General features: G+C 51.4%; 1 protein-coding gene across 1 annotated transcript; it reads right to left on the bottom strand.

Annotated features, from left to right (window-relative positions):
• Nucleotides 1-506: 506 nt before the first annotated feature.
• On the bottom strand, nt 507-48,998 carry MMD2 (monocyte to macrophage differentiation associated 2). The gene is made up of 7 exons (XM_060124827.1): nt 48,952-48,998; nt 16,179-16,260; nt 14,126-14,286; nt 10,174-10,248; nt 5,255-5,356; nt 4,373-4,442; nt 507-710 (listed from the first exon to the last, which is right to left on the bottom strand). Exons 1-7 carry the CDS (start codon nt 48,996-48,998, stop codon nt 507-509), a joined length of 741 nt encoding a protein of 246 aa, XP_059980810.1.
• Nucleotides 48,999-60,948: the final 11,950 nt, after the last annotated feature.

Here is a 60,948-nt window from a genome sequence, read left to right as displayed (position 1 = left end):
GTGATGTCTGCCACGGTCGTGGATCTTCACCAGCCCTGATCTACAAGCTGGGTGACTTTCCCTGAGCAGGGGACAATTCCCCAGCCAGGACTTTGGTAGCAGAGAAGGAGGCCCTGGCCACCCAGGTATAACTAACCCACTAGACTCCCTGATAGATTTCTCAGGACCTTATAGGAAGCTCATATTGGCCCATCATTCCTCAATTGGCCAGGACCACGTCTGCCCCCTTTTCTGACGATGTTGTATTAGGAAACATTTGTCTAGAATAGAAACACATTACAGGGTTAATTTCTCCTCTGTAAAAATGATTAAATGCTTTCGTTCTCACCTAGGACCCAAGGGGTGGTCTGGCTGTCACCAGAAGTAACCTTGGACCCATCAAAAAGCTCTACCCATAGGAGGGAAGACGGGGGGGCCTGGGCGCTGGGCGCTGGGCTCAAGTTCACAGAAGCACTCCCTGTGATGCTCTGCTCCAAAAGCCTAAAAGTCCTGTGCAGGCTGACACCTCATTTGGACACCTTGGCCTGCAGGGTGCTGGGCAGATACAGGTACCTCCAGATGGCATAGTAGTGGGTACCAGCACCAAATGCCACAAAGAGATGCCAGATGGCGTGGGCAAAGGGGATCCTCCCGTCACTCTTGAAGAACACCGTGCCCAAGCAGTAGAAGACCCCTCCGGTCACCAGCTCCCAGATGCCCTCGGTGTTGGGCTGTCGGCAAGGACAAGGGTGAGCACAGGTCAGACGAGCAGCCAGCAAGACCAGAATCACCCAGCCATTCCCCCACCACCCAAGGCGAGAAGACGCGTGGACGGTGAGGCAGCCCAGAGCCCCAGGCGGGGCATCTCAACACAGTGACGTCATCAGTTCTCCCCAAATTCATTCTCCAGTGTAACGCATTTCTATCAAAATCTCAAAGAATATGTTCTAGCTTTGTTATCTTTTCTAAAAAGCAGTCTATCTGGGTGTATCCCCAAAGAAGTGAAAGCAGAGACTCAAACAGGTACTTGTACATCCAAGTTCACAGCAGCATTATTCACAGTAGCCAAAAGGTGGCAGTAACCCAAGTGTCCATCACGAGGAGAACGGATAAACAAAGCGTTATTCACGTTACTTTATACAATGGAATATTATTCAGCCTTAAAAAGGATGGAAACTCTGACACATGATACAACATGGACGGACCTCAAGGATGTTATGCAAAGTGCAATCAGCCAGTCACAAAAGGACAGATACTGTAGGATTCCATTTACGTGAGGTCCCCGGAGGAGGCAAGATCATAGTCAAGAAGTAGAAGGGCGGCGCCTGGGGGGCTGGGGGTGGGGGAGGGGAGTTAGTGTGGAACGGGGACACAGGTTCAGTTTGGGACGATGAGAAAGTTCTGTGGATGGATCGTGGTGACGGATGCACGACAAGGCGAAGGTACTTCACGCCCCTGAATTGTACTTAAAAGTGGTTAAAATCATAAATCCTACGCATATTTTATCACGCTTTTTTAAAGTAATGCATACTCACGGCGAAAAATTGTAGAGAAAAATAAAGTGCAGCAAGAAAAAGGCAGCAGTCCCAGCCCTCTGAGGTGCGCACCATTAACACCTGGGTTTCTGTTGGTTATGGGGGCTCAGCGAACAGGAGGGACGGAGGGAACGGGGAGTAAGAAGAGCCCACTGCCCCCTCTCCCTGAGCCCACTTCCCGCAGGTATCACCGCTCACCACCAGTAACGGTGTCTGCCGGTATCCTTCCAGAATTGTCTAGACACGCACGATATACCTACGGTCTGCACTTCATATACATGTACGTGTGCAGAGGAACTAATCATTTTAGAAAAGGGGGCTCGCACCATCCCTGCCATCCTGAGACATCCGTTCCACGACAGAGTCTTGTGGAGATCAGGCTACATCCCCACGCGGAGGTCCATGCCAGTCTTTGGAACAGCTGGGTAGTATTTCATTGAACATACGTATAGTCACGCACCCAGTTCTCAAGCGGTGATACCTGAGTAGTAAGTACATGTTACAGTAACACTTCCCAGTGCTTACTGTGTGCCGGGCCTCGTACACAGCGCAAGGGGCCTCACGTGAGGTAACTCATGCCATCTTCACAGCAATCTCACGAGGCAGGGTGACTATGTGACAGGCACGGACACACGCCCACGACAACATGCCAAGTGAGAAAAGCATGTCGTAGAACAGTGTGGTCCCATTTTTGTAAAAGAAGAACAAACAAGTCGACACGTCCACATATCCACGTAGACTTGCCTATAGATAAAAAATGGAGGGAATTCTCTGGCGGTCCAGTGGTTAGGACTCAGCGCTTTCCCTGCCAGGGTTCAGTCTCTGGTCAGGGAACGAACATCCCGCAAGCCAAGTGGTGCAGAAAAAAAAAAAAAAATGTAAGAGATACACAACGAACCATTAATGGTGGTTGCACCTGGGGCGTCACATTGGGGAGGGGGTGCGAGGGGGATTTCAGCTCTTTTATACGTTTTCAGACAGGACTTATTTTTTGCGGTGAGTATGTATTTAAATATACACTTACAATATATGTATATATGTATTTAAATTATGTAATACATAATTTGATGGATATTATATAATTAATAGATACAACTTAAACGTACATATTTAAACAAGTAAACTTGGCGGGGGGAAGGTAATCTGTAAAAATAAATACAAATCGCAGGGAAAATGTTGAGTAGGAAAACTAATGGGGAGAGATTTCACTGCCAAGTATTAAGATGCAACAAAAGCTAAAATAAGTGACATGGTTTGGCACTAGTATAAGAATAGGCCAACTTGTGAAACGGACCCACGTACACGTATATGAAGCTAACATATGATAAAAGGAACATTTTTAAATGGTAGATAAATAACTGCCTAATCGTTTGGGGAGGAATCACCACATACATAAGAAACGGCGGTGGAAATACAGAGTTTAAAATTAAAAGTTAAACCGTAAAGGAAACAGGAGAAAATATAGGTAAATACTTATATAAACTTGGGAAAGGGAAGACCTTCCTAACCATAACACTTAAGGTAAAGCCATAAAATTAAAAAAAAAAAAAAAAGAAAAAAAAACATGCTAGATTTGACTACATACATTTTCTTTAAGAGCTATGTATGGATACTAACACACTCAGAAATTTTTCACTTCAAAATATTTTCAACTTTAAAATAAACCACTACTCATAGATAAGAGATTAATTTAGACAAAGATCAATGCCTCAAATATATATAATGTAATGTCATTTAAATTTATAGGATACGTTATTTTTTGGTCATTTCAAACAGATAACAGTCAATTTTAATTTTGGGGAAAAAAAAGAAATATCTATTTAAACACAAATTCCTCCAGCAAGATCTATAGGACATACGTCCTTTCTTCTTTCGAAATAATTTTATTAGCTATAATTGACGCACCATAAAATTCACCCTTTTAAAGTTCACAATCTAGTGCTTCTCGACTACATACATTTTTAACATCTGCCAACAATAATCATTTAAAAGTAAGAAGCTGTTACCTGGCCTAGGGAGGTACCAGCAGGCTGAGTTGACCGTGCCCATTTGACAGAAGGGACAACTGAGGCTCAGAGAGGAAAGGGGATCCACCCACGGCCACACAAGCTGCTGCTCTTCCATGGCTGGGGCCCTGAGGCCTCTCCCTGCAAGGCTCTCCTGCTCACAGGGCGAGGTGGTGCAGCCCAAAGATCCCGATACTCGGGGTTGGAGGTTACGGGGCCACATCCCAGCTCAGCCCCTTGAGGGCTGCATGTCCTTGGGCCAGTCACCTTCTCTCTCAGAACCTGAGCATCCTTGTTCATAAAACGGAGGTGGTCACATCCATCTCCAAGGACGCCTGGGGCGGGGAAGTAAGGTCCTGTGAGCAAGCTTCCTGCACGTCACAAGGGCTCAGGACGCACAGTAAGGAGGTCAACCTTCACGTGTCAAGAAGCAGCTTAGGGTGTGGAAGCATCAGAGGGGGTGTCAGAAGTCTGAGACTTGGCTCTGCCTCCATGGCCACCTATGTTATTATAGATTTAGTTTAGCGATCGGGTGCTTACTCTGCTCCAGGTACCATTCTAATCACTGTCCATGGGTTTTTCTTACTTGAGCCCTAAATAGGCGGGAACTGGAGCCCCGAGGGACTAACGAACTCACTGGAGGTGAAGCAGAGAGAGGAGGTGCCGTAGAACCGGGGAGCCGAGCCCTGGGGTGACCTGCACGTTCTCCTGCCTCAGCCCGCAAGTCACGCTGACCCTGGGCCTCAGTTCCCTCGTCTGCCAGAGGAGAAGGTTCAACCTGAGAATCTCCAGAGTCACTGTGAGTCCCCGCCAGCCAGACAGGAGGCCCCACGCCGGGTGGGGGCAACTTACCATGGAAAGGATGACCAGGGCGGGGAAGAAGCCCATGACGACGTAGCAGAGCAGCTCCACGAGCTTGTACCTGCCAGGAAGACAAGCCATCTTGGCCTCAGGACAGCCTCCCCACGAGGGATAGCTCCCCGCTCGGGTTAGGAGGGGACACCCTGGCCGGAAGCGTGAGAGAAAGAGACTCCACCCTCTGCCCAGCACTCCTGGGCCCAGACTTCATCCAGCTACACCCAGCAGGTGCCGGCAGAGTTGGGTGGCCACGGGAGGGTCTGTTTCCCTCTCTGAGACTTGGTTTCCACATCCATGAAATGGCATTTGAGGATTGCAAATGCTGGGTGTAGCATGCCTGTGGGTGCTTCCCATGTGCAACCCAGGGCAGACATTACTATTCGATCCCCGCACCTTTCCGCACAAGGCCCAAGCAGCCACTCTCCATCCATCTGAGTGGCTGCACCAGCTGACACCTGTTTGCTGTCCCTGGAGTTTCCAGGAGGCTGTTATTCCCTTTGGCTTCTCTAGCTCTGCTTCTTTCCCACACTTAATCCCTCCCAGCTTGTCACTCAGCAGGATGGAAGGAAGTGGGCAGCCCTGAGAGCCTCTCCCCCTTATCCGCTAACACAGCTTCGGGAAGGCAGGTAATACCTGACATCATTCAGTGGGTCTAGGAACCTACAATGCCTTTTTTTTTTTTTTTAAACTCTTCAGATTGACCCTATGGGCTGTGGACCTGGTGGCCATCAATGGACCTGAACACAGGGATGCCAGGCACAGCTGAGCCCTCATGCTTCTGGGGTGACCCTGGGGTCTCGTCTCACTGGGGGCAGGGAGGAGGCCCTGACGGAGGCAGCCCCCCACCTGAGGCCGCTCCCCCAAGCCCTGGCTTACCGCTCGTGGAAGAAGAAGACATAGACGGTGCCCACGGAGGCCATGACCCAGACCAGCCAACGCATGTGCGAGGCCCAGGGGCCCAGCTCGCGAAGGTTCAGCCTGGGGGGGAGAGCCGAGGGCACAGCCTGAGAAGGTTCAGCCTGGGAGGGAGAGCCAAGGGCACGGCCTGAGGCGGGCCCTGGGATCCAGCCCTCCACAGCCAGCCCGTCACAGGAACACCGACCCCAGAGAACCCCTGTCCCCACGGCCCCATGTGTGGGATGCGGCCTCTCACGGGAGGACACGTGGACAGACAGAAAGGGAAACGGAAACAATAGGCAATTATTAGAGCAAAATTAGCACAACTGATAACGTCCAAGCATTGAAAGAAAAGGGCATCTCAAGCCAGTGGGCACATAAACAAGTAAAGCCTGTCTGGAGAACGTATCGGACTCTGAAGGGCACGTAGCCCGTGGCCCAGGCACTCCAAGTTCAGGGGCTGGCCAGAGGAACGCTGTTTTGCGAGCACACAGAGGCACAGAAAAGGACATTCATCCCAGCATCAGTCCCTGTAGGAAGCGCCTGAAAACCACTCAAACTGGCCACCGAAAGGGGACAGGAATATAAGGTGAGTGTCCCTCCAGGCTGGTTACTAACGTACTGACTCTCAGCTCTACGGTCACCCTCTTTGCCGGCCGGGCTGTTAACGGAGCTGGGCCTCACGAAGTTCTTCCTTTGCAACAGGCACAGCATCAAGTCTGTCGGTAGAGGCTGATGGAGAGACTTTGCAGAAGGAGTTCCTTCTTTCCTTCCGGGTTCCTGTGACTCTCTCCCCAGGCTCCCGGACGGTGGGCTTTTCTCTCCACTGCTTGGCACAGGTGGTGTCTCCAGGGCCAGGCATCTGTGGGTCCCGGCCTCCTCCAGCCTTTGGCCTCTGTGTGTTTTCTCCAGCTGTTGGCTTAGGCACACAGCCGGGGGCCCCGGACAGTGCAGGCCTGTGCCCCGCCCCACACACATGCATTCCTGTCCAGCACGCCAACCGTCTTCAGCCTGTGCAGCCGTCTGCACAACTAAACTGCACGGAAACGCTCCAGATTCCTGCAGAGAGGGACTCTGGTTCCGGAAGAGGGTGGTTTTTCTCTTGCCCACCTCAATATTTATAACTCTACTGTGTTTGTTTTCCGAAGCACTGGGGAAGGAAGATTCTGTGTCACACTTGATCCTGCCAGTTTTTTCCATCCTTCGTGACATGGTCCTGCTGGCCTCGTGAATCCCGTGAATGACATCTGCGTCCTCTGATTCTCTCTCTCTCAACCCCACATCCGAGCAACCGCCGAGTTCTGCCGACTCTTCCTCCTACAAAGCCCGCGAGCCAGGGCACATCTCCCCACCTCGGCACCTGTACCCCTCCTTCACGGCACAGCTGTGGTTCATTCCTTGTGTCAGTATCCTTGGGACAGTCAACGTCTGCATCCTCCGTGAGACTGTAAATCCCATAAGGAGAGAGAGTCTGTGTCTTTGCTCACAGCCGTATCTTCAGACACCAGCACGGGATGGGCACAGAGCCGGTGCCCAAGTGGTCACAGCCAGGGATAAAGAGTAGAAATCCAGGCACTGAACCAGCCAAGCGGGGGACAGTCAGAGGGCTATTCTAGAAATCTACATCGAGGACAGTTACGGCAGCTGAGCACAAAACCTAGCTTTAGGGCTTCCCTGGTGGCGCAGTGGTTGAGAGTCCGCCTGCCGATGCAGGGGACACGGGTTCGTGCCCCGGTCCGGGAAGATCCCACATGCCGTGGAGCGGCTGGGCCCGTGAGCCATGACCGCTGAGCCTGCGCGTCCGGAGCCTGTGCTCGACAATGGGAGAGGCCACAACAGTGAGAGGCCCGCGTACCGCAAAAAAAAAATAAAAATAAAAACCTAGCTTTACTCTAATTGGCAACATCTGAAAAGAAACCTGAGATCACCTGGCTCCCAACAACTACAAGTGGTACCTGGGGGTGACATGGGGCCATCAGGAGGCGGCCTTGTGGACTGAGTGCCCAGCCACGGCTTCTGGCTTCTCCCTCCTGCTCTCAGCTTCTCCCGTGGCTCCCACCTACCCACTCCAGCAGCAGCCCCTCACCCAGGACCAACGCTGCTTCTCGGAGCCTCCATACGCCTGCCCACCTGGCATCCGACAACCAGAAGCATCCTGGTCGGCAGGACAGAAGCACGTCCCCTCCTCCCGCAAAGCCCAGCTGGGTATGGGGCTGCCTCTGACGATGTCTCCAGGCTGACGGCAGCAGGGCTGATTTCCTAACACTCCCGAGAGTCGCTGATTTCCTGGGGAAAGCTGATGCCGGAAACCCTGGCATCCGCCGCTCTACATCCCCTCTCCCCCACCTTCAGTCACTCAGTCCACTCAGTTTCCTGTAAATGTCTTTTCCATCCATCCATCCATCCGTCCGTCCATCCATCCATCCGTCCGTCCGTCCATCCATCCATCCACCCACCCATCCATCTATCCGTCCTCTCGACTCCAAGGCCGCTACCAGGGCCCCAGCCATCACAATCTCTCTCCCAGGTCCTTGCACCAGCCTCCTCACACCTCCCTGCTCCCAAGGCATCACCTTTAAGTCCAAAAAATAAAACTACATCAATATCCTGTTTCAAACCCCCAACCACTCCTCAGTGTAGACCAGCAGCTCCCGTCTGTACCCTGTTCACCACCACACCCGCACTACAATGACCAGAGGACCGTGAAGCAATAATCACCCTCAAACGCTGGTCACAGGAGGTGGAGACCTGTGGTTTATTCGCCCAGAGCACTGTCCAGCAAGCAGACTGGACGCTGACTCCTGCAATCATGACTCCACGACTCTCACCACATAATGTTGCCCGAAAGAAGCAAGATCGAAGGAACGATGATCCCATTAACATGAGGTCAGAAATCAGGCAAAACTACCCTATGATGGTAGATGTCAGGACTGTGGTTACCCCTGGGGGGCAGCGGACTGGGGAGGGGCTGGAGATGTTTTGTTTCTCCACCTGGGTGCTGGCTGCAGCGTATGGGAACTCACTGTGCATATCCCCCGGGCACGTTTCAAAAGCAGTTGTCGAGCTTCCCTGGGGGCGCAGTGGTTGAGAGTCCGCCTGCCGATGCAGGGCACACGGGTTCATGCCCCGGTCCGGGAAGATCCCACATGCCGTGGAGCGGCTGGGCCCGTGAGCCATGGCCGCTGAGCCTGCGCGTCCGGAGCCTGTGCTCCGCAGCGGGAGACGCCACAACAGTGAGAGGCCCGCGTACCGCAAAAAAGCAGTCGTTTTTGTGCGCACCGACAAAACCCGTTGATTAGTTGAGATGATAAAAAAGAACGCTCCGTTTACGACAGCCAAAAATGGGAATTCCCCAGGCAAAAATGGAACAAACCTCTGTGGCTTCCACTCCTCAGAGGCCAACGTGCAGATTCTCAGAGCAGCACACCTCCTCCAGGAAGCCCTCCTGAGGCCGCCTCTGCAGGGTGGTGCCTCCTCTGAGCTCGACGGCTGCATGCGCACAGGCCCGTGTCACCGTGTTGTCACTGTCCTGTCACAGAGCCCCTCTGCCAGCCAGAACCTTAGCGTCCTGACCCCCAGCACCGCCCAGCCACCCAGACACATTCAACAAGTGTGACTGGAACAGCCCTTCTCCCCTCACAGGGGCTCTGCAGGCTTCCCGGCTTTTCGCGTGTGACCTGAGTGTTGCTTTATTCCAGAACTTTCGAAAACCCTGAGGCACTTGCTGGGGGAGTTTATTTTTTTGTTTTTCTTTTTTAATTAATTTATTTATTTTTGGCTGCGTTGGGTCTTTGCTGCTGTGCGCGGGCTTTCTCTAGTTGCAGCAAGCGGGGGCTATTCCTCGTTGCAGTGCAAAGGCTTCTCATTGCGGTGGCTTCTCTTTGTTGTGGAGCACGGGCTCTAGGTGAGAGGGCTTCAGTAGTTGTGGCACGTGGGATCAGTAGTTGTGGCTTGCAGGCTCTAGAGCGCAGGCTCAGGAGTTGTGGCTCACAGACTTAGTGGCTCTGCAGCATGTGGGATCTTCCTGGACCAGGGCTGGAACCCGTGTCCCCTGCATTGGCAGGCGGATTCTTAACCACTGCGCCACCAGGGAAGCCCCTTGCTGGGGGAGTTTAAACTGGTACAATCTGTGGAGGGTGACTTGGCAACAGTTAGCCAAATGAGTAAGGCCCACTCCTGCCCCACAGCCGTCCAATCCTCAAATTTACCCCACAAAGATCAGGCTTGGCCACATGAACCTGCTGTTTCTGTAGATCAGAAAAGGTTGCCTCAACAATTTCACCTGATTCGAGCCAACAGAACCAAGCACCTATGCTGAGTGGTACAACAGCAAGGACTTTCACTGCAGCCCTGTTTGTTATAGCAAAGGAAGGGGGAGTGCCTACGTCATAAATATTCATCAATAGGGGTGGCCGGGGAACATTATACTGCTGTAAAAAAGAAAAAAAAGAAAGAAAGAAATAAAAAGGAGTAGGGAAATCTTCAAGGTACTAATACGGAAAGATGTCCCCAAGTCCACGACTAAGAGAATGAAAGCAAACTGCAGTTTGTACAGTATCCTTCCTTTTGTATTAAAGTAGGAAAGTATAAGTATAAATATAAGGATATAAAATATAGGCATGTGTGCGTGTATTTGCATATATACATATGCATATACGCAAATGTGTGTCTGTACATGGACTCATACATACACGTTTGCTCTTTCCTACACAAAAGCAGTCCGGAAGGATACACAGGAAACTGGTACTAAGTAGTTGCTTCCAGGAAGGAGAATGGGTGGTGGGTGTCTTTTTACCTACACGCTTTTGTGGCAACACATCACCCAGCCAAACACGAAGAAATTCAGACAAAGGAAAGAGAGGACGCCAGCCCTCCCAGGGACCCGCAGAGACACTCACCAGGGCGCGTAGGAGGCCGCGATGAAGAAATAGATGACCATGCGGTCGGACATGTGCAGACAGTGCTCCACCGTCCTGTGGCAGAGAAGGCGGGTTACGGACCCTGCCCTGGACCAACGGGCTTTGGGGGAGCCTGGGCTCGGGGCTGACGCACCTCCGTCCACCATGACCCCTCGGGCCTCGGTGTCCCCATCTGTGAGTGACCAGAGCAGTGGTTTTCCAACCAGGCTGCCTGTCACCCTAGGAGTTGAATGGAGACACCTCGGGGGTACCACCGAGGACCCTCCTCACCCTGACAGCCTCCTCCCATATTTTTTTTTTTTTCCTCCCATATTTTAATCAGAGAAAGTCTGCATTCTGTTTTATATTCTGGGCTTTTTGAAAGATTTCAAATGATAAAGAATTCAGTAGCTTAAAAAAAAAAGTGTGAGACACAGACTCACAGAGGACAAACTAGTGGTTACCAGTGTGGAGAGGGAAAGGGGGAGGGGCAACATGGGGGAGGGGATGAAGAGGCACAAACCATTACGCATAAACTAGGCTACAAGGGGGATTCCCTGGCGGTCCAGTGGTTAGGACTCAGCACTTTCATTGCGGTGGCCTGGGTTCGATCCCTGGTCGGGGAACTAAGATTCCACAAGCCGTGCAGCATGGCCAAAACACTAAATGAATAAATAATAAAATAAAATAAGCTACAAGGATGTATCGTAAAATCCAGGGGATATAGCCAGTATTTTGTAGTAACTATAAATGGAACATAACCTTTAAAAAAATTGTGAATCACCATGTTATGTACCTGTAACTTATATAATACTGTACGTCAACCATACTTCAATGAAACAATGAAAGAAATTCAAGGACCTACTGTATAGCACAGGGAACTATACTCAATATTTTGTAATAACCTATATTGGAAAAGAATCTGAAAAAGAATATATATATATACAAACACATATACATATATATGTATGTATAACTGAATCACTTTGCTGTGTACCTGTTAACTAACACAACATTGTAAATTAACTATACTTCAATTAAAAAAATAAAATAAAAATAAAAATGAACTTTAAAATGCATACTCAGGGCTTCCCTGGTGGCGCAGTGGTTGAGAGTCCGCCTGCCGATGCGGGGGACACAGGTTCGTGCCCCGGTCCGGGAGGATCCCTCATGCCGCGGAGCGGCTGGGCCCGTGAGCCATGGCCGCTGAGCCTGCGCGTCCAGAGCCTGTGCTCCGCAACGGGAGAGGCCACAACAGTGAGAGGCCCACGTACCGCCAAAAAAAAAAAAAGCATACTCAATAGAAGTCTAGCAAGCAGAAGAAAGTATGGAAAATTAAATGTTTATTAATTCTATTCTATTCTCCTTTCATTAAAGAAAAATAAGTGCAAAACCAACAAGCCTAGGTGCCCCCTGGAGACCCTCTGGGTTCTGGCATTCTGGTTCAGGTCCAGGCTCTGAAGCCATAAGACCTGGGTTCAAATCCCAACCCTACCACAGAGGGACTAGGGCCTTGAGCAAGTTACTTACCCTCCCTGGTCTCAGCTCCCTCAGCTGTAAAACAGGGAGGACACTGGCCACCTATCGGGGTTGCTGTGAGGACGAAGAGGGTCAGGACTCAGCACAGCGCATAACAGGAAGTGCTCATAAACGTTACTGTTTCCCTTATGACCTCCCCTTGAAGAGCAAATTACAGTCATCAATACCTCTGACCAGCGTGGTAGCCAGCCTCCAAAACGGTACCCAAGGAGCCCCACTTTCTGGTCCTCACACCTGTGTGCGGCCCCTCCCACAACAAATATGGCAAACATATGGAAACAGGAGGTTGCAGAAACGATGGTGTGTGGTTTCTAAGGCTAGATCATAAAAGATATCACAGCCTCTGCCTTGTTCTCCTGAATCACTAACTTTGGGGGGGGCGAGCCATGTGGCCGAGGGGAGGTCCACGTGGGAAGGACTGAGCACCCCCAAGCATCCAGCACTGACATGTCAGGCCTGGGAGGGAGACACCTTGGAAGTGACTTCTCCAGCCCAGGTCCAGCCTTCAGATGATGGCAGCACCGGGCAGCATCACGACTACATCAGCAACCTTGAACCAGAAACACACATCTAAGCTCCCAAATTCCTGCCTCTCTGAAGCTTTGAGAAAGAATCAGGGTTTACTGTTAGTTGAAGCCTCTACTATGATTCAGGGTAATTTGTTACGCAGCAGTGGATGACTAGTACAAAGTGTGATTCTATCTAGCGGCTGCAGCCTTCATTCAATTTGGCCGTGTTTCTATCTGATGCTGGCCTAACTGCAAGTCTTCCTAGAAATAAAAGGAATAACAACAGCTGATACATACAGAGCACATTCTATAATCAGAGCACCGTTCTAAGCTCTTCATGGGCATTAACTCTGTAATCCCACCTAGGAGGCAGGGACCATACTTTTCATCCACCACGTCGCAGATGAGGACACTAAAGGGCAGCACCGTCACACCACTGGTAAGTGGGCCCCAAACCCAACGACCGCTGTCTTTAGAAGAAAAAGGAGAGGGAGATTTGGACACAGAGACACACGGGGAGGAAGGCCTGCGAAGACAGAGGCAGAGGTTGGAGTGATGGTGCCACAAGCCAAGGAACCATGGGAACCACCAGAAGCTGGAAGAGGCAGGGAAGGGTCCTCTCGTAGAGACATGGCCCTCCTGATACCCTGATCTCGGGTTTCTGGCCTCCTAACTATGAGAGGCTAAGTTCCTGTTGTTTCAAGCCCCCCAGTGTGTTGTAATCCATTACAGCAACCAGGAGCCACAGAGAGGAAAGAATGGGGACAGGAGGGGCTGGGATACAGCAGAGTCACAGGGATTCTGGGGGCAAGAGGGGGCATTGGACATGGGGACCAGTGGTCACTGCAGCTGCTACAATGGACCAGAGCGTCCCCTCACTTTATGGGGGCCCTGGAAACCCAGAATCAACACTGGCTTGGACACAACTATGTGACCTTGCGCAAGTCACATTCCAGATTCAGTGTCATCAGCCACAAGACAGGGATTCTACGAGCTGCAACGTGGATGAGCCCAGGACATCACGGTCAGTGAAAGAAGCCAGTCACAAAAGGCAGAAGCGTCTCAAGGGTCCATCGACAGATGAAGCGATAAACAACGTGTGGTCCACCCAGACAGTGGCATATGATTCAGCCTTGAAAAGGAAGGCGATTCTGACACCTGCTACAACACGGATGAACCCTGAGGACACTGGGCTCACGAGAGGATAAATATTATACGATTCCACTTACATGGGGTACACAGAGCAGTCAAATTCATAGAGACAGAAAGTAGAAGGGTGGGTGCCAGGGGCGGGGGAAGGGGGAATGGGGAGTTAGTGTTTAATGGTGACAGAGTTTCACTTTGGGAAGATGAAAAAGTTCTGGAGATGATGCTGGTGATAGCTGCACAGCAATGTGAACGCAGTTAACACTGCCGAACTGTACACTTTAAATGGTTACGATGGTAAATTTTATGTCACGTGTATTTATCACAATTTTTAAAAAATTAAGAACAAAACAAATCAAAATTAAAATCCAGGATTCTAATGCCTACATTGCAGAATTATTGGAAAGATGCAGAGGGACATCTGCAGAATGCCTGGAACCTAGGGGGCGCCCAGAAGGGGGCGATTATCATGACGATGATGAGGGTCCCTCACAATGACCCTGGGAGCGAGGGGCTTGTTCTTCCGGACTCGCAGAAGTGAGCAAACGAGGCAAATGAGGGTGAGGTGGTCCGCCCACGTGGCAGTTAACCCCGCCGGCCCGAGGCCAAGACGGCACAAGGCCTTCCATCCAGGGCCCCTCCTGGCTCAGCCAAGTGTGGCCCGAGGCATCCTGCCTCACCCCTCAGCCCACCGTGGGTCCCAGCCCTGGTCACCCCTCCAGGAGCTCGCCCCCTCCCATGGGCTAGGCAGCAGGCACCTGAGGTGGCTCTTCTTCCAGGAGATCGTGTGGAACACGGTGGACACCACGAAGAGCCCACAGAGGCCGAGGCCGTAGATCCAGGCAGAGATGGTCTCCCAGGCATCGTCCGACAGGAAGTAGAGGTTGGAGCTGCCGAGAATGCTGGGAATGATCCAGAGCTGGAAGCAGGGTGGAGGGAGGTGCTGCAGGGCCAGCCTTCGGGGCGGGGTCCAGGCAGATGTGGAGGGAGGTGCTGCAGGGCCAGCCTTCGGAGCGGGGTCCAGGCAGATACAGAGCCCCTGAGCAACCCGAGCCTTTTCTCCAGACCTGCGCCGTCCAACAGAACTTCCCACGACGGAGGGAAGGTTCTAGACCTGCACCATCCAGAACTTCCTGTGATGGTGGGAAGGTTCTAGACCTGCGCTGTCCAGCAGAACTTCCCACGACAGAGGGAAGGCTCTAGACCTGCACCATCCAGAACTTCCCGTGATGGAGGGAAGGTTCTAAACCTGCACCATCCAGGAGAACTTCCTGTGATGGTGGGAAGGTTCTAGACCTTCACTGTCCAACAGAACTTCCCACGATGGAGGGAAGGTTCTAGACCTGCACCATCCAGGAGAACTTCCTGTGATGGTGGGAAGGTTCTAGACCTTCACTGTCCAACAGAAATTCTATGATGGAGGGAAGCCTCTAGACTCTGGACTGCCCAACAGAACTTCCTACGATGGTGGAAACATTCTAGATTGGCACTGTCCAGTATGGGAGCCACTAGGCACACGCCGCTACTGAGCACTTGAAATGTGACTTGTACCACGGAGGACTTGACGTTTTCATTTTAATTGGTTTCAATTTCAATTCCAACAGCTACACGAGGCCAGAGGCTACCCTACTGGACAGCGTAACTCTACAGAATATCGTGGTAAAACAGGAAGCCAAGATCTCCTCTCTGCAAGAAGCATCTCTGGCCACTGCCCCCGACCCCCTGGGTCCACGGATACCCCAGCCTCCCGGTCAGGGCACCCCGCTGCATGCCTCTGTGCTGTTGCCCCTGTGGTTCTCTGTGAAGAAGGCATCCCTCCCTATCATGTCCACCTGGAAAACTCCTCACTCTTCGAATCCTGGTTTATCCATCGTTCCCTCTGAGAAGTCTCGGAACTCTCCGAAGCACTGGGGGTCCAGGGTCCCGGCAAGGGTTTGCCCAATTTCGTGTGTTAGGAGCCCTTTTTCTGGAGAGAGATTCTCCAGCAGCCCCAGCCAGCAGAACGCTAACGTGGGTGGCACAGGTGATTTTAGATTTTGTAGTCCCCACATTTTGAAAAGGAAACTATTTATAGGTGAAATTAATTTTAATATTTTGCTTAGTCCAATATATCCAAAATTTCATTTCAACGTGTCATTAATAGGAAAAGTATTAAGAAGATACCTTACATTCTTTTCTTTCCATGCTAAGTCTTTAAGAGCTGGTGTGTATTTTATACTCACAGCACATGTCAATTCAGACAAGCTACATTTCAGTTGTATGAGGCCAGTGGCTACCAAGCTGGACAGCGTAGGTCTAGAGCTTCGTTAAATCCTCAAAGGGGCCCATGAGCCAAAGGGTTAAGGACCACTGCCCAGAGAAGGATTTCTTACACAAGGCTGGGGTGGGGGGAGAGGGCAAGTATTCCAGGCAGAGGGAACAGCGTGTGCAAAGGCACGGGGTCATGCCTTCTATTTTGGAAACAGCAGGTGTCTCAGAGCGCTGGAGCCTGGGGACAAGATCGTGGCAGTGGAAGGTGGGCCAACGTAACACAAAGGCTAAGACCTATCTGGGAGCTTGCTACCGAGCCTGGATGCTGTGCAAGTACTAGGGAACCACTGAAGGTTCTTAAGGTAAAAGAGAGGCACGCTCAACGCCTCCAATTTCCCCAAATGACCTTCCCCCGAGATCCCACACGCTCTTCCAAGGGCCATGGAAGACTTGAGAACAGGCCGCTCGGGACATGGCCGTGGAACGGAAACACAATCTCTCCAAGGGCAAAGAGGCTGCGTCCCCAGACCCCTCTTCAGCTCTCAGCCCCCCAAGACTCACAGCATGGGTGGCGCAGTTGGCGGCATGCTCGTACTCCGTGGGCTGGTACCTCCTGTGGGCAGGGACTCGGTGGTTCATGAACCTGCAAGGAGACACACAGTTCCCGGAAGCTTGGCTGGGAAGCCGGGAGCGGCCCGGGTCACAGAATTCCCAGAAGGCCTGAGGACCTCGGCCCCTGCTGGTGGGAAGAGGGTCCGCCTCCCCTCCCCTGCCGTCCCCTTTCCCTCCTCCTCTCCCCTCCCCCTCACGCTCCCCTCCCTCCCTCCCTCCCTCTCTCTTTCCACTACACTTTCTTTGCACTATCCAACATTTTGTGCTTAATCCCCAAAGTGGTGTTTGCTGAATATCGGGTTGCAGGGAATTCCCTGGCGGCCCAGCGGTTAAGACTCGGTGCTTTCACTGCTGTGGTCTGGGTTCGATCCCTGGTCGGGGAACTAAGATCCCGCAAACTGCGCGGCACAGCCAAAATAAATAAATAAATATTGGGTTGCAGCATCCTCTTCATTTCTTACTTTTAATTTTCTTTAAGCATAACAGACATACAACATAGCTCCCCAAGGTACGGCTGGATGGACTTCGACGTAGACACATGCCCACGTGACCACCAGAGCCTCTTTTGCACACCCTAGAAAGCGCCTTTGTTACTGAACCCAGGTCCGGCCGCTCGCCGCTCGAAAGCCAGTTCTCGAGAGACAAGCGTTGGTAGGAAAGGAAAGCTTGCTTTATTTTGGAGGCCGGCAATCGGCGGGGAGGGCGGACGCCTGTCCAAAGGCCGACTCCACCCCCCCGACAATCAGGGGGCAAGAGCTTTTACAGACAGAGGGAGGGGCTACAGGCAGGAACAGCACAGTCAGCTCTGACAGTCGTCTTGAAATTGGTCATCAGTGGTCTGACCAGTGTCATCTCGATTATTTTAGGTACAGTTCATCTTCAGTTCCAGGGTCAGTTTGTTTCCATTTCTTTGGGCCAATTCTTGGAATTGTGGCAGCTTATGTCATGGCTACAGCCTGGTCATCATGTAGTTAACTTCTTCCACCCGGTGGGGATTCAGTACCTATAAGACAGCTCACAGGATATGGCTCAGAATATTATCTCTAGCCCTCGAGGAGGAACTAAAGGTCCTTGACTTTGCTTAATGACTGAACTATTATTATTTGGTCTCCTTTGACTGTGTTCCTCTGTTACTGCATTTTCTCACTTCTCTGATTAAACTTATTCTTTGGCTAAATTTTTTCCACAGACAAAAAGGCAGGCGGAGGACATTGCAGGGGGTGGGGCAAGGACCATAGCGTCCTGCTCCATTTCACCTTTATACCCCTTCCCAGGGGTACTGCCCGCCAAGGACACCCCCCTCTGACACTGCCACCATAGACTAGTTTTGCCTATTCTTGAACTTCCCATCAGTGGGATCACACAGCACACACCCTCTGGGTCTAGCTCCTTGGGCTCAGCGTGACTTTTGCCAGCCTCAGTAACTGGCTGTTTTCGTTGCAGTAGAGTATCCCACCCGGTGAGGGAACCACAAGTTATCTATCCCATCTCCTGGAGGCGGACGTTCCAGCCTGGAGCTGTTATGGTAACTCTGCTACGAGCCTTCACTGTAGTGAACATATGCATTCATTTCCACTGGGCGTAGACGTGTGGAACGGCCAGGTGACTCTATCTTGACAACGAACGTTCCTTTTTCTTCTTAACTTTTTTTTTCTTTTCTGGCTGCACCATGCAGCCTGAGGGATCTTTGTTCCCGGACCAGGGATCGAACCCATGCCCCTTGCAGTGGAAGCATGGAGTCCTAACCACTGGACCACCAGGGAAGTCCCAACAATAAGCATTCCTGATGCTCTGGTGTCTTGGAATCTTCCAAGCCCCATCCACTGCCTCCGCCCCATTCTCTCACCTGATCCTCACGGGAGCTCCTGGTCCCTGCAGGCTACCATGGAGCCACAGAGCCACCACCATGCCGGGTTTACGGAGGGGAAGCTCCAGGGCAGAGTTAGGAAGTGACATCACCCAGGTGGGATGGGACGTGGCCACACCTGGCTGACCAAACTCTCTGCAGGGGTCTTCAGGTCAGGCTGGCGGTGGGGGAGATAAGATCTGCAAACACCTGGCTCTCGGGCGGCAGGCAGGACCACGCCGGCTCAGAGTCAGGTAAGTGGACAGTTCACCTTGGACTTTGCCAAGAGTCATCCACCAGCTGGGGTTAAACTCCACTAAAACACACAAAAAACTTCCCCCACACCCCAGGAACCCGATTATTACTACAAAGACCCACACAAATGAGAAAGGGGTGTATGGTTCAGAACAAAGGGCACAATGCAGTACAGTGCACAGAGCATTTATGAAGCGCCCACTGTATGCTGTGTCCGTGCTAGGGGCCGTCCACTTAGCATTTCTTGAGTACCTTCTGTATGCTGGATCTATGCCAATAAAGCAAATACAATAACAACAAAAATAGGGTTATGGGTTGAATTGTGTCCTCCCCAAATTCCTACGCTGAAGTCCTAACCCCGAGGACCCGAGAATGTGGGACTTATTTGAAAAGAGTCATTGCAGATGTAATTAGTTAAGATGAGGTCATATTGGAGCGGGGGGTGAGCCCCTAATCCAATATGACAGGTGTCCTTATAAGAAGAGGAGAGACACAGAATGAAAACAAAAGGCAGAGACTGGAGTGATGCAGCTTCAGGCCACGGATGCTGGCAGCCACCAGGAGCTGGGAGGGAGGCCTGGAGCAGACTCTCCCTCAAGTCTCCAGAAGGAACCAACCCTGCAGACATCTTGACTTCGGACTTCCGGCCTCCAGAATGGAGAGAGACCAGATTTCCGTTATTTTAAGCCGCTAAGTGTGTGTTCGTTTGTTACCACAACCCCGGAGACACTAACACAGGTACACACAGTGTTAGCTTTGATAGATTCTGCCCAAAAGCCCCCCAAAGAGGCGGTGCTAATTTACGCTCCCTCCACTAGGGCTGGGGGGGTGGGGGTCTGAGGCCAACCGTGAAGGGGGTGCAATGGACGCCTTTCTTCCCAGCGGGAAACCAAGTCTCCTCCACCTGTTACTGGGCTGCCCTCTCCCCTGCTCCTTTAACAAACAGCAACAAGCCACCCGTGGTACCAGCCCCTCGGATCTGAGGGTGACGTCATGGTTGCCGTGGCGACCTGGATGGGCAGTTATTTATTTAATTCTGGGTTCCACAAAACTTTCCTTGTCTCTCACCCAGCACTGCAGCTATTGAATGAGAGAGAGAGAGAGAGAGAGACAGGGGTCGGGGGCCAGGGCCCCAGGGCCAGGGGCAAACGCCCAAGAAACAGAGTTCCCACAGCCCTCAAGAAAGGAGAGCTTTTTCTTTCACTCCTTGTAGCCTAATTTCTTTCTTCCTAAACCTCTAGGCAGGCGTTTGAAGAGGACAATTAATTCACTGTTTACGTTTTTAATTTTCCTTTTAATTTATATTCAGTAAAATTTCCCTTTTTGCTACACATTTTTATGAGTTTTGACAAATGGAGAGAGTTGTATAATTGCCACCATAATCAAGATAAATAAAAGGTCCATCACCGCCCCCCCTATTTGCCCTCCTGCCCCCTGGTACCCTAACCCTCCCCGCAGCCCAGTAACCACTGCTCTGTTCTCTGTCCCCATAGCTTTGCCCTTTCCAGAACATCATATAAACGGGTTCATATAGAAGCTCTACAGACCTTTTTTTAATGTCTAAAGAGAACTGATTGCATAAAATCAAGTGTATTCTTAGGTGAAAAGAAACTGTGCTTTGAGTGCCTAACAGGGACTTAGTTATTAGCTCTTGTTTTCTGTGAGAAGAAAATGATGAACCCGCCTAACATTACTATTCTTGGCTGTCATCACAACCCTTCCAGGCTTCCCCCCACCCCACCCCGCCCCAGCACAGCCTTTTGAGTTTGGCTTTTCTCACTCAGCTTAAGGCAGGTGAGATTCATCCATGCTGTTGCCTGGGTCAATGGTTCCTTCCTTTTTATCGTTGAGAACTATTCCATCGTAAGGATGTGTAATGACTTGTTTATCCGTTGCCCAGCAGAGGGACAAGGGAGTCATTTTGAACAGCTGAAATTCAGAGATAACATTTAGACTGTCTGGAACAGAGCTGGCAGTCAGCTAGGCAGCCTTCAAGATTGTGGGAAATTTCAAAGAGTCGACATTTCTAGCAAACTGCCGCTGGTTCAGCGAAAAGAGGGAAATGGGCCTTCGGCCTGCTTTCTGGAGAACAGAAGCCCCATTCTGTGGCCAACTCTTGCCACTTAGATAACCACGTGGCCACTGCATTTGATGGGGGTGGGGAGGGCAACTCCACGTGGAGGGCTCCCAAACTGAGCTGGCAGGGAGACAAGGACCGAAGGTTGCCTTCCACCCTGAGCTGGAGAGGGCAGGGCTTCGGAGCCAGGCACAGCTGGGTGGAAAGTCCCTGTATGATCACTTAGCTGCTGTGTGACATAGGGGAAATGTCTTAACGTCTCTGGGCTGCAACTTCCTTGTGTGTTAAAGGAGATAATAGTACCTAGCCTGCAGGTACCATGAAATGATACGGTTCAAGAGCCCATACGGGGATGTCTGACATACAGCGGTGCTCGGAGAATAAATGTTCTTTTCCCCTCTCCCTGGGGAGCTCCCCTAAGGAGCCCAGGCACCGTTTTCTTACTGGACCCATCCTGGTACTTCACAAAGAGCGCCCCATTAAAGCCCACAACATCCTTGCAAAGTAGTTACTATTATTCCAATCTGAAGAGAAGAGGTCAGACCAGCGTTTCTCAGTCTTGGCCACACATTAAGAATCATCCGGGAAATGGATGGGTGGATAAACAAAACGCAGTCCAGCCACACAATAGAATATTATTCCGCCATCATACCTGCTACAATGAGGGTAAACCTCAAACACACGACGCTCAGCGGAAGAAGCCAGACACAGAAGGTTCCACATTGCGTGGCCCCATTTATATGAAATATCCAGCCAGGCAAACCCATAGAGACAGACAGCAGGTCAGTGGTTACCAAGGGCTGGGGGCAGGGGGAGAAACTGTTTAATGGGTACGGGGCTTCCTTTTGGGGTGATGGAGATGTTGGTTGTACAGCCCTGTGAATGTACTGCATGCCACTGAACTGTTCACTTTTAAACGGTTCGTTTTATGTCGTGTCAATTCTACCTCGATGTTTTTAAAAGCTAAGAAAACGAATCACTTGGGAAGCTTTTAACTATGCCAATGCCCAGGCTATACCCCAGACCAGAGAGGCTGCAACCTCTGGGGCTGGAACCCAGGCAGGGATATTTCTAAAGCTCCCAGGGTGGGACTTCCCTGGTGGTCCAGTGGCGAAGGCGCCGAGCTCCCAATGCAGGGGGCGCAGGTTCCATCCCTGGTCAGGGAACTAGATCCCACGTGCGGCAGCTGAGAGTCCGCATGTCACAACAGAGATCCCGTGTGCCGAAACTAAGACCCGGAGCGGCCAAGTAAATAAATAAATATTTAAAAATAAATAAAATTCCCAGGCTGAGAACCGCTGAGGTAGGTTCATTAAAAACCCAAGATGCTAAACTGGCCTGTGACTAAAAGTTACACAGACCTGGACAGAAACTAGTAACAGGAATGAACCCGAATGTTTAACAGGTGAAAGGTAAATGCAGAAAAAGAGGCCTGAAAGATAAAGGAGAGATGGGTGGATTCGGGGGTGCTGGTCACAGAGGACTTCCCTCATATTTTAATTTCCAGGATGAGGTAGAAGATAATTTGACCTGTATTGTTTGACTTTTTATGAGATTATATTCAAATTTTCCTTGCATAACTGAAAATAAGTCTTTAAAACTGTATCATGAAGAAAAATGGGAAAAAAAGAAAACTGAAAGAAAAAAACTGTATAATGACATGGGAAATGTTTGCCATACAATACGAAGCGAGAAAGAGAGAATCTGTAATTCGTTATGATTATAATAAGGTCAAACTATGTTGTGGATGGAAGAAAACACACATAAATGAAATACAGATTTGTGGTGAGGCAGTAGGATTCTTTTTTTTTTTTTTTAGTAGAATTCATTTTTGATGACATACTTCTTCTTAAAAATTCTTTTAAGGGAGTTGACGGGAGATAAAGGTGGACTGCCTATCAGATCACAGTACCGTATCAAGGGCTGAATTTCTGGGAGAAGTAATACTGCGGTTACACGGGAGAACGTCTTTGCTTTAGGAAATACACGCTGCCGTGTTTAAGGATGAAGTGTCCAGATGTCTGCAACTTATCCTCAAAAGGTTCAAAAAGAAGGGAAAGCAGCAAAGCCAACATTGCAAAATGTTAACATCTGGTGACTAAGTGAATGACTGGCACCTAGATGTTCACTGAACTTTTCTCGCAACCTTTCTATGTTAGTTTGAAATTTTTCAAAATAAAATGTTGGGGGTGGAATTCTTTTCCCGTCATTATGCTAATGCTTTTACAATATAAAGACTTAATCGCACACGACTGTTGCCAGAAAAGGCAAGAAGGAAGGGGTGCGGGGCGTCCCAGAGACATGATGGTCAGAGGCACTGAAGACCAGAGAGGAAACTTCTGGAAACCAGAAGGGCATCAGGAAAAGCTTGGTGGCTGGAAGGAGGAGGCATGTTTCGAGGCTGGGAGGGAACCCACGAGGCTGGAGTGGGAGCTGGGGAAGTGGCAGGGGGTCACAAAGCAACACCAGTTCCTATATCCCAAGGTTCCAGCTTTCCAGAGGGGGCAGGGGGACAGTCATCTCCCAGCACCCATTCTCCCCTCCTTCCCTGGGAACGCTGACCTTTAACTTGGCACACGGATGCCCAGAATAAAGGAAGTCGCCGGAGGAAAACATCTGGAGGTAGGCTGTCTTCCTACCACCACCCAAGTACAGTAGGACTGTCGAGCTTTCTGGCAGCAGGGGAACTTCAAGCTTATGCCCATAACTCCCTGAAGACATCATTGATGTACCTTGGTTTTACAGATCCCACAATTTGAACTTTCTTAACGGATCATGAAAAGCAGAAAATAATATGACTTTATTTTCTACTTTTCATGATCAATTAAGCTTTTTCATCTGCTCTCCCACTGGCCACAGGACAACAGCCATACTTTCCAATATGCTTCCAATTTACTGATGGTGCCACTAGATGGATGGGTAGGTGGGGTAGGTAAGTAGAGAGAAGGCAGGCAAATAGCTTTCCAGACAAATAAGTGGATAGTTGGATAGATGTCTGGATGGATGGATGGATGGATGGATCAGGGGTGGGGGATGTTGGGGTGGATGGAAGGATGGGTGGAGGATGGAAGATTGGCGAGATGAGTGCAGGTGTCAGTCATTTGGGGTGCCGTAACAAGATACCATAGATTGGGTGGCTTAAATAAGATACGTTTATTTCTAAGAGTTCTCAGAAGTCCAAGGTCAAGGTACCAGCAGGTTCAGCGTCCGGTGCAGACAGCAGCCTTGTTGCCGTGTCCTCACAAGGTGGAAAGATAGCTCTGATGTCTCTTCCTCTTCCCGTAAGGGCACTAATCCCATCATGAGGGTCCCACCCTCATGACCTGCTCTAACCCTAATTACTTCCCAAAGGCCCCACTTCCAAATACCACCACATTGGGGGTTGGGACTTCAACATACGGACTTTAGGGAAACACATTCTGTCCACAGCATGCCACCACTGGTCCCTCAAACTTATGTACTTCTTGAATGTAAAAGGCATTCATTCCATCCCAGCAAGCCCAAAAGTCTCAGCTCAACCCAGTATTACCTCTAAAGTCCAAAATTCAAAGTCCCATCTAAACATCATCTAAATCAGACATGCGTGAGACTCAAGGTACAATTTATTCTGAGGCAAAATTCCTCTCCAGCTGTGAGCCTGGGAAACCAAATAAATTATGTGCTTCCAAAATACAATGGTGGGACAGGCACAGGATAGACATACAGACATTCCCATTCCAAAAAAAAAAAAAGAAAATATACCAAAAAGACGGAAGGGGTGATGGGTCCCAGTGAAGTCCAAAACGTAGCAAGGCAAGTTCCTTGAGATCTTAAGGCTCAAGAATAGTCCTCTTTGATCCGATGCCCTGCCCTCCAGGCCCCCTGGGGTGACAGCATAACCTCCACAGCTCGGCAGGTCACCCCACCTCTGAGACACTGGGCAGGGCCCCACCCTTTGAACCAGAAGCAGCCAGCCCCGCCCTGAGATCTAGAAACTGCGTTCATCATCATCCTTCCCTTTTCCAGGGAAACAGCACGTGTGTGCAGCCCTCCTCCATTCCTTTGGTCCCGGCTTCAGAGGGAGGCTGACTCGGCCCACGGTCCCCATCAGCACTAATCTCTGTATGAATGGTCTGTGGGCCACACCCGTGATGCTCCCTTCTGAACACGTGCTCGTTTTTACACTCTAGATAGGCTGAGAATTCTCCAAATCTTTACATTCCGGTTCCTTTTTGCTTCATAATTCCTTCTTCGATTCATTGCTCTCCTCCCGCATCTCACTGCGAGCAGCTGGGAGGACCAAGCCACTCCCATCAACACCGGGCTTAGGCAACCTTCTCAACGCATCACCCAATCCCACCACGCGCAAGTCTTACCTTCCCCGGAACAGGAACACAACTCGGGCAAGTTCTCGGCTGCGCTATACCAAGGATATTCTCTCCGTTGTCCAGTAACATGCTCCTCATTTCCACCTGAGGTCACACCACACTGGCCTTTACGGTCCGTATTTCTGCTAACATTCTGTTACCGATTGTTACGAATTCTCCAAGAAGATGAACGCTTTCTCTACCACTCTCCTCTTTTGCTGAGTCCACACCAGAATCACCTTTAAAAGTCCCTTCTCGGCTTCTTCTGGCGTGAACTTCAAGACCCTCCCAGCCTCCACTCCTTCAATCCCAGCTCCACTCCTTACCAGCCGCGTGTCCAGGGACAAGTTACTCAAGCTTTTCGGGCCTCAGTTTTCTTATCTGAGCCATGGGGATGTTATCAGCCTCCACCCAGGGGGATTCTAAAAGGATGGAATGGGTTAATCTGTGCACAGCACTCAGCACATGTTGACACATGACCGAAATTGATGATTCTGTTACTATAAATCCTCCATCCTATTATTGAACCCATTTGACAGCTGAAAAAACTGAGGTCCTGAAAAACCAAATCACCTGCCTAACACATGACAGCTAGGAAAGGATGGAGCCAGGATTTCGGCCCGGGATTGTCCAAGCTTGAGACCTGGGCTCCAGGGAGGTAGTAACACCTGCCTCGCAGAGGAGAAGACATGATGTGCCAAGTGCCCCACGCACAGTAGGCACGTGTACATGCTGATCACTCTCTGCCTCCTCCATCACCTCTGGAAGAGATGCTATGACGTGTCTAAGTAAGGAAAGAAGAAGCTCTGCTTTAAAAATCAGGCCTCATCACTGCACACCCATTAGGGTGGCTATTATTTTAAAAGAAACAAACAGAAAACACATGTGGAGAAGTGGGAACCCCTGTGCACTGCTGATAAGACTGTAAAATGGTGCAGCTGCTGTGGAAAACAGTATGGAGGTTCCTCAAAAACCTGAACATTTGGAATGACCGGCAATTCCACTCCTGGTTCTACACCCAACAAAGAACTGAAAGCAGAGATCTGAAGAGATTCTTGCACACCCATTTTCAGAGCAGCGTTACAGCAGCCAAAAGGTGGAAGTCACCCAAGCGTCCGCTGACAGCTGAGCAGATAAACAGAATGTGGTTCGTCCACACAATGGAATATGACTCAGCCTTAAAAAGAAATGCAATTCCGACACATACTATGACATGGACGAACCTCGAGGACATGATGCTGAGTGAAATAAGCCGGTCACAAAAAGACAAACACTGTAGGATTCCACTTGTACGAGGTCCTTGGAGGAGTGAGATTCATAGAGACAGGAAGTAGCCGGGCAGCTGCCAGGGGCTGGGGGAGGGGGAGGGCGTGTTAGTGTTTGATGGGGACAGAGCTTTAGTTTGGGAAAAAGAAAAAGTTCTGGAGATGATAGTGGTGATGGTTGCACAACAATGTGAATGTGCTTAATCCCACTGATTTGCACACTTAAAAATGGTTCAAAGCTTAAGTTTTATGTTATGTATAGTTTACAAAAAAAAAAAAGAAAACTTCAGGCCACAGGCAAAGCTATGTGCATATGAAGACCCTCTGTTAACATGCCAGCAAAAAGTGACACGAGCTGAGTTTCGGGTTGTGCCGTCGTTACCCTCGCCCCAGAATCCTGCACTGCCCAGGACAACAGCGACATCAGCACCTAGCAGGGTGGAGAAAGGGGCCAGAGCAAACGTTACTGCACATAATCACCGGGGAGGGACTTCCCTGGTGGCGCAGTGGTTAACAATCCGCCTGCCAATGCGGGGGACACGGGTTCGAGCCCTGGTTGGGGAAGATCTCACATGCCGCGGAGCAACTAAGCCCGTGCGCCACAGCTATGGAGCCTGAGCTCTAGAGCCCACGAGCCACAACTACTGAAGCCAGTGCACCTAGAGTCCGTGCTCCGCGACAAGAGAAGCCACTGCAATGAGAAGCCCGTGCACCGCAACAAAGAGTAGCCCCCTCGCACTGCAACTAGAGAAAACCCGTACGCAGCAACGAAGACCCAACGCAGCCAAAAATGAATAAATAAATAAATTTATAAAATTAAAAAAAAAAAAAGAATCACCGGGGAGATCTGAAAAATCCCAATGCCCAGGCCACATCCCTGACAATTAAAACAGAATCACGGTGTGGGGAGTGGTGTCCAGGAATTGGTATTTTTTAAACTTCCCACGCGATTCCAGTGGACAGGCAAGCCTGAGAAGCAGTGGGCTGGGGGGAAGAGCCCAGCAGGGAGGGGATGATGGGCCCCCCCAGATGGTGCCAGGTGCTACACAACGGGAATGTTCCTGGACCCCAGGACCACAAAATGAACACCGGGCTGAGCAGGGGCAGCAAACGGGCTTCAACTCACACGGCAATTCTGGTCCACTGATAAGAGGCTGCCTGGAGTGCTGTGCTAAAAGGATTCTGCGAACGAATCTAGATGATGAATTAGCAATGTCTGCCATGAACGAATCTAGATGATGAATTAGCAATGTCTGCCACGGGTACCAGGCAGGCGAGAGGCAGCCATCCCTGGTGTAAGAGTTCCCCAAATGGTTTCACTCCCTCCTCCTCTCGGAGCCTCACAAGGACGCTGTAAACTGAGCAGAGCCGAGATGATGCTTGTCATTTTATACAGGGATTCAGAGAAGGGAAGCCACTAGTTAGAAGTGGCGCAACTAAGATGGCAACCCAGACCTTCTGACTCCTTGTTGAGACCGTCCACTCACGTCCCCTTTCAGCCCTGTCCATGGTTCTGATAGGAAAGGTTCTGCCATTAGTCTTTCACGTTATAGTGTAAAGTATCTGACCATCCTCTCCAGGATGGAGGAATGGGTGTGGAGCTGGAGGCGAAGGAAGAGAAGGGACAGGGCCCTTTCCCAGCTCCTGAAACCCACACCTCATTGGCCAGTGGTTAGAGCAGCCCTGGCCACAAGTTATCCGTGACCCCAGTCCCCCTGAACCCTGGCTTTGTCAATCCCTCCCATGCTGGACAGTCCACACCAAGACTCCCAGATCCCAATGACCAAGGCAAAGCCCTGGCGGACCCAGAGCATAAACGCCTGTGCCAAGGCCAAGAACAGAAATGCCAGGCAGCTTCTGCATGGGCTAAAAGACCCTGTGTTCCAGGGGGATCTGCTTCCTTTGTTTCCTATCCCTGACTCACTCCCTTCAGTTTCTCCTCACCCCAGGAAAGCTCTCCCTGTGGCCCACAGTCATCACACCTCTGGGCCTTCCACATATTGTTCCTTCTACGTAAAAGCGCCTTTCCCTCTTCTCCAGGTGGTAAACTCCTATTCAGCCTTCAGAGTCCAGGTCAAAAGGCCCTTCCCCTGAAAATTCTTCCTTGATCCCTACCTTCACACCCCATCCAGACTGGGTTGTAAACTGCCTTCTCTCACCTCAACGCCACTGCTTAAGTTGCCTGTTTGGAATCTCCTTCCCTCTTTTCTCTTCCTGGAGCATTCCTAGGCAGAGAGAGTGGCTCTCCCCTTTGGACGCCCAGAGCTGCCTGTGCAACCCCTACTGTAGCACAATCATACATATTTGGGTGCTCTGGGTCTGCCTCGGCCCCGAGACTGGAAATCAGGGACTGGCCCTGATTCCGCTTCATCTTCCTGGACCCAATGCAGAGCCTGCACACAACAGGTGATGCTCGGCGAACAACCTTAGGATCAATCATCTCCGAGCATTTACGAAGTTGTTTAGACTCGAGGTAACAAGTTGGGAACAGTTCCAGTCTTTTAAAACCTTCAGAATTTTTGGAATAGACAGACTCCAGAGACATGGGTTAATCCAGCCAGGACCCTGGCCACTCAAGGTCACACGATTCCAGGGGCAGGGCCAGTTTGCTGCTTTAGAAAAGCAGGAGGTATGAATGGAAACCCACTGGAGAGCCTGGGGAGAAGGGGGGAAATATTATTTCTTTTCTTTCTATTTCTGGGCTGCCTCACTGGCTACAATGTTCATTTACTACTTCAATAATTTTGTTAAAATCTAATAAAACAAAACGTTTTAAATATGCAGGTCTATGTCTGAAATCAATATTCGAGACCAAACGTTCCCCAACCTACAGCATTCGAGTTGCGAGAGGGGAGAGGCTGTTCCCAAAGAGAGTTCCGGTAACCACCCAACTGCCCGTCCGGGGCAGGATGCAAACACACTGCGGAGGGTCCCACGTGGAACCAGACTGCAGAGAGAAGCAGCGAACGCCCTGTACTCAGAGACAAGGGTGCATCGCAGTCATGGTGCCAAACAGGACAGGCTCTCTGACTCCATTTCTATAAACTTCAAGAACCGGCACCAGGAGTCTTTGAGGATAAAAGCCAGGACAGTGGCTACCCTTGGAAGCGGGGAGGCAGTGACCAGGGGGCGTGACGGGGTTCCTGGCAACTTGCGACACTGAGTGATTTGCTGTGGGTGCTGGTGCCAGGAGTGTGTTCAGTTTTCCAGCCATAACGGAAAGGCACACACTTTCCTGTAATTACACTTCGATAAAAGGTGAAAAGATGGAGTAGCCCCAGGCCCCTACCAGCCAGGTCTGGGAGGGGTCTGTAAAAGGTGTGCTTCTGACACCATCCCCTGGGGCCTCTATGGGCAGCCCCGGGCACGGCCTAAGCTTGCTGACCACCTGCCCTGTCCCCACCACCTGGGCCTCCCTCCAAGCCGAGCGCACCCCAGATGCTCCTCTGCCGTCCTGCTCCCCGGCTTGCAGTCCGGAGCAGCCAGGCCCAGGCTCAGAGCTTCTGCAATTTCTCCCTCCCCTTCTGGCCTGGGACAGCCTGGGGTGCAGAGCCCCCAGAGAGAAGCAGGCCCGCTCTCCCAAATGAGCCCAGGCTCAGGAAAACCGCTGCGGCTGCCCCTTCCGGGCTGGGCCAGTGCCTGGCAGTGGCAGCCCTGAAGCCCCAGGACAGAGGACTGAAGAGATTTGTCCAGGAGACAAAGCGGGGGCCTGTCCGTCCCACAGAAGCAAGGGCAGCCCAGGGCAGAGCTGGCCCCGGGCCCTCTGAGCCTCTCCCTTTCTCCAGCTTGGTCCCGGGCTTCTTCTTTGTGTCCATTCATGAATTCACAGCTCCTCCTGGACGGCAGACAGCATCTTGGCTCCGTCTTTGGGAAACAGAGTCGGGGAGAAACAGTCCATGGGCTGGGGCCAGCTCAGAATTGTGGTGAGATCAAAATCCCAGTGGGGAGACAGGAGGGGAAGCCGAGGAAGGAGGGGAAAGGGCCAGGGTCTCTGGCAGGTCGGGAGCAGAGAACACGTGGCATTCCACGTGAATGGCGCCCCCTGGGGGTGCGTGCCTGGTGGTACTGACCCAACACAGCTGGGGCCAGACACCCCTAGCCCTGCACCCTCCCCAGGGCTCCCTGGGGAATCTCTTCCCCTCTGGCATAATGAGGGTCCACACCTGTGAAGCAGGGGCCACCCCATCCTGCCTGCCTCACCAGGAAGCTCTCAGAAGATAACAAGATGAGGAGACGCCATGGGAACCCAGAAGCCCGGGGTGGGCCTCCACCTCCACAGTCCTTGTAACCAGGGGCTGATGCAAGTGCTGTGACCCACTGCCTCAGTGCTGTGAATGCCCATCCGCCTCCCCGGCGTGCAGACCCCAAGCCCGAGAGCTCTGACCTGGGGGATTTGTGCTGCAGCTGCAGGAGCCTGGGAGCTAGCGCTCCGAGAAATCAGCCTCCACCAGTGACTCAGGGGGGAGCTGACGGATGCCCCCGCGCCCCTGCCCTCAGCGGAGACGACTCCAAGCCACGTGCCCCCGTGTCTCCCAAGCAGAACTAATTAAGCTCCGAGTGCCTACAGTGCAACCCGCTTCTTACAAACCCTTTAGCGGCTGCGTGCCCTGCCCTGTGCTCACTTCCGCACTCCCCTATTGCCGTATCTTGGGGTCAGCTCCCAGATACACCCCTTGTCCCTACATCCTCGTCCCCGGGTCTGATTCTGGGGAAACCCACACGAAGGCAGATTCTCGGCAGCTAAGAGTAAAACCCCGAAGGTACCAGCCACAAGTGCTCTGGGCAAGAAACAATATTGCTTCTGAACGACCCCAGCCCCAGCTGAGGCCGCTGCTGACCCCAGGAGGTTATCTGCACAGCACTTCACAGTTTGCAAGGCTCGCTCACACCCGCCGGCTTCCACCGCCTCTGAAAGGGACAGGCCACTGCCCCGTCCACCCACGACCCCCTAAACCAGGGGGATCTAGGGGATCTGCAGCTTTCCCCTCCCTGAGGCCAGGATGGGGTTACAACCACCTTCCTCATCCCACAGGGGCCACACCCGGAACACGCCTTCTAGGAGACACGCCCCGAACCCGAATCCACCAGGAGGAACTTTAAGAAACTCAGCAAATACCTCCCCCTACCCACCCCCACCGCTCCCAAGGGACCTTCAGCCCTTGGCTCGCCGTACGGAGCCCAAAGCAGCTCTAACTCCAGAGACGAGGGCGACCACCCGCCAACAGATGAGCCGTTCCCTCCGCCCGCCGGCACGACAGGGCACGCTGCGATGGCGGGTCCTCTCACGGGAAATCATTCTCTCCACGCCAGTACTATTCCCCGTGAAAGGAGGGGCCGCTCGAGGGCTCGTGGAACGTGCAAGAGGCCTGGGAATGTCCCATCCCCGCCGGCACAGCGCCACACACAGCCTGGCACAGCCCAGCCCTGCCCGTGGCCAAGCGTCCAGGGTACCATCACAGGGCAGGTTTGAGCCCAATTCCCAATTCCCTGGGGTCCCCCAGAGCTGGGCCCCAGCCCAACTCCACCTCCCGTGACCCGGACTCCCGTGAGCAGGCAGCAAGGCAGCTGCCTTCAGGTAGAAACAGATTCCCCCCGAGACGCACACGTTTCTGGAGCAAAATGCACGCAGGTGCACGCACACGCACCCACATGCTCATACACTGTGCGCACAACCCTGAAATACCAGCCGCACATCCTAAGAATGCCTCCACTACGAACAGGGACTGATCCATTCCTTCCCCCAAGGCCTTTCTTTGTAAGAAATGAACCCCCTGGTGTTGTCTTAGATAATAATGAAGATCCCACCACTTTGGTACCCCAAGTGCAGGGGTGCTTGGGGGGACGACCTTTTTCCTTAAGAGCGGCTCCTGAAAATCACAAAACTAACCACTAATGAAATCATTGATTCAGACAAGGGTAACCAACGGATGCGGAGAAGGCTGGTGACAGGCTGCTGAGCGACAGGGTGGTCAAATCCGGGGAACCCAGCATCGCTTTCTTGGCCCCAAGATCAACCTCAGCATCACCAGAAATGGGACAGTCAGATGTCTCCTGCCTCCTGGGGAGATGCAGTGCGAAGTTTCTTGCCTCTCTTGCCAAGGTCGTCACCCTGTGTGTGATAAGGCTCTGCAGCTGTGCAGGGTACCCTGGCAGTCACCGGCCATATGCGGCTAAGTCAATGGAAACTCACTAAAACTAAATAAAATGCACAATTCAGTTCCTCAGCCACGCCAGCCACATAGCAAGTGCTCGACAGCGCTAGGAAGCTTTGCCCATGTCGTCAGGTGTGATGGGGTCTGGTGGTTACGGAAGAATTAATCCTCACCAGTTAGAGACGTGGACTGACACATCATCTGGGATTTGTCTTCAGCTGTCGGCAGAGAAAAAGCAAAGAGATGAAGCAAGTGTGGCAAAACGGTCATAAATGTTAATTAGAAATTGTTAGTCATTGTTAGGCTATGGGGTTATTACATTATACTAGTCTCTCTACTTTTTGAATGGAAGTTTTCATAATAGGAGGAATGCGATATTTGCATGATCTCAAAACACTCCCCTTCCCACAATGCTCTTCATCACCAAAAGGAATGGTAACTTTACAGAGAGCAACGTGGTGGATGCCAACTGAACCAAGGGTCAAGGTTAAAACACCACAGTGACAGGACGGTCATCCTGCTGCCGGCAAGCGGCCACTGAAACAGTGATACGGCAACCGGTAAAGTCTGCAGGACACTTATTAAATAAGACTGCATCAATGCTAATGTTCCTTTATATTTTTGTTTCCTCTTACACTTAATAAATGACCTGCTTATGTCACCATTTTCTTTTTTTTAATTAATTAATTTATTTATTTATCTATTTCTGGCTGCTTGGGTCTTCGTTGCTGTGCGCGGGCTTTCTCTAGCTGCGGAGAGCAGGGGCTACTCTTTATTGCGGTGCGCAGGCCTCTCATTGCTGTGGCTTCTCTTGTTGCAGAGCATGGGCTCTAGGCGCACAGGCTACAGTAGTTGTGGCACGCGGGCTCAGTAGTTGTGGCTCGTGGGCTCTAGAGCGCAGACTCAGCAGTTGTGGCGCACGGGCTTAGCTGCTCCGTGGCATGTGGGATCTTCCTGGACCAGGGCTCGAACCCGTGTCTCCTGCATTGGCAGGCGGATTCCTAACCACTGCACCACCAGGGAAATCCCAAGCCCACCATTTTCAACTAGCTTTTAGTTTTCATAAATTTTCTAACTGTGGTAAAATACTCATAACATAAAATTTACCATCTTAACCATTTTTAAGGGTGTCTTTTTGTGGCATTAAGCTCATTCACACTGCTGTGCAAACATCACCACATTCCATCTCCAGAACCTTTCCATCTTCCCCAGCTGAGGCTCTGTCCCCATTAAACTCTGACTCCCCAGCCCCTGCCATCCGTCTCCATGACATTGACTCCAGGGACCTCATGTAAATGGAATCACACAAGGTTTGTCCTTTTGTTTGTTAGCTTATTAGGAGAAGGCAGTAATAGCATTTTCTTTATTATGCTCACTAGCATAACGTCCTCAAGGTTCATTCACGTTACAGCCTGTATCAGAATGCCCTTCCCGGGACCTCCCTGGTGGCGCAGCAGTTAAGAATCCGCCTGCCCATGCAGGGGACACGGGTTAGAGCCCTGGTCCGGGAAGATCCCACATGCCGCGGAGCAACTAAGCCCGTGCGCCACAGTTACTGAGCTGGCGTACCACAACTACTGAGCCCACGTGCCACAACTACTGAAGCCCGTGCACCTAGAGCCCGTGCTCCGCAACAAGAGAAGCCACCGCAATGAGAAGCCCGCGCACCGCAACGAAGAGTAGCCCCCGCTCGCCACTAGAGAAAGCCCGTGCGCAGCAACGAAGACCCAATGCAGCCAAAAATAAAATAAATAAGTAAATGTTAAAAGGAAAGAATGCCCTTCCTTTTTAAGGTTAGATTTCATTTTTTAACCTCATTCCATAAGCGAGTACCCTGGGACTGAGGGAATACGCACTAAGGCTTTGGGGTAAAGGGGCATATGGGCGAGCAACCCGCCTGTAGCCAGGAAATGAGATGAGCAGCCCTCCCCAGTAAGCTCCGGCAGCCCAGTCCCTTGGGAGTCCCAGGAAGCTCCCCACTTTCATCGCCACAGCAGTCTCTGAAGTAGCCTCCCTCCCTTGAATTCTTCCCCTTCCGGAACCCAAGTCATGACACTCTCGGCATAAATCAGCCTCAACGGTGCCACGGAGCCCGCTGGAGAAAGGCCAGCTGCTGGGCGCACCCCAGGGCCCTTGGGGACCAGAGCTGGCAACCTCCCCACCCCATGGCCTGAGGGCCAGCCTCACCAACTCTCCCCTGGTGTCCCTGAACCTCCCCCTCCATGCTCTGCCCTCTTCCAGGAATGGCCTCCCCCTCCATCACCTCCTCTGCCTCCCTGGAGAACTATTCATTCTGAAGGGTCCACCCAAATGCCCCAACCTCTCTGCAGCCTCTCCTGCCCTACGGTGGGTACGGGTGGCTTCTGCCTGTCTAGCATCTATCCCTCACGCAGTCAATGGCCCCACTTCCGTCTGGGGCCGTCCCTTCACCGCTAGCACTCCATCAGGCTCAGGTGGAGCTGCACCCCACCTCGACCCCAAGTCATGCCTGACTCCTCGTCTCCAAGCTCCAAAAGAGAGGCTGTGACCTAGCTCTGGCATAGTCTTTCCCCCGACCTCAGCAGCAGGTCCGAGAATGGGCACGAGATCCAAGCCAGGACAAGAACACTCAACTCCAGGGCCATGGTGATTCCGAAGGATTCCCAGGAAACTCTCCATTCGTAAGCACTGTGGGCGGTCCAGAGAACGGAGCCACCAGAGGAAACAGAGCCCAGAGATGGAGAGAGGCAGCCTGGTCGTCTTTGAGACCCTGGATCCAGCTGTACCTGAACCCACATACTTTTCACTTCTGAGTACCAACCTTTTTTCTCTTCTTTTCACTCCCCCACTGCCCCTTCCTCCTCTTTCTCCTTCTCTCTCTTTGCTTTAAGCCAGTTCAAACTGAGGCTTCGTTACTTATAACTGAAAGTGTCAATGTCACCCTCAAACCCTTTCTTACCCAGGCATTCAAGCAGAAACCATACCGACATTTCCAGCATATTTATCAATATCTCAATTATGCACTTGTTCACATATTATTAGCAGACCGAGTCCTCCCCTAAACTATGAGCTTCTGGAGGGGAGGGGGCAAGCTTTGCATAGGACTCATTTTGGTGCCCCAGCCCTGGGGCAAAAGCTCTCAACAAGGTTGTTGTTGGTTTTTTAATTTATTAATTTATTTATTTATTCATTTTTGGCTGCATTGGGTCTTCATTGCCGCATGCGGGCTTTCTCTAGCTGCGGTGAGCGGGGGCTACCCTTCGTGGCAGTGTGCAGCCTTCTCATTGCGGTGGCTTCTCTTGTTGCAAAGCACGGGCTCTAGGCACGCGGGCTTCAGCAGTTGTGGCTCGCGGGCTCTAGAGCGCAGGCTCAGTAGTTGTGTCACACGGGCTTAGTTGCTCCACAGCAAGTGGGATATTCCCGGACCAGGGCTCGAATCTGTTTCCCCTGTATTTGCAGGTGGATTCTTAACCACTGCACCACCAGGGAAGTCCCTCACCAAGGTTTCTGAATGAATCAGTGAACCACCTAACCAACTGTGGGTGCCCAACCAGTGGACAAGTCAGGCATGCCCACCACATGCCAGACCACGCTGGCCCCTCAGGGGACACAGGGTGTCTGAACAGCCCCCAGCCCACGCCTGCTCCAAGCAGCTTGCAGTCTGGCTGCGGAAGGGCGATCAATGACACGGGGCCTGCCGGACTCTCCCCTGCTTGAGACGGGGACTTAGGGCAAACCTGGGGGGTGCGCTGTGTCTGGATGAATGTGAAGGTGCATGCCTGCACTGCTGCTGGCGTGGGGTCTCTGGACAACTGTCACTTCCTAAGTCTCCCTGCACATCTGTCAGCTTAGGTTTGCAGTCCAGGCATAGGGCAATGAACCGAGATCTGCTGGTGCTGAAAGGACAGCTCCCCTGGGAGCCCAGCACCGCTGCGAGCACCCCAGTCCCGCTGCACCAACCTGTCATGTAATCGGCACCCACTGTATGCCAGTTTACACGCATGCCTCCAAACTGTCCTATGAGGGAAGCCTCATTATCCCCGCGCCACCCGACCCTGCCCCCACACCCCCTCCTGGCCGCATCACCACCTGAAATTCTATCATACCGTTATCTGTCTGTCGTCTGTTTCTCACACCAGAACGTGAGCTCCACGAGGACAGGGTCAGCCCTGTATCCCGAGCACCCGGGACAGCGCCCAGCACACCACAGCACGCAGCAATTATTGCTTAATCAACGAACAAATGAAACAGATTTCCATGCGGTGCAGCCAGGTGTCCACGGCAAGGGCGGGGCACGTGCTCCTGGCTGGCCTCACCGTGGCCCAACACCACACTACAGACCCAAGCTCCCTCCCCTCCCTCTCCTGCCCCACCTCCAACTACAGACCTCCACCCAAGCGGTAATTATTAAAATCGGGGCCACACAACCCCCAGGGCTCCTGCTCCCTTCAAGCCCCCTCTTGGCCTCCAGTACTTCCGCCTTCTGGTTGGTGAGATCCGCCCACATGGCAAGGTCGCGGCGACTTCCAGACAACCCCAGCCCAGATGCCCTTGTGCCCTTGGTGACTCCTTCAGCTGGACATTTGGGGAGGAGGGGGAACTTCATCATCGGGTGGAAGATGGGAGCTCAAGGGCAGACCACACCCCGCAGGTCTGACCTTCACCCTCTGGCAGCTCCTGCTTCCCTGAAAAGCAGGACTGAAGGTGCAGGGACCTGGTCCCAAGACGAGTCTTTCTCTTAGTGTAACCCTAATGACTCTGCTTCATTCAGAGTTATTCACTGTCCATTCTGCGGCCAGAGGGACACACCCCACACCCTGACACGTGTATGCACCTGGGCCACCCCTCCTGCAGCAATGGAGGACCTGAGTCCCAGGGAACCTAAGTGACCAGCCCAAGGGTGCCCGGTGGGTGAGTGAAGGGACCGAGACGAACGGTACACCGTCAGAACACTCAGTCCATGCTGGGCTCTGGGCCAAGCACTTGCCACGCTCGGCATTTAGTTCTCCAACTCTCTGATGAGGGTCAATTATTTTGTCCGTTCTACAGATGAGGAAACGGAAGTTCAGAGACTCAATCAACCCTGTGAGATTAGTACTACTATTATTTCCTGTCTTTCAGAAGAGGAAGCCAAGGCACAGAGAGGCCAAGTAACATGCCCGAGATCACACAGCCATTAAGGGGAGGGGCCCCGAGGCAGACCCAGGTGGTCCGACGACAGAAGTCACCTGTGGTGAAATTCCACTTTCCAATTCTCAAGTACATAAGTCCCCTACACACGAACCTTCAAGTTGCGAACTTCCAAAGATGCGAATGTGCTACTACCCAGACATCACTGGATCGTGTCTTCAAGGGGGTAGACAGAATTGAATCCAGCAAGGAACCAGAACCTGTGCCACCAACGGCAGGCGAGAGTGACACTGCAGCTCGCCCTCCGTCTCCCGTTGCTGACGACCCTTCAGCTCTGCCATCTCCCACCTCCTCTCCCCACTGCAGTCAGTCCCTCTTCTTGCCTGTTCCGTCGATGCCAGCCCGTGTCAGCTGTTGTGCCGCGCTGCTGTGCTTGCCAAGGTGCTGTGCTGTGAGATGAAAAATGTTCTCTTGGGACTTTGCTGGTGGCGCCGTGGATAAGACTCCGTGCTCCCAATGCAGGGGGCCTGGGTTCGATCCCTGCTCAGGAAACGAGATCCCACACGCATGCCGCAACTAAGAATCTCCATGCCACAACTAAGGAGCCCGCCTGCTGCAACGAAGACCCAGCACAACCAAATAAATAAATATTTGTAAAAGTTTTCTTTATTTGTTGTGTTTCTTTTTTATGTACTATTTGTGTGAAAAGTATTATAAACCTATTACAGTACGGTACTATGTAGCCGATTGTTAGTTGGGTACCTAGGCTAACTTTGTTGGACTTATGAACAAATTGCACTTACAAACACACTCTCGGGGCGGGACTCATTCTTCTGTAGGGGACTTACTGTATTTACTATGTGCCATCCACTCCCAGGTAACATGGAGAGGACATACCTGCTCTCTCCACTGCCCCAGGTTCGTGGGGAGACAGCCAAGGGAGCAATTCAAATGTGGGGCAAGATGGAGACAGCAAGCAACAGAGGTGAAGGAACTGAGGTTATGAGAAGGCAGAAACTGGGAGGCAAAGGAAACCAACAGAGACAAGGGTGAGGAAAGGAAAGGAGATGGTGAACGCGGAGAATAGGGTAAACACCCAGAGAGTCACTGAGGCATCTATGGGGGCACCTGGCCTCCGGCTCCGGCTCCCTTGGAGCCCTAAACGCACTGAACTCTGTAACAAGCTCAGGTGCCCTGCTGTTTAAGAAACGACTTCACTTAGTCACGGTGAGCACTGTCCACACTCACACTTTCTGTGAGCTGAGCCAGCACTCCGTGGTCAACTCCAGTGGCCCTTTCACTCATCTGGCTACGGATCCCTGGGGCTGCCAGGGAGGGGTGTGAAGAGGTCTGGACCTCAGCCTGGGAGCTCTGACAACACGGGGATCCTTGCAGGGAGGGCTGGGTTCCCTGCAGGGAGGAATCGGCAAAAACTCAGACTGTAGGTCAGACAGATCTGAGTTTAGAGCTGGCTGTCCCTCTCACCTGCCATCAGACCAGCCTCCCTGTCAGCCTCATCTGTACCATGGGGCCAATAACACTTATCTGGCAGGGTACAGAATGGATTAGGATCAATGCACACGGCATCTAGCGCAAAGCCTGGAACATACAAAATGCTCAGGAAATGGTGGATGTCATTATTGTGGTGGCAATTAACAAGAAAAAATTAGTGGCAGAGAAGCAGTCTGAGACACTGAGAATTAGTCCGCCCAAATCTCGATCCACACTTCTTATTGCACCTACCTGGCCGTGTTCTTGATTTGCTTCTCTGTTGGCCAGGAGTCCTGGGTTGAGGCATCAGAGGCTCCCTCTGCTCAATGGGAAGAATGATTTTGAATCCCATGATCGATTAGTGGTGTCTGCCCTGGGTACAAGGGAAGGCTGACAGTAGGTGCGCTATGTATCCTACCCTAATAATCCTATTAATGTTCAGGCAGTACTACCCTTAAACAAGAGGGACTCTGTCCCTAAGCCTGTGCCTTTAGATCCATTACTTCTCCAACTTTCACGCACACATGAATCACTGAAGGATCTTATGAAAATAAACATTCTGATTCCATAGGTCTGGGGTGGAGCCCAAGATTCTGCATTTCTAACAAGTGCTAGCTGATGCCAATGCTATGGTTCTGTGGAGTATGTGTGGATCAGGGTTTAGAGGTCCTGCTCTCACAAACTCAGACTAATTTGTTAGGGAGACTTTGAGCACCTTGGTCATGGGGGATCCAGCACTCATCGCTGGCAGTGTGAGCTGTCACCCTGGACGTTCACTTTGTGAATAACATGGGCAGGACCAGGCAAGTACTGCTTCACATCTCCTGTCCTGTGTCCTTGGAACAAAAGGTGGGTGCAAATCCGTACAATGGAACATCATTCAGCCTTAAAAAGGAAGGTACTACAATGAGGTATCACCTCACACCGGTCAGAATGGCCACCATTAAAAAGTCTACAAATAACAGACGCTGGAGAGGACACGGAAAAAAGAGAACCCTCCTACACTGTGGGTGGGAATTTAAGTTGGCACAGCCACCATGGAAAACAGTATGGAGGTTCCTCAAAAAAAGTAAAAATACAGTTACCATATGATCCAGCAGTCCCACCCCTTGGCATATCTGGACAAAACTATAATTCAAAGAGATACATGCACCCCTATGTTCACAGCAGCACTATTTACAATAGCCAAGACATGGAAACAACCTAAATGTCCATCGACAGATGAATGGATAAAGATGTGGCATATATATACAATGGAATATTACTCAGTCATTAAAAAGAATGAAATAACGCCATTTGCAGCAACACGGATGGACCTACAGATTATCATACTAAGTGAAGTAAGAGAAAAGAAAGAGAAAGACCCTATCATTTACCATATGATATCACTCATATGTGGAATCTAAAATATGACACAAGTGAATGTATCTACAAACCAGAAACAGACTCACAGACATAAAGAACAGACTTGTGATTGCCAAGGGGGAGAGTGGGTGGGGGAGGGATGGCTTGGGAGTTTGAGATTAGCAGATGCAAACTATTACATATAGAATGGATAAACAACAAGGTCCTACTGTATAGCACATGGAACTATATTCAATGTCCTGTGATAAACTATAACGGAAAAGAATATGAAAAAGAATGTATATATGTATAACTGAATCACTTTGCTGTACAGCAGAAATTAACACAACATTGTAAATCAACAACACTTCAATAAAATTAATTTTTTTTTAAAGAGGAAGAAAATTCTGACACTTGCTCCAACATGGATGAACCTTATGCTGAGTGAAAGGAGCCAGACGTAAAAAGGACAAGTATTGTAGGATTCCACTCACACGAGGTCCCTAGAGTAATCATATCCATAGGGACAGAAAGTAGAAGGGTGTGGGTCAAGGGCTGGAGGAGGGGGACGGCGGAGTTAGTGTTTAACGGGGACAGAGTCTCGGTTTGTGAAGATGAAAAACTCCTGGAGATGGATGGTGGTGACGGCTGCACAGCAAGGTGAATGTACTTAACGCCGCCGAAGTGTACACTGAAAACTGGTCAAAATAGTACATTTTACATTAGGCATATTTTACCATAATTTTTAAAAAACTGATTGCATCCAAATGCTGTGAAGGTTTGTGGGTGATGCCACTGCTGGCATTGGCAGCCAGAAAGATGTGAGCAGCAGGCAGCCTTGGGTAAGAGAGAAGACAAACCACAGTCACGCTCCCCGTCCGTGGGTTACACATCCCAGGGATTCAACCAGCCGGGGATGGAAACTACTACGCGATCCGCGGCTGACTGAATCCGTGGATGGTTGAATCCACGGATGCAGAACCCGCGAATACGGAGGAACACCCGCAAGAGATCTGAGCATCCGCGGACACGCCAGCATTCGCGGGAGTCCTGGAACTAAATCGGCTCCCTGATCCCCGCTCCCCGCCCCCGCGGGTACGGAGGGACGACTGCCGTTCATCCGCGAAAGCCTTGCTCTGAAGACAGCATGAACGCCATAGGCTGATGCCCAAGAAAGAGTCACAGCCCAGTAACCTCAAGCATCCATTTGTTTCTCTTCCTGTTTCATTTCCAGGTTTCAAAGACACTCATGAATTGCCTTGGAATTCCCAGTACGGGCACATGGCAGCTGAGAAGCATGTGAAATATTAATGAATTCATATCACTCCTGAACTTGTATATGTGCAGGACTAGAGGTAACTTGCATTAGACATAACTCCTGTTCTTTTCTTTTTAATTGAAGTACAGTATAGTTGACTTACAATGTGCGCCAGTCTCTGCTGTACAGCAAAGTGACTCAGTTTTACACATACAGACGTTCTTTTTTCAATATCCTTTTCCATTACGGTTTAGCCCAGGACACTGGATATAGCTCCCTGTGCTATGCAGTAGGACCCTGCTGTTCACCCATTCTAAATGTTGATAGTTTGCATCTACCAACCCCAAATTCTCAGTCCACCCCTCTCCCTCCCCACAACCCCTTGGCAGTCATAAGCCTGCTCTCTACCTATTCTTTTTTTTTCCCTACCTATTCTTTATGTTGGCAACGAGGTGGACACTGAACTCCAGATGTGAGCAGTTTCATTTCCATATGATAGGTTTCAATCACATTTTCAAAAACAATCAAATAAAATATTTCAGCTTTACTTAAATACTGTTTAACTTTAAAATGTTACACTTATTCATCTTAATCTGTATTTTGCCTTTTCAACTTAATAGAAGTTTTTGAATATTTTAGAATTAAACATCATTTAACTTTTTTCAGTTTCTGACATTTGCTTTAATTTACATTTGTGGGGTTTTTTAAATTACATTTTTCTTGTGAATCCTTTAGACTAGTGCTCTTCCAGAGAAACTTCTGCAATGATGGAAACGTTAAATGTCTGTGTTGTCCCATACAGCAGCGCTGGCCACATGTGACTATAGAGAACTTGAAATGTGGCTGGTGTGACTGAGGAACTAGATTTTTAATTTTATTTTAATAAATTTAGATTTACTTTTTTTTTTTTTTTGGCCGCATGGCATATGGGCCCTTAGTTCCCCATCCAGGGATCAAACCCATGCCCCCTGCATTGGGAGCACAGAGTCTTAACCACTGGACCTCCAGGGAAGGTCCAAGATTTACTTTAAATAGCCACAGGTGGCAAGGGCCACAGTCCCCGACAGAACGCCTTTAGATGATTACTGTTAACAGAACCCAAATATAAGTGAAAATCTTGACTATAGATAATGATTTTGCTGCAATGAAATCAATCAAATAAATCATATGACATACATAATAATTAATAAACTATGTCTTTATTACTCATCCAAGCAAGGCTGCCCAGCAACGAACGCCAAAGACGCGTGTAAAAATTAACTACACTCAGCTGCCTTTCTATTTATTTATTTTTTTGGCCTCGCCACTCGGCATGTGGGATCTTAGTTCCCCGACCAGGAATCGAACCCGGGCCCCCTGCAGCAGAAGCGTGGAGTCTTAACCACTGGACCGCCAGGGAAGCCCCTTCAGCTGTCTCTGATGCCAGCCAGTCTTCAATCAGATGACGGCCACCGTTTTACAGAGGGCTCAATGTTGTCACCACAGAAGGATAGCTGTTGGAAGGAGGACAGAACCCATTTTGTTGAGAAGCTTGTTAGCCTGGTTGTTTTACTTGAAATAACCAGACAAACGGCAGGTGGGCTTCCGCGGGGACATTGCTCTGGCCCGACTGTGTTTGGGGCGGGGCTGTCAGTGAATGAACAAAGGCGGCCGGCGCACAGTGTGTTCTCAGAGCCCTTCCAGTCCCGGCAAGGGTGCAGGCAGCAGGGAGGGCTCGGAATTCTAATCCCCGCGTCCAGTGGGGAGTAGAGACTCGGCGTGTGAGACACGTACCCTGCAGCTGCGGGTGATGACGATGATTATTCCCCAGGGTCGGGGGGGGGGGGGATGAAGACAAGCAGGGCCCAGACAAACCCAGGTGTGAATCCTACCAACTGCTCTATGGCCTCGGGCGAACCAAACAGGACTAGAAACTGCCGCTACTCCCAGGACGGCCAAGGATCAGAGGAGACGATGTACAGGAAGTGTGGGTCATCTATCTCCCCCTCCTCCATGAAGCCCTGGGCCGACCGTGCCCCAGGCAGCCCGGCAAGGCAGAAGCACCCCTGAGCCCCTTCTCCAGCCACGCAGACCCCTGCTGACGTCGGAGAGAGCTCTACCAAGGTGGAAGGGTTCCTCCGACAGCCCCGTGGATGTTGAGAAACTTGCTTGTTACAAACTGCCTCGAGTCCTCTCCGGAAAGAGACAGACTGGATAACAATAACAACGACATAAATACCACCGCTCTGGAGCACCAGCTGTAGACCAAGGACCTCGCCAGAAGCTTCACATACCTCATCTTCATCACCTCAAGAAGCACAAACGTTTACGAAGCCCGTGACCTTCAGAATTTCAGAGTCCCGGCTGGTGCAGGACTGGTCCTAAGTGGCTGTGAAGGGACCTCAGATAGAAGGACGGGGACTAAACCTACAGAAGGCCTCCCAGGGCCACTGCCACCACCCCACCTGTGAACCTCACTTACAAGGAGGAAAGCAAGGCTCAGGGGAAAAGTCCCCTGCACAAGAGAAGACGACAAACAGGAGGGTGGAATCACAGCACAGGCTCCTGGCTCCTTCTATGTTTCCCAAGGACCCCGCCATGGAAGGAGTGGGACCCGATCTTTTTTTTTTTTTTTTTTTTTTTTTTTCCGGTACACGGGCTCCGGACGCGCAGGCTCAGCGGCCATGGCTCACGGGCCCAGCCGCTCCGCGGGACGTGGGATCCTCCCAGACCGGGGCACGAACCCGCGTCCCCTGCATCAGCAGGCGGACTCTCAACCACTTGCGCCATCAGAGAAGCCCAAGGGACCCGATCTTTGGCCCTAGGAGCAACTCCAAACACCATGGCAGGAACTGCGCTGGTGGCGGGGCAGGTCCCCAACTAAGTCATTATAGTCTGGGCCGTCGGTGAGCCTCGGCACCAGGCCAACACCCAGAACTGACAATGGATCAGGTATGTGCTGCAGAGATGCTCCTGCAGCGTGTGCACAGAAGCGGAATCCAGAAAGCAACCTGAGTGCCCAAAAGTGGGAAATAATAAAATAAAGCAGGGTGTGATGACGAAATGGAATATTAAGCAAAAGCCCCCCTTAGGCTGAGGTTGCAAAGCAATTATGAAAGACAAAGGAGACGGGATTGCGGCAGGTCAACTTTCAAAAATTAGAATACAATGCTAGCTATAGAGTATCTACAAAAAAGCCTGGAAGAAAAGTCAACACATTTAACAGTGATGATCTCCAGACCATGGGATCAAAGGTCTGCTGCTTTCGTCTTTATACCTACTTCCCATAATTGAAAAACTTTTCTCCAAGGAGCATGTGTTACATTTATAACCATAATGTTATTTTACAGTGGCCCACGTTTAAGGTCACATTGCATTAAGCGAAAGAGGGTACCTATGTCTTCAGAGGTTAATCCGCTCATCCTAAGTCACACAGCCAGTATTACGCAACGGATTTTGATTGGTAACTGCTCAGGTGCCGTTCTGGACATGGAAGCAGCAGGGGGCACAGACAGACAGGTGGACTACACTTCCTAGCTTCCTTGCAGTGAGGTGGAGCCACGTGGGGTTCACCCAGGAAACGTGAGACCTCGCTGCCTTCTAGGACACGCAGAACCCAGTTTAATTGTCTTCTCAAGTTAAGAATTACAAGGACCCACAAGCCCCCGGTGTATCTTTCCCTCCCTCCCTTACAGGTAGCCACTAACCTGATTTTGGAATCATCGTCGTCTCACTTTTCACGTACTTTTCTCTGCATTCCTAAACGACACAGTTTACTGGGATTTGAGTGTTACATGATTGGAGTCATGCTTTCTTCCGTGTTTTGCTACTGTTCAAACACGTCTGTGAGATTCATCCATACGTTGCCTGGGACTGGACTTGTTTTCCTTGCAGGATTACTGCTCCATTGCATGGATACATACGGTTCCATCAACGTGGACCTCTGGGCTGATTCCAGCTCTTGCTTACCTTGAACAGTGCTGCTGAGAAGATCCTGGGCCACCTCCCCCGGCATACATGTGCAGAATTTCTCTAGCGCAGACACCCAGAAGAGAGTGGCCGTGTCCAAGTTTACATGGTAATTTCTGTTTTCCGAAGTAGTTACAATAGTATTGTCAGACCTCTTATATATTGAATACAAGAATGGCGTCCCATGGACTCTTATTTCGCATTTCCTCGATCACCAACGCCAGCGAGCAGCTGTTCACATGCTTATGGCTCATCTGTGTCCTCCCTTCCTGAAATGACTCTCTTTTTACATTTTCTATTGGGCTGTCTTTTCCTTATTGTGGTTCTCTATAGATTCTGGATATTATTATTTACTTAATTTTTTTTTTGGCCGTGCCGTGCAGCTTTTGGGATCTTAGCCCCCCGACTAGGGACGGAACCCGTGCCCCCTGCAGTGAAAGCGCTGAGTCCTAACCACTGGACCTCCAGGGAGTTCCCGATTCTGGATATTAATTACTTGTTGGTTAAATATGTTGCAAATGCAAATATGTCCTTCAAGTTCGTGGCTTGTCTTCTCCTGTCTTCCTGGCATTTTGTGGTAAATAAAAATTCATAATTTTTAATGTAGTTGAGTTTATCAATCTTTTATGGTTTGAACTTTTTGTGCCTTCAGAAATCTTTACCTAGCATGATAGCCAAAAGATATTGTTTCAAATTTTCAAAAAGTTTTCAATTTTTTTTTTAAATTTCACTTGCAAATCTTTAATCCATCTAGAAATGCTTTTTCTGTATGGTGTGAGGTAGGACTCTAGTTTCATTGTTTCCATCTAGATTATTGTCTCAGTACCATTTATTCAATAGACCATCCTTAACTGGGTTGATCAGCAAGGCAACCTTTGTCAAAAGTCAAATGCCTTTATATACATGAATCTGTTTCTGGCCTCTCTGTTCTGTTCCATTGGTCAATTTGCCTGGCCCTGAACCAACACTACAGTCTTTAATTCCTAGAGCTTGATGATAAGTATGTTTCTGGATGTAGATAAACCATTCAAGGACTCGAGATTAGAACCTTAAAGATCAGTTGGTACAACCAACCACTGAGAAACAGAGGCTCAGAGACGGAAAGCGTCTTTTGCAACGTCACACAGGAGCAGTGTTAAGAGCGGAATGTTTGTGTCCCCCCTCCAAAAAAAAAATTCGTATGTTGAAATCTAACCCTCAGTGTGATGACATTTGGAGGTAGAACCCTTGGGCATAATTAGGTCATAAGGGTGAAGCCCTCATGAATGGAATTACTGCCCTTATACGAAGAAGCCAAAGAGCTAGCGCCGTCTCTTTCTGACCTATGAGGATACAAGAAGTCGGCAGTCTGTAACCTGGAAGAGGGCCCTCACCAGAACCCGACCTTGCTGGTACCCTGATCTCAGACCTCCAGCCTCCAGAACGGTGAGAAATACTTTTCTGCTGTGTATAAGGCACCCAGTCTACAGTACTTTGTTACGGCAGCCTGAAAGAACTAAGACAAACACCCATCTCTCACCCTGGAGGACATTCCTGTCCTGTTCAATATGACAACCACTGACCACATGTGTTTACTGAGCACTTGAAATATAGCTAGTTCAAACTGGGATGGGCTGTGAGTATAAAACACACCAGATTTTGAAGACTTGTGGTTGAAAATAAACTGTAAAATATCTTATGAATAATCTGTTTATATTGATTACATATTGAATATCCTTTGGATATAAAGTGGTAACTAAAATATATTCTCATAATTAATTTCACCTGTTTCTTTTCACCTTCTTATGACAGTGAGATGGGAAATTAGCCACACATTAAACTGAACGGCTATGAGAAAATTTAAAACTACCTCTGTGGCTTGTATGCTATTTCTATTGGACAGGTCTGGGTCATACTATTAAATTCACTCAATCACAAAGCCTTGATTAAGGACCTAATATGTGGACTGGACGGTAGTAAGGGCCGCACAAGGAGGAAGGGAACAGAAATGGTTCTAATCAATGCATTCCATTTCCTCACTGGACTCGTCACCTGTAGAAGCGTCATCAGCCCAAGCATGAAAGAAATGGTTCATGGTCCAGCCCTCAGCCCAGCTGGAGAGCTCTATTCCAGTTACAGTGGGAGCAGCACCAGTGTCAAAATCTAGAGATCATTTAGACCAACCCTCCTGTCTAACGGATTAACCAGTAGAGGTCCAGAGAGGTTGAGACGCCTACCCAAGGTCACACAGCAGGTGTGGGACAGAGCTCCTTCCCCGCCTCTGAAGTCTCCAGCCCCGGGTTTCTCCCTTCCCTTCGAGTGAACACTCCACCAACTTACATCTCACACCAGCACACAGGACCCTCGAGAACAATCCTCTGAAAGTCCAAGTTCCCACGCCAGACGAGACCGCCTCGCAGATTTGCGCAGCCAGCCCCTCCCACCTTCCCGCCAAGAGAAACACCACAGGAGTTCCTCCGGGCCTTCCCACCAGCAACTCCTTTCCAGCGGGACTCCCCAACTACATGAAGGAGACACAACGCGCCCCCCCCCCCCCGCCACCAGAGGAAACAGAGATGAGACTGAGAGGGAAAGGACCCAGTCCTGCCTCCCCACTTTCCCGCCCTGAAGACGAGCTCAGCCCGGCCTCTGGGGTCAAGCTGTGCTCCATCTGACAGCAACTTGTGGAGACTTCATGGGACCAGGGACCCTCAACAATTGCCAGGAGACAATGAGCTGTGTAGGTGTGACAGCAAAAAGGATGCCAACCCAGCTCAACTCACCACCTGCCCACTCCACCCACGGAGGCAGGAGGCCTGGCGGGAGCGTAAGAGCAGGTGAAGGCGGGCTCCCCCGGGCAGGAGGCCGACGCCTAGGGCTGCACACCCAGAGCAGTGGGTCCTCCCGCAAGACTCCTAGGGGCGAAGGGGCAATCCTAGAAAAGGGTTTTCATCCAGCTTCCAGGCAAGCCCACCCCGCCAAAATCTTAGAGGAACTTAATATTCCCTCCCCTCCCCCAGCCCCTTAATTGGGAATCAAAGCGACAAGACCTTGGCTTCCACTCGGCAATCTGAAATCACTTTAGAAGAAACTGAGGTTCAGGTGGGACCACAGACTTCCCACTATGAAAAAGCCAAGATGTATAGGTCCTGGTCCTGTGCCTCAGTTTCCTTACCCATTCCTCCTGCTTGCTAGGAGGGTGCTCAGGGGTGGTGCGGGGGACAGGGGCGGTCGGGGGTTCGCTGGGGCGGTGCGGGCCAACGCCTTTTATCATTAGCTAAAGCGCCGAATAGCGATTGAGCCCGTGCAAAGTGCTTTCAAGAGATCATCTCACTTAATCCTCGCGGGGACCCCAGGGGTGGGGACTCTCATTATCGCCGCCTTTGAGACCTGGATATTGAGGTTCAGAGAGGTGAAGCGACTCGCCCCAGGGCACCACGCTAAGTCGGAGGCGCGGCGAACCCGCGCTCCTCCCGGGTCCAGGGCGCAGAGCTGCGCGCGGAGACTCACAAAGACAACGACGTCTCGTGTCCGGTTTCTTCCGGCCGGGGACAGGGTCCATTTATCACCCTGAATTCTCGGGGCGGCGTGGGGAGCGCGCTGGCGGCGCAGGAAGCCGGACCCGCCGCCCGCGCTCCCCACCCCCGCTCACCTCGCGTACTTCGTCTTCTGGAAATCCAGGAGCCGCGGAGCGAACATCGCGGCGGTTCCATCAGCCTCCAGCCCGGGGCTCCGACCGCGGCAACTTGAAGAGGCCGCGGCGCCGGAGCAGCAGGTCGGCGGCCGCGGGGCGGGGGCGGCCGGGGGCGCGCGGAGCCGAGCTGGAGCCGAGCCCGGAGCCGCCGACGCCAAATCCCGAGCAGCTGGTGGCGGGCGGGGCGGGGGGGCTCCGGGCCAATCGCCTGAGTCCCCGCAGCCCCGGCCCCCTCCCCGCGCGGGGCCGACCCCTCCCAGCCTCGCTGCGGGGAGGGAACCCTGGGGGAGGGGTGGAGGCCTAGGGGGAGCTTCCGAAAGCAGCCCCTTCTTCCTTGCTACCCGGGCCCCCTCGTCCCGTAGTTTTTCCTGCGAGAAGACTGCCTGTTAGACGGAGCCCCGCTGTCCCCCGCGGCGGGGGCTGGGACGCCAGGGGGGGCGGACCCTGCCCGCGTGCCCGCCCTGCGACCCCTCTCGTGGCCGGCCCCAGAGCGCACCTGTAGCTCACACTCCCCCCTCCGCCCCCGCCTTGCGTCCCTGCGAGGTGCGACGGCCCCAAGAGGATGGCGCAGTCTCTGGGGAACCCCCTAATTCCCAGAGGCTGTGACTCTGGGGACCCTCACGACCCTGAGACAGGGGCACACGCATATGGGCATTTGGTCGCCAGGTACCCAGGATGTGCCCACCACCACCCCAGCCCCCAAACCCTGCCCCTCATCTTTACAAAATTCAGCTTTCTCCTTTAGGGGACCTTGGCCTGGGCGATGGGCTATGTGAAACCACCTACTGGAAGAGGTGACACCCTGGGGGCTGCTGGAAGGCAGGACGGCCTTTGATGTGGAAAGACAGGTCCCCAGGTAGATCAGGTCCCTCCTTCCCACGCACACACCTCCCCCTCCTTCCCTCTCCTCCCTTCCCTTCCCAAGCCCCAGCTCCCTGCTACTTTTTATAACAAGATTTATTTGAGATCCTACTACACAGTCAGAAAATAATCCCACCCACGTTCTCTGCCCCAAGGTAGCTAGAACAAGATGAAGGAGAAAGACAAAAGGACTCCATCCAATTCATTTCTGCACTCCAGATGCTGGGCACATGGTGGGCACACACACCTGAAATTGGTGAGGACCAGAAGGGTTGCAGGTAGATGCGTTCAGAGGCCACTGCAGGGTCAGGGGTGGGATGGTCAAGAGAAGCGATCCAGGGATGCTTAGGAGGTAAAAATCCACCAGACCCTGTTGATGGAGGACTAGAAGTGGGGGGTGACCCCTGGGATTCTGGCTGGCCCTGCTGGGTGGGTACTGGTGTCACCTAGGGAGGGGGGCGGTGACAGGAGTAGGGGAGATCATGAGTCGGGTTTTGGCCAGGTGAGCTTGAGGTCAAGGTTGGCATGGGTGGAAGGCCAAGGGATGGACATGTGGGCCAGAGGGTCTGGCAGGGTCCCAGCCCAGCCGGTGAGGAGGGGCTGGGAGGGTCAAGCTGGAAAGATCCCTTAGCGCCGTGGGTTTCGAATTGCTCTCTGGACTTGCTAGCGCTGTGACTTACAATACAATAACCACCAGCCTCGTGCAACTACTTACGTCTATGTTGAGTTAATCGAAATAAAATTGAAAATTCAGTGCCCTGGTTACTAGCCGTATTTCAAGGGGCTACCTTATCGGACCATTGCCAGCATCATGGAAAGTTCCACGGGACAGCACGACACCAGAAGATCGTGGAGTCAACCTAGGGCATGGTGAGCAGCATTTAAAAACAAAGTGAAGTAGAAAAGATGCAAAGAGAACACGTCACGTTCAAGAAACTTCTGTTTGTATACATCTGGGTCCTGGTTGCGATGGAAGATCTATTTCTTACTAGGAGTCATGGTTAAGAAGGACGAGGAGGGCTTCCCTGGTGGCGCAGTGGTTGAGAGTCCGCCTGCTGATGCAGGGGACACGGGTTCGTGCCCCGGTCCGGGAGGATCCCACATGCTGCGGAGCAGCTGGGCCCGTGCGCCATGGCCGCTGAGCCTGCGCGTCCGGAGCCTGTGCTCCGCAACGGGAGAGGCCACGGCAGTGAGAGGCCCGCGTACCGCAAAAAAAAAAAGAAGGGCGAGGCTCACAGCTGTGGTGGCTATAGCACCTCCTGTCCCCTCATATAGAGGAGGGAAAGGGAGGCTGAGAGGGGCCAGGGCACCCTCCCAAGGTCGCACAGCCTGAGGAGCAGGACCTGCCCCAGAACCCAGCTCTGCAGGCTCTGAGCTCACTGCCCGCCACAAAACCCCTGTTCTAACGAGTTCTTAGATCTCCAGGAGCCCAAAGTCAAACTGAGTCAGGTAAAGCTGAGCCCTGCATATCATGGCTTCTTTCCTGACCTTGACCTCCAACGCCATTGCTCTGACCCCCAAACTCTGCCCTCAGCCTCACTGTCAGCCGCACCAGGACACACCTGTCCCCAGACACAAGCCAGACCTCCTCCAAAGCCCTCAACCCCAACTTCCAGAAAAAGGGCCCTGCTGGCTTTTCAAAGTTGAGAGCCCCACACTTTCTGGGGTGGCCAGGCCAGGCTCGGGGGGCCTGCTGGTAACCACAGCTCCCCAGAGGCCGAGCAGAGACACACAGAGAGGTGGCCTGGGCCTCCCCCGGGTTCCTGGGCCTCCCCAGCTCCTGGGCCTCCCCCGGGCTCCTGGGCCTCCCCCGGCTCCTGGGCCTCCCCCAGCTCCTGGTCCACTGGGCTCCTCCCGGCCCCCACCTGCGGTCGACCTTCAAGCAGCTCTTGGCTGTGGGCTCAGCAGGGCCCCGGAGGAGACCCCCGAAAGGAAACACAAGCCTAGAAATGGATTTTCTTTTCCTCCCAGAGCAATAGAAGTTGAATAAAAAACAAGTTACTATTTTTACAGCTGGGATCCAGTTGTTATAGCAACCGAGGGCCTGACTCCTGCACGGGAGTCAGGGTTGGACTGCGTGTGACAGAGAAGACAGGTGGGCTCCGGGGGCAGCAGGGGCTGGGGGACAAGCCTCAGGCCCCTGACCTTGGGGCCTGCCTGGGATCCAGGTCTGCCCCACCCGCCCCCCCGATCGGAAGTCCGGCCCTGCTCGCTGCTGACCCACCTCACCATGGCAGGTGGTTCTAACATCCTCTCCCTTTGGTGCAAGCCCACCTCCTACTAGCGCTGTGGTCCCAGACTCGGCCCAGCCTTGCTCCCAGAGCCTTACTTCACCAATCCTGGGACTGGGTGACATGCCCCATCTCCACCTGCGGCCCTGCCACAGTGGCAACTCTCGGGCAGAGGAGATCAGATCCTCGACCTCACCTGGCCAAAACCCCACTCACGATTCCCCCCTCCCTCTCTGCTGTTCCTCCTCCGGTCCCCTATCTCCCAGAGGTGGTACCAGCATCACCCCACTGGGCCAAGTTGGACGGGGGTTGGGAAGCTCTGAAGTGGCCTCCCTGGGACTCAAGGCGAGGTGCTAGCACTCAAGCCTCCGTCCCGTCACTTGTAAAATCGGAGTAACAGCGCCCACCTTGCAAGATCGGCGAGGAGCAAAGGTGGCCTGGGGCTGACATGATTATGGAAAGTTTGCTTCCCCTTTAATCCTCTCTGTAACTCTACGTGGCAGGCGTTGGCGTTGCTAATATACAGGTGAGGACACGGGCTCAGCCAGGTTAAGCCACGCAGCAAGCCACACGGCTAGATTGAAAATCAGACCCGGGGCTGTCTAAGCCTTAAGCCCCTGCACTACTGAACAGACGTTGATTATGCACTTACCGTATTCCTGGCTCTTCGGAGGTGCAGAGCGGGAAGTAGGCGGGTGAGATAAAGGCTGCCCAACCACACATGCCTCTGTCCCCTTCCCTGGAGCCCTGAGCACATCACCAGGCTCTCCCTGCCCCGCAGCAAGCCCCGACCTGGTCCTCAGCCTCCTCCCTCTTGCTGACGTCGATCTCCAACAGTAGGTGTGAAAAGGGCACCTACTGTGCGCCTAGCAGGGTGTGGGAGCCAGAGGGAGCCACAGTCCTGGCCGCCTAGAGCTTGGGGTCTGGTGTGACAGAGGGACGTGGGACAATTGCAAACCATCTGTTCATTCGCTCAGTCGGTGAATTTGAGTAAATGGCACCTGCCTGATTCTTCACGTACATCACCTCATGAGTCCTTTCAGCAGCCAGACAAGGATTCCCATTCCGCTGACCGACTAAGGCTTGAAGAGGTGGCTGGTGGCAGGTAGGAAGGGTGGAGCCGGGTTTCAAACCCAGGCTGACCTCACAGCAAACCCCCTGCTTGTTTCCAGAATTTCTCTTTCAGCATCCCAGCCTCCCTGCTTGGGACACACAGGTGAATGGGGGGCAGGCCTGGTGAAAGCAACCACCCAGGGGCAGACAAAGTCTTGGGGGGTTGGGGACCAAGAAGGGGGAGCAACTCTGCCTGGGGGCTCAGGGCTGGGAGGAAGTTGGGGAAGCTTTCTCAGCTGAGGCTGTGCGATGGCTGGAAGGTAGCCAGGAGGACGAGGGGCAGCCAGCGGAGGAAGCGTCTTCCAGGCAGAGGGAACAGCATCTGCAAAGGCTCAGTGGCACGGAGCAGCCTGAGTGAGGGGTCTGGACTCTACCCTCTAGGCATTGGAGAAGCAAAGCATTTTAAGCAAGGGGGTAGGCGAGCGGCACTCTCCATGCTACAGAAGCTCTGATGCTCGTGGAAGATGGGCTGCCATTTAGGGCAGGAGCAGAGACACCCAGCTGAGCTGAGGGAGCAGAGACTAGAGATGCTGGAAGACAGAATCTACATGTCTTCAAGTGGAAATGGGGGGAAGGAAGGCATTGGAGTGGCCCCCCAATTCCAAGCTGGGGCCCAGCTTCTCAATGACAATACCACATTTCATCAAATCTAAGACAGCATCCAGGTAAGGTGCACTTTTGTGTACCACTCAGAAAGATAAATCGCTAGCAATTAATTCTGCCGACATGGTACTGTGAACTTTTTCAAGCACACAGAGAAGTTCAGAGAATTGTACGGTGAACACGCATATAAACACCACCCGGAATCTACTGCTAACATTTGGTCCTATCACGAATCTACGCCTTGATCCATCCATCATTCCACCGTCTTTTTTTTTGAGTGCATTTCAAAGTAGCTTGGCGACATCATAATAAACGCTAGCATACATATCTATTACGGTCCTCTTTTTAGGAGGAAATCAAAGAGTGAAATACAAGTCTTGAGCAAATATTCACTGATATTTCATACTAAGTGAAGTAACTCGAAAGAGAAAGAAAAATACCATATGTGGAATCTAAAATATGACACAAATGAACCTATCTACCAAACAGAAACAGACTCACAGACATAGAGAACGGACTTGTGGTTGCCAAGGGGGAGAGGGTTGGGAGACAGATGGCGTGAGGGGCTGAGGTTAGCAGATGTAAGCTTTTATATACAGAATGGATAAACAACAAGGCCCTACTGTATAGCACAGGAAACTTATTCAATATCCTGGGATAAACCATAAGGGAAAAGAATTCTTTTTTAACTTATTTTTTTGGCCACGCTACGCGGCATGCGGGATCTTAGTTCCCCAACCAGACATTAAACCCGTGCCCCATGCAGTGGAAGTGTGGAGTCTTAACCATGTGACCAGCAGGGAAGTTCCCTGGAAAAGAATATTCAAAAGAATGTATATATGTGTATAATTGCGTCACTGCTGTACAGCAAAAATTAACACAACATTGTAAATCAACTATACTTCAAAAAAAAAAAAAGAAACACATTCACTGACATTTGACAAATGCATACGCATATGTAAGCAAAATCCTATAAAGTTGTAGAACCCCAGAAGGTTCCTTCATGCCCTGTGCCGGTCAACCCCCAGCCCCACTCCCAGAGAATACCACTCTTCTGGTTAGTTTTGCCTGTTCTAGAACTTTCTATAAATGGAATCATACAGTCTGTATTCAGCGTAATGCCTTGGATGTCTTTTGATATCCTTTGATCCTCAGCATGATGTCTTTGAGATCCATCCAAGTGGTTTCGTGGGTCAGTAACTCATTCCTTTCATCACTGAGTCGTTCCCCAGCGTGTGGGCGTACCAGGGTTAGTGCAGCCATTCCACTGTTGATTGACGCCTGGGCTGTTTCCAGTGTTGGGCTGTTACCGCCGCTAAGAGGTCATCAAATGTTAAGACACATCCTGATTTCAGGGCTAAGATGGGAACTGCAGCTCGAGCCACTGGGAATTGAGCATTTATTACCTGCAAGGTGTGGGCTCTGCACGTATTCGCTCATTTCATCCTTCCAGCATCCCTTGGTAGGTTTCTCCCCCTGTTTTACAAAGGGGGAAACTGAGGCAGAAAGAGGTTAAATCACATGCCTAAAGGCAAACAGCAAACAGAGCTGGAATCAGGAGCCAAATCCGGGGAGGATGGGTCCAGGGCTTAACTTCTATGCCAGCCGCCCTGGAGGCGAGAGTGGGGCTGCCTAGTGTGCCCGGGTCGTACCCCAAGAGGGCACCACTGCTGACCACTTGTTTCCTCAGGGCCCTGCAGAGATCCAGGCCTGGTGAGGGCTGCTATAGACCCCCAGGTGGGCCAGGCGGGCCCTAGAGTGGAGGGAAGACTCCGAAGCCTCCTGAGGCAGAATCCACAGGCCCATCCCAGCGCCCCAGGAGCAGAGACGGGGTAAGAACAGGGGGCCCGGGACCTGTCCCTCCCCCACCAGGGCTTCAAGGGCCCAGCAAAGTCCCTGCCAGGCCACGACCCCTTCCTCCCGTCCAGAGCAGTCTCTCTAAAATGCAAACCTGATCAAGATACTCTCCCCATTGCCCTCAGGGTGGAATCAGGATGAAAGGGCCTCACCCACCATCACAATGGTTGATGACTCTAAACCCCCCCAAACACTCGTGCTTTCTCCCACTCTGTGAGTATGCAGATGCTGTTCCCCGCCTGGAATGCCTTTCCGCCTGGCAGGCCTCTATTTGCTTTTCTAGATTTAGACCGAGAGCAAAGGGCTCTGCCAGAGCTTTTGGGAAAATAGCTTCTTCTTCCTTTTGTGCCACCTTTGAGCCACGCATATCTTATCTATATATATATGTGTGTGTGTGTGTGTGTGTGTGTATACATGTATGTGTGTGTATGTGTGTATACATGTGTATGTATACACGTATGTGTATATGTATATAAGTGTGTGTGTGCGTATATACATGTATGTGTATATATACGCGTGTATGTATATGGATGAAACTATATAAAATGGTTTCTATATACATATATCTCTCAGATTTTATAACGTATTGCAGATTTTACCATTTACATGTTCCATGTTTTATTTTATACGTGTGTATGTAACTACTGGAGTATTAGTCTAACCAGGCTCCTCCGTCCTCTGTCATCGCCCACAGCTGGGACCCCGACCATTCATTCCTTGTTCAGGCTACCACGTGCCAGGGCCCCGAGCCTGATGGAACTGCTGGGCCAGGGAAGCCAGGGGCAGGGGGCGGGGGGGGGGGGGGAGTCTTCCTCCTTTACACCCTTGACTCCCTTCCCCCACCAGCCAGCTTCAGATCTTCCCAGAAAGGAAAAGAGCAGCTCCCAGGAGCCAGCTCCACCCTGGTTGGGTTCCCCGGAAGCAGGCTCTGAGATGAGATTAACCTGAGGGGATTTAGTAAGGGACTATTTTTGGGGTGGGCAGCAGGGGCAGGGGGAAGAGGCAGGAAGGGGCGGAGTGAGCGGCTGGGCTGCAGGGCACTCTTTTTCTTTTTTTTTTGCATCTCAGTCTATTTTTTTTTAACATCTTTATTGGAGTATAATTGCTTTACAGTGTTGTGTTAGTTTCTGCTGTATAGCAAAGTGAATCAGCTGTATGTATACATATATCCCCATATCCCCTCCCTCTTGCTTCTCCCTCCCACCCTCCTTATCCCACCCCTCTAGGTGGACACAAAGCACCGAGCTGATCTCCCTGTGTTATGCGGCTGCTTCCCACCAGCTATCTGTTTTACATTTGGTAGTGTATATATGTCCATGCCACTCTCTCACTTTCTCGCAGGGCACTCTTGACGGTGTCTTCCGCAGATCTCAGGCGAGTTCTGGAGCTGGGGAGACCCTCCAGGAGTGAGGGAGTTGGGCCTTTACACCCTATCCGTCAGTCATCGGATGCAGCTGCAGGAAGGGGCAGGGGTGGGCGAGGCAACCTCGGAGGGCCAACAGCCTGGAGGGTAACTCCCCTCGTTCCTGCCGAGAGCTTCCCCTGATTGGGAACCTTACTGCTCCAAACTGTCCTGCTCTTCCTGAGTCCCCTTGACTCTCTTCCCAGCCTCCCACCTCCTCCAAACACATCTGCTCCACTCCTGACTTAGCTGGGAATCCAAACTCCAAACTTCCCAAGCAGCAGAGACCAGGACAGGAGGAGGTGCGTGGGTCTGGATCCCATCATGGGTCTGGTCTTTGTCCTCCAGACACCTGCTGTCTCTGCACAGTGTACCTGTGCCCAGGAGTTACTGCCCAAATCCTGTAGGAGGAGAGACTCGGTAGTGTTACATCTCAGTTTGCAAAGTGCACAAGGGCACTAATTCAAGTGAAACCGGTCTCATTTTCAAAGAGGGCACTAGGGCTGGAGAGACCTCCTGAGAGGATGAAGCCAAATTCAAACTTATGTTCTCCAATGACCTGGGGGCTTAGATGGAGGAGGGGGAGGGGGAGAAGGTATTTCAGCTCTAAAACTGTAAAATTAAAATATAGCAACAGCAAAAGAAGAGCAAAATTGGAGTAATCATACTATGTGATTTCCATTTACTGTAAAGCTACAGTAATCAAAACATTAAGAGGACTTCTCTGGTGGCGCAGTGGTTAAGAATCCACCTGCCAACGCAGGGGACACAGGTTCAATCCCTGGTCCGGGAAGATCCCATATGCAGCAGAGCAACTAAGCCTGTGCGCCACAACTTCTGAGCCTGTGCTCTAGAGCCCGCGAGCCACAACTACTGAAGCCCACACGCCACAACTACTGAAGCCCGTGCGCCTAGAGCCCGTGCTCCGCAACAAGAGAAGCCACCACAGTGAGAAGCCCGCACACACCACAATGAAGAGTAGCCCCCGCTCGCCTCAACTAGAGAAAGCCCACACACAGCAACGAAGACCCAACGCAGCCAAAAATAAATAAATAAATATTTTTTTAAAGATATGAATACAAGGAAAGAACAAACGTACAGATCAATGAGATAAAACAGACCCCTTCGATTTTTAACAAAGATGTCAAGGCAATTTAATGGATACACAGGATAGTCTCTTCAACAAATGGTGCTGGGAAAAATAGAACATTCATATTGAAAAAAAAGTGTTGCTTCCATATCTCACATCGTATACAGAAATTAACTCATAGGCGTCAGAGGTTTCCAGGGGCTGGGGGGCAAGGGTAGCCAAAGTTGATGACCAAGGGACACAAGGGAATTTGGGGGGGCGATGGAACGGTTCTATATCTCACTTGTGAGGGTGGTTACACAACTGTATGAATCTGTCAAAACTCATAGAACTGAACACTTCGTGCAAGTGAATTTTGCTGTGTGTAAATTATACTGTAATTAGACTGAAAAGACTTAAAATACATATAATGGTACAGGGGGAAAAAGCCACATCTTTGTACCTGTTCTGTGTGTGTGTGTGTGTGTGTGTGTGTGTGTGTGTGAAAGGTAGAGAGCAAATGTGTGGTGTTCTTGCGCCCATTTGCTGCTGTAATTGATGGTTATCAACTTTAACTTACATGCGTTTTTTTTTTTTTGTTCTGTTTTGTTTTGTTTTTTTGTGGTACGCGGGCCTCTCACTGCTGTGGCCTCTCCCGTTGCAGAGCACAGGCTCCGGACGCGCAGGCTCAGCGGCCATGGCTCACGGGCTCAGCCGCTCTGCAGCATGTGGGATCTTCCCAGACCGGGGCACGAACCCACGTCCCCTGCATCGGCAGGCGGACTCTCAACCACTGCACCACCAGGGAAGCCCTACATGCATTTTTAACCATGGAAATGTTCAGTGCTCAAATTCCCAGGAGCTGGCCACTAGCCCTGACGGTCAGGTCAGCCCTTCTCTCATCCAGGCCTCTCTGACATGCTTAGCCCCTCATCCATACCTGCCCCATCCACCCCACTTACCCATCTCCTGGTTACTGGACATCCCTGATCCCAGGCCCCTCAAGAGGATCCAAAGCCCAGGATCCAGACTTGGAAGGTCCCTTGGGTCCAAAATCTGGGCCTTGCTGGCCTCTTGTGGCCAGTAGAATTATCACACGTTAAAAAGTATGACAGTCTGGGAGTTGACTCTGATTGGGGCTGGGGTAGAGAGTGGGCGTGAGGGGGGTGCGGGGGGAGTGTAAATTGAGAAAACCTTCTCAGCGGTACATCTCGAAATTTGAAATGCAAAGACTTCGACCCATTGACCCCAGCTCTGGGAATCAACAATGATATTTTCTTGCCAAAACATACTTCCTCTGGTTCTCAGTAAAAAGTTAAAAGGGGGCTTCCCTGGTGGCACAGTGATTGAGAGTCTGCCTGCCGATGCGGGGGACACGGGTTCGTGCCCCGGTCCTGGAGGATCCCACATGCTGCGGAGCGGCTGGGCCCGTGAGCCATGGCCGCTGAGCCTGTGCGTCCGGAGCCTGTGCTCTGCAACGGGAGAGGCCATAACAGTGAGAGGCCTGCGTACTGCAAAAAAAAAAAAAAAGAAACCACAGAACCCAGAACGTGGGGTGCCTGCAAGAAAAGTGATCCTGTCTCTTCAACAAATCCCTGGCATAAAAACGGGGAGGGGGAAGATTCTTTTGATGAAAAGGAGACTTCCAGGCTCATCATGAATGTAACGCAGAGCCGTTGTTCGGATCCTGGTTCTAAGGAAACCACTGTAAAAAAGGCTTTTGTGAGACAGTCAGGAGAGATGGAGCCCGGACAGCGTGCTTGACGATATTAAGGAATAAGCGTTCATTTTGTGAGGTGAGACGATGGTTTTATGGCCATGTTAAAGAAAAAAAGGGGTTTTCTGAGGTGTATACTGAGGCACCTATGGGTGAAATGAAATCATGCCTGGGATTTACTTCTCAAGTATTTCTACCAGACGTCAGGGAGTGTAGCTGAAACGGGGGTGAAGTGTTGATCGTCATCGAAGCTGGGTTACGGGTGTGTGGAAATGCGTTGTGCTTTCCTCTCTGCTTCTGTTGTATGTTAAAATATCCATAATTTTTTTAAAAAAATTAAGCGCTTAAAGGGGAACAGAGGAATTCCCTGGTGGTCCAGGGGTTAGGACTCCATGCTTTCACTGCCGAGGGCCCAGGTTCCATCCCTGGTCAGGGAACTAAGATCCCATAAGCCGCGTGGTGCAGCCAAAATAAATAAATAAATAAAAGAGGAACAGAGAAGACAGCTGGACGGGGTCATGTTACGAAACCAAACGTGGGTCTGCTCCCGTGCACACAGTAAAGCCTATCTATTGACACTCGGTCACGGTGAAGGAAAGTGCAGCATTTATTGCAGGGTGCCAAGCAAGGAGTCCAGGTAGCTAAATGCTCAAAGGCCTGAACTCCCCAATGGCTTTCAGGGAAACGTTTTTGAAGACCAGCTGAGGGAGATGGGTTGTGGGGTGTGTGGTCAGCTCGTGGACATTCTTCCGATGGGTTGGTGGCGAGGTAATTTGAGGTCAACATCATCAACCTTCTGATTCCAGCTGGTCTGGGGTCTACGTGCTTCTGGGCAGCATGCAGTTCACTTCTTCCACCTGCTGGGGGCTTCAGTCTCTGCAAAACAGCTCCAAGGACGAGGCTCAGAACAGTATCTACAGCCCTTGAGGAAGAAGGAAAGGTCCTTGACTTTGTTTAATGGCTACACTAATATTATTTTGTCTTATTTGACAGTTTTCTTTCTGCATTTTCTCACTTCTCTGATTAGATTTACTCTTTGGAACTCAGGGAAGGCCTAGGAAGCTAAAGTTTTTCTACAGACAAGAGGCAGGCGGAGGACGGG

This window comes from Lagenorhynchus albirostris, chromosome 15, assembly GCF_949774975.1.
Source record: "Lagenorhynchus albirostris chromosome 15, mLagAlb1.1, whole genome shotgun sequence".
Lineage (NCBI taxonomy): Eukaryota > Metazoa > Chordata > Mammalia > Artiodactyla > Delphinidae > Lagenorhynchus > Lagenorhynchus albirostris.
This window is presented reverse-complemented; position numbering and strand designations above follow the sequence as displayed.

What these genes read in the sequence shown, in the direction of transcription:
- MMD2 (XM_060124827.1), bottom strand. Translation starts at nt 48,998, where the DNA reads ATGTTCGCTCCGCGGCTCCTGGATTTCCAGAAGACGAAGTACGCGAG. An exon ending in CCAACTGCGCCACCCATGCT is followed by an intron (nt 14,287 to 16,178) that starts GTGAGTCTTGGG and finishes CCCTGCTTCCAG; the next exon opens with CTCTGGATCATTCCCAGCAT. An exon ending in CCCTGGTCATCCTTTCCATG is followed by an intron (nt 711 to 4,372) that starts GTAAGTTGCCCC and finishes CCTTGCCGACAG; the next exon opens with CCCAACACCGAGGGCATCTG.